Raw genomic sequence first — 72,089 nt, 5'->3', positions numbered from 1 at the left:
AACCACATGTCGTTCTCGAACGAGAAATCTGACCCTCACTTCTGGTTGTAACAAAAAATTTGTTATATTTAGTAACTTTATTTTTGGACACAATATATATGTAATACATTTATAATGAAAGAATAAAAATACTTACACTTTCGAGTCACGCTTCACTTATCCATCATGGCCGGGCACACGGTCAGAAGTGAGCGGGAAAAAGGCCGGGCCGAGCCGAGCCATATGCATAAGGCCATCATGTACATGGCTGCGCAGAGCCCTTTGCGCAGCATACATAGCGGTTCTGAATTACGTGCGTATAGGGCTTTATCGGCAACAATGCAGACGACAATTGCATAATAATTTTTACACAATAATTTTAACACACACTTTGATATATATTTTTGGTGTACATATTTTTTCACAGACTCACAACACTGATGCTTTAATGCATAAAGCATTTTTAAATTTAAAATTGTAATTATATAAATTTCATGATATAAATTTAATTAATAATAATATTGTACATTGGTTGCTAATTGCAAGTACTTCGTATAAGTGAATAAATTTTAATAGCTTTGCAGTATGCAGAGATTTTTTCCGATTAAAATAAAGACATTATTAAATAAAAAAGTAAAATATATAACATTTTTTGCTCGCTCGCTGCTTCTCATTTTTCTGCTTCTTGCGTATTTCAAATGGAAAAATATTTAAAAAACGTACAGTTAAAACAGAGCACATGATTGCAGTAAAGAAATGTCATGTTCTTTCTTTTATTAAATTACAATTTCTTGATATAAACAGAATAAATAATAGAAATATTGCTAAGCTATAAAATAAAATTTGTTTGTGCTCAATATTTACAATTAACAATCAATGAATAAAATTATATGTATTTTTCTTTTTTATTATTTCATTGTTTTGTAAACTTATTGAACATATTGTTGCACCCGCGGAACGATATTTCGCACATGTCAATGAAACTCGCGGAAATTAAAATAACACAACAACAACACTTTAACAGAACAAGGAACAACTTTAATAAGAACTGTAAAATACAATAAATAGCCGGAAATACGATTTAAAGATCAGAGCCGTCGCACACGTCCGCCCGAGCAGACAGCTCCCGAAAATCTAACGTCTCACAGTTTATTTACAAACTGTCATGGAGACGTCTAAACAATATTACCATGGAGACATTATTTATAACATTTTAAAGTTGCTAAGAAACAGCTTTTCAAACCGTTGAATGACCGATCGATAATATCAATCGGTCTCTCAGCTGACTGCACGCAGCATCAGCGACGAAAAACACTGCCTGGGCGCAACACTGCCCCTCTTCCTTAAAATTGTCGTCCCGACAATTGTCTTGGCTTAATGGGTTGACTGTAGTCTTCATGTCTTCAAGTGTTGACTCCAGGGTGACATTACGACTTCCTGCCCTACCCTGAGCTGCTGCTACAGGTTACCGAGCGTCGAAATTCCCAATCAAACACCTTTATCATGAAAGATTTTGTCGTCGAACCCTTCAGCGTCAATTCCAGGATACCCTCATGGTTTCTTGCTCTACCCTGAGCCACTTTTGCTGCAGGTTACCAAATTCCATCTTCTTGTATCCAATCGACTTTTTTCTCAAATTTTTCTGGCTTCTTCTGCTTTCTAATTTGGACAAGAGAGGGGTATTCACCGTGGACCTATCGCCCTAAAAAGGACTTCTCAAGCCCTCTGCTTCGGCATTTGCCCTTCGGCTCACGGGAAAACCACGGCTCAAAAACCGTGAGCGAAGCAGTCTCCTATGAAAGCTTTAAAATTCTTTAATCTTTTCCATTTTTCTTTCTAACTTTGTCCTAATTCCTTCTTTCAAAATTTCCTTTCCTTCCTTTCTTCAAATATCCTTTCTCCACTTCCTTTCCTCAAATACCCTTTCTACTTCTTTTCTTCAAACCTCTACTTTTTTTCTTCAAATCTTCAAACTCTTTTCTTCAAATATCCTTTCTCCACTTCCTTTCTTCAAACCCTTCCTCTTTTCTTTTCAGGAAACTCGTGGGCGAGACAGTCTTTAATCAATCGTTCTTCACTTCTTTCCATTTCCATTCTTTTAACTGCTTTCCATTTCCAAACAGTTCCATGTTGCTTCATAAAGATAAAATCTTCAGAACACTAAAAAAAACTCAAACAAGTAAATTGATCACAAAAGAAAAATATTAGTTAGGGCTTCGGATGTAATAAACTTTCTGTAATTCCTAAATTTGTCTCTCGTGATAAGAAGCTAATCTATCTAAATGAACTATTTTATTCTTGTGTTTTCTCGATTTCCGAATACAATAAACTACATCATTTAATTTTTTAACGACCTCATATGGTCCTTCCCAATTGCTTTGCAATTTGGGAGTTCTTCCAATAATTCTCCGAGGATTCAACAACCAAACTTTTTATCCAGGCTCAAACCGAATTCAACGAGCTTTCCGATCATAAAGAGCCTTAACTTTTTGAGATCTCATTCTCAACTGTTGTCTGACTTCCTCATGGATTTTATTTAATTTTTCCTTTAACTTTGTTACATAACTTCCTTCTGAATATTCTATTTCTTCAGGGGGACTACCACGAAGAAGATCCAAAGGTAGTTTCAAATCCCGACCAAAATACAATTCAGCAGGGGAAATCTTAGTGGTTTCATGTCTAGAAGACCTATACGCTAATAGACTCATTCCTATCCAACGATCCCAATCTCGTTGATTTTCTGAAACAAATTTGGCCAAATAATTCGTAATTGTTTGATGTTGACGCTCTACTAATCCATTAGATTAGGGATGAAACGGAGTTGTTCTAGTTTTCTTTATCCCTAACAAATGTGACAATTCAAGTAAAAGTCGTGAATCAAAATTCCTTCACAGGATCACCAATTTTCAACATCCTGTTTACAGGTTGCCCAATAAAATCGCTTTTGAACTTCATCCAAAGTTTTGTTGACTCCAAAATGTCTTCCAAAAGAAGAATCGTGAGCCTCTTCCAAAATCTGTTGTACTTTATTCCGTGGAACTATTATCTGAAAAACATAAGTTTGTAAATCAGGGGATTCCCATTTCCTATACAAAACACCATTTCTTATCTCCAATGAATCCCATTGCGTCCAGTAAACTTTAGCTGAAAAATTTTCCGAAACAATTTCCTGCCAATGAGGACGTTGATTTTTCTCTTTTCTTTGAAGAATTTTGATCAACGTCAAATCCTTAATTTGTTCCTCTTTCCAGTCTATTGAATTTTCTGATTTTAAAATTATTTTTCCTATTAATCTTTCTTTCTCTTCCTTAGAATCTAATTTATTACAATAATTATAATTGACCTTTTTACAAGGTCGTCTGGATAAACCATCGGCATTGTTATGTAATTTCCCTTTCCAATGAATAATTTCAAAATTATACTGTTGAATCCGTTCTAGCCAACGTGCTAACTGACCTTCTAAATTCCTAAATGACATTAACCACCGAAGAGAGATATGATCGGTTCTGATCACAAATTTACTTCCATATAAATAATAATGAAAGGACTTGAGTAAATCAACTATAGCAAGCAATTCCCGTCGTGTGACACAATAATTTCTTTCTGATTTATTTAAAACCCGACTAAGATGTGCTATCACTTTTTCTTCTTTATCTTGAATCTGAAATAATACCGCACCAATTCCATGATTGGAAGCATCGGTATCAAGAATGTATTGTCCTTCATCTTTTGGAAAGGACAGAATAGGAGAAGACACTAAACATCTCTTTAATTCCTCAAAAGCCGTCTCACATTGCTCAGACCAAACAAATTTTGTGGAATTTTCCGTTAATGAAAATAACGGCTTCGCTATTAGCGAAAAATCTTTTACGAATTTCCTATAATAAGAACAAAATCCCAAAAAACTACGAATCTGCTTTTTAGTACGAGGAACCGGCCAATTCTTAACAGTTAAAATCTTTTCATCATCCGTAGTTATTCCTTTCTCGGAAACAACATGTCCTAAATATTTTATTTCCCTTTTAAAAAACATTTCTTTGGATTTAATTTTAAATTTGAAGAACGTAACCGTAAGAAGACTTGCCTCAGATGTTCCAACATAACTTCAAAACTCTTAAGCCGAATCTACAATGTGTTCTTTGCTTTCTGTTGCTTGTTTTTTGCCTCTTGCTTTTTGCTTCTCGTATTTTTGTCGCATGGAGCCGAGAGACATCGTCATGTACAATATGTCTTTCTGAATTTCCGAAAGAAAATATTACTTTACATGGACCAATCACAGATCGTTATTTATAGTCTGTTCTAAAAGTCTCAGATGCTAAATACAGCATTCTTATTGGCTATTGATGTTTTAAGGCAAATACTTTAAAGACGAACTTACAATATATTATGAATATCGATCATAAAGTATCATTTGGCGCTGTATTTATATCGGCATAAGAAGGTTACGTAGAAGTCAAATGTTAGTCGAAGTCAAATATTGCCTAAAAATGAACGAACAATTATTAATAAATGTGTTGGTTATTGTCCAATGTTGGAATCTTTTTTTACTGCTTCTGCTTGCAAAAAAAGCAATTAAATAAAAGAAGAACCAGGCGTTGAGTGCGTCCGATTAATTACGATCGAGAAACCCAGGGAATTTATAATAACTTATTTAGAGAAGTAATAACGACAGACCATGAACAATTCTTTGAGTACACACGCATGAATGTACAACAGTTTAATTACATTTGTGATTTAGTAAGACCATTATTAATTAAACGAAGCATTAGAACTCCATTGCCCCTAAAGTTACGCATGGCTATTACTCTTGAGTAAGTACATTTTCTACTTTTACTATTACTAATATTAAATTCTTTATGTTACTGAGCCCTACATTATTTTCTTAAAGAATACTAGCACGAGGTACTTCAATTAAAACGTCTTCATGGAGCTACAGAATTGGACGTTCCACTGCACACAAAGTGTTTAGAGAAACCTGTATTGCTTTATGGAAAGCACTTCAACCAATATATTTAAAGCCATACACAAGAGAGAGTATGATGCAGATATCAGAGGATTTCTTAAATCGATGGCAATTTCCCAACTGTGTCGGAGCTATTGACGGGAAACACATATCAATACAGTGTCCCCCAAAAACTGGTTCTCTGTTTTACAGCGCATACAAAAAGAGATTTTTAATAATTCTCCTTGCTGCATGTGACGCTAATTATCGTTTCACGGAGGTGGATGTTGGCGATTATGGTGAGTACCTGTGCAATAGTTACTGAAATGCTATAGCTTATATTGTATTGACTTATATCATTTTTTTTTAATTCGCCTGCAGGATCTCAAAGTGATGGGGGGGGGGGGGGGGCAAACAGTGCTTTTGGCCAGGCTATTGAAGCAAATGAAATTGACTTTCCTTTTCTAAAAGAGCTTCCTGGCACTGATGTCACTCTCCCCTTCACTTTTGTCGCCGATGAAGCGTTCCCACTTGGCATTCATATGATGCGTCCATATGCCAGATCTTATAGAACTTTTGGTAATGCAGAGAGGATTTTTAATTATCGCCTCAGTCGTGCCAGATTCGTCATCGAAAATATATTTGGAATAATGCCTTCGAGGTGGCGTATTCTGAGAAGGAACCTATGCTGTACACCAGAAACAGCGGAAAATATTGTGAAAGCAATTGTGTGCCTTCATAACTTCCTAATGGTATCAGAAGACGACATAGAACCATCGGAAAGGACCTATTGCCCTATATTTATGGTGGATAGAGAACAAGATGGAAATTTGATCGGAGGTAATTGGAGACAAGAAGTGTACAGGGGACCAATCACTGATGTTGGTCGACTTGGGTCCAATAATCCCACAGTGAGGGCTGATGCTCAGCGGAACATTTTAAAAGATTATTTTTGTTCTGACATTGGCCAGCTGGATTGCCAGTGGGAGGTTGCATTGAGAGCACATAATGTAAATTTCCCTTAATAATACGATGTGATATTACAAAAAGACAATAATATTTAAATGATATCTAGTCTATGCAGTAGTATCTATATGTTATGTAGCTAATAATAATAATAAAATTATTATTATTTGCTACATAACATATAGATACTACTGCGTAGACTAGATATCATTTAAATATTATTCTTTTTTATAAGATATATGGTACATATATTATATTTTTATATAATATATTTCTAACAAATATTTAAAAAGTTGTTATTAGTAGAATTTAATTTTATACTCATGTTTATCGATTTCATACATAAGCGATTACAAAATTATAAAGGATTATAAAAGGATTTTATAAGATTATAAAATGTATAAAAATATATGACATATGAGATAAAGAACATTTGTATACTAATTACATATAAATATATCTTTAAATATTCCAACTACATGCCCGTCCAAGCTTCCACAAAGAATCTTTACAATATTATTAGTTACAATTTATAATCAATCCATTTTTAAAAAAACTAAATTAAAAAATTCTAAGTTAGATATATTTTATGTTATAAGGATAGTATGACAAAATTAACAGGATAGATATTATTTAATAATTTTAGGAGCAATAATAATAATAATTTATAACGTTTATTTAATAATCACATCCATTTATTGTGCTAGAAATGTTAGCCTTAATATAAAAAGCAAAAATACTGACATATAATACTGAATTAGTTCTTTGGCCACAAACTCAATTGCATTTCGAAATAAAAAAACATGACTAAATAAAAAATAGACACTTCACAACTAAAGTAATACATTTTCTTCCAAAACAATATCTCAAACCGATTAAAAATTTACTTCTTTCTTATACTTACTATTATAATAACGTTTTTCTATTAAATATATTTTGTATATATATATTATTTTTTATATACTGAAGTATATATATATATACTTAATAATATGCTTAACAAAAGAAAATATAATTATACATAACATAAAACAATTACATAAAGAGAAGTATTGCATGTAAGAAAATCACAGATTTCGAACTTTTGTTTACTGCTTGTTTTGATATCTATCCAAAACAGATAAACATTCCATATAACATTGCATTTTGTATTTAGAATTTACTTTTTTCAATGCGTAAAGAAATGCCTTTGCAATTGCTGCCTCCTCTCCATCCTCCTTATCATCACTGACAGGCTGTGAGCACTTTTCTGACAAATTATGCACCAGTTTATTTATAGCCTCATTTGTATTGCCTATCATTAGAGACAGCTGTTCCTGTTCTTTATAAGATCTCTTTCGACTTGCAAATTGATCGGGTGGTGGAACAAGTAAATTTTTTTTTGGAATAGATAATCTTGGCTGACTAACTAATGTTGCAGTTGCTGAAGAATCTGAATTTGCTGAATATTCTGAAGGCGTTGATGTCTCTGGTAGTGGAGTTGATGCATTTGAGTCATCATTAAAAAGATTTTCAGTCCACAGATTGCTATACGATGATTCAGATGCTGATTGCGATGCTGACTGTAATGCAGGCTGTGATGTTGACAAAGGCGAAGTAATTATTGCACTCCTTCGTACAAAGTTGCTTGATGATTTGCGATGGGCCACATGTGGTGCCAAAAAGAGAAGGCAGTGATATAAGTACCATGTCTTCCGTGGCCTCTTTGTGTCATTCCCTGTATCCGATGGCTCATACATGGTCTCAAGGCGGTGTTCTCGAGTAAATTGGTTGCGAAGACTTTTCCATTGTTTCTGCACTACGTCCACTGCAAAATAGAATGAAATATAACTTCTCCAATCTAATATAATTAAAAAATCTTTAATTATACGACCAGTATACATAAAATATGTACAAATTATTTAAATTAGTCTATGCTTTTATCTCAAAATGTAAATAATTTTTTGTTCATTTACCTGACATACCGCAGGCATTTGCAATAGAACTCCATGTATCTGTGATAAACTTCTTGTCTTTGTATTCTTTACATTTTTTTTCATATAGACAAGGATTTTTTCGGACGAAATTGGCGAGCAATTCGCCAAAAGCTTCATCTACTTGAATATTTTCTTCTTGAGTATTTTCTTTGTCCGACATTATTTTTTTGGTTATTACACTGTCGCTCTAACCTACGCGTTTGTCCTGTCGTGCGCGATGTTCCTTCGTTTTATGTTGCTCGAGATAAAAGTTGACGAACTTTTCTAAAGACAAGAAACATGTAGCAAAAAACACAACTGTCGATAAAACAGAGCACGAAGAAACAAGAAAACAAGAGGCAAAAAGCAAGAAACAGGAAACAAAAAGCACATTGTAGATTAGACTTTAAAAATTATAATATCATCCAAGTATACCAAGCAAATCTTGCTTATTAATTGTTGTAAAACCTTTTCCATAAGTCGCTCAAAAGTGGCAGGAGCGTTACAAAGCCCAAATGGCATAACAGTAAATTGCCACAGCCCACTTCCAATGGAAAATGCTGTCTTTTCTTTATCCTCTGAACGAATTTTTACTTGCCAATAACCACTTTTCAAATCCAAAGTAGAAAACCAAGAATTACAGGACAATTGATCTAACATATCGTCAATACAAGGAATAGGATAGGAATCTTTTTTAGTAATTGTATTCAACTTCCTATAATCAACACAAAATCTTATTGTTCCATCTTTCTTTTTAACCATAACTGCTGGAGAAACCCAAGGACTATGTGATTCCTCTATTACTCATTGTCGTTTCATATCCTCAATGATTTTATCAACTTTCTCTCGCATACGCAAAGGTATTCGTCGAGGAGTCTGCTTGATAGGATTAAAATTATTTACATTGATGACATGTTCCACGATGTCACAATTTCCAGCTACAATTTCCTCTGAGAACACATCCTCAAAATCCATCAAAAATCGAGCAAAAAGATCCTTTTGATCTTTATTTAAATTTCTTGATTCCCTTTCAAAAAGTTCAGTTAACATTTGTGGAACTTCATCAACACAGTTTTCTATTCGGGAACAAACAAATTCCTCCTCCTCTTTCAGCACAGAATTCCCAAAAATTGGTTCAAAAACATTTTCTAAATTTACTTTAAAAAAAAAATCAGTTCCTAATAAACAATCCTCATCCATATCTACTACAAAAACCGGAAGTTTAATTGAATATTTTCCTAATTCAATTATATATATAATACAATTACCTTGGATTCAATAGAAACTTTTTCTCCTGTAGGATATTTTAAACAATGAGACAAATTTACCAAAGTTTGTTGTTTTGATGTTTTTACTAAACTTTTATTAATTAATGTTACATCCGAGCCCGTATCTATTTTTAAAACACACATTTGTTTATTAACATAACCTTTAAAACAAAACAATTTTCTTTTACTTTTAATATTTTTAAACTTATTACAACAAATCTTATTATATTCATACGGCGTCTTAAGTTCGATAGCCGAACTTGCCCCTACTAGTTCGACTAAACCTAGTTTCCCTTTTCAGGCTTTTGCTTCAATGTTGGATATTCTGCTCGGAAATGACCCGAATTTTCGCATTGCCAACATTTTTTATTATTTTGAATTATTTTATTCTTTTGAAATCTATTTCTTTGAAAAACTTGAGTTTCCTTTTTATTCTGTACTTTTTCTTCTCCATTAATTTTTTTCAAATTATTATTATTCTTATTTTTATTTTTATTAAACTTCTGTATTCTTTCTAAATTTCTCAGAGAAACTGTTTTCACTAACTTTAAAATAATAATACACGCTTATTTTTGAGTTTTAGCCTGTTCTAGGTGCTATTTATTAATATATCTTACATATAATTGTCATTCGAACGTTTCGGCACCTTTTTTTGGGCCTTCTTCAGCGCTATAACGAAAGGAATTACATTCTAATTACTTATAAAACTTACTTATAAACTAATTACTTATAAATTTTAGGGTCTTTTTCCGCCCTATTACTGTTTATTACTTACAATCTAATTCTGTTGCGTCTCTTAGTTAAAAATTTACATTGGTTTTTTTGTTGTTGTTATCTTTTGTCCATTTTTATGAACTTTTTTTCCATCTCTTGCTTTTTTTAGGCTGCGTTCCGTAAAGCGCATATGCGCGCATCTATCTATAGTATACATAACGTATACTATAGATAGATGCACGCATATGCGCTTTACGGAACGCAGCCTTAGTGTGTCAGTCATGGCAACTATTGATTTCTATTTATTGGTTCTATGTTCTTTATTGACTGTAATTATGATTTAAATGTGTTATTAATCTTTATTTATTTAAATTAATTATGCTGTTGGTCGTTCTCACCTCAATTCTTCAGACTGACTGGATTGCTTTTTATTAGGACTTGTTACTCTGTGTGTTGTTCAGTTCGTACTAAGTCGTCTTGTCTTGTATGATCGTTACTGATGGTATGATTATTTATTCTTTGGAGGAAGTCAGTGTAGGAACCTCAGTGTAGGAAGGTAAGCACTTGGTAGGAAGATAGAATTTTAACAGACAGATATGACAGATAGAATTTTAACATTGTCACATCACAAATTTCACAAGATCAATCTTAATAAAGCAATAAACGCATTACTTGAAAACGATTATCCATTAAAATTTATTTTCAATAACATGAGAAATAGGATTAACAAATACAATAACGACAAAAAAAGTACGGGAAACAAAGAAAATAACAAAAAACGGAAGAAAAAGAAAAGAAATATTTTACTTTACCATACATGAAAAATAACACGAAGAAACTAGAAAAGAAAATTAAAGAACACGGATTCTCTCCCGCATATAGTTGCCACAATAAATTAAGTACATACATAAAAAATCATCCCTTAAATTTGAGTTAGGGCCGCTATAAAAAAATACGTGTCTCCTCAAATTGTATGTTTTACAACATATTTCAAGAAGAATCAAATCGGGAGAGGATACTTGTGAACGTTCCTTTGTTAGTGGGGGAGCCCTGAAGCGCAAGGGGGACCGAAGGGCATTTCTCCGACCCCGCCCTGTGAGTCGCTTCCCTCCCCGCCACCACACAGATTAGGCATCGGGCAATGAGCAACAAATCCCAACTCAATTTTTAATCATAGAGTTCTAACTTGCAACACATAAGAGTGAATCTCTCTTGTTCAGACTGTCAGTGACATATTCACTCCTTCTCTTCCACTGCTCAATTAAGGAATTTAATCATCGAATTATTTTTTTGCTACAATTCCGAATTTTATACAAAAAAATGTCTTTGGAAATGTTGGCTTTTTACACAACAGTATGCTCTCATAATTTGAACATAGAACGGATTTGGACAATGAAGATTATAATTTATATTAATTGCGTTTTGTTAATGCGTATCATGTAACTAAAAATTGTGTCACACGAATTGTATTCCGTAATGCGTATCTTGTAATGGAAATTTAAAATTCTTAAATCAGTTTTTCATAATATCAAATTAACATCTAATAACACTGATGAAGGTCTGATCCAGGCAGAAACGTTTGTTTTATATACATTTATACTATTGAAGTAAATATATGTACTTTAACTCTACATCGGCTCGTTTGCCTCTTTATTTTATTCTTTGATTAATATTACTTTCGAGCCTCAGAATATTATTTTATTGTTATTATTTAATATTTTTTCTTTTTATAAATAGAAAAAGATACTGAAAGTGATTCTGATTATGTACAAAGTGAATATTCGTCAGCTGCGAGTGACTCCGAGAAAATAGAAAAATCAGAACAGGAAGATGATATCAAAAAGCACTTTTCTAACATGCAAAATAATGATTCAACGATATCTACAGGCATGGATGTTAGTAATGTTGAGGGATGTGTAACTCGGCAAGATGAACAAACAGTAATACCTACAAAATTTGCTGGCACAAAAAAATATATGTGTGTGTTCTGTCACAAAATGCAAGCAAAAATTGCTCGACATTTCGAATTGGTTCATTCTAAGGAACCTGACGTTCAAAAGTTCAAATATTTACCTAAAGGTTGTAGCAAAAGAAGAAAGATCATTGATACTTTAAGAAAAAGAGGAAATTTCAAATTTAATATTGAAAAACAATACGAAGGACAAGGTTTTATTTCATGTAGACGAGCAAGAGAAAATCAATCTAAGATTTTGAAAAATTATTTGGCATGTGGAAATTGCAAGGGTCATTATTTAAAATCGACATTAAGACATCATTTCAAAAAATGTACAGGTCGGACAGGAGAAAAAGTCGCATTGTTAAAGTAATGGGTCGAAGAATAGAAAGCAAATGTCTCAAAGAAGCTGATGAAAGAGTACGACGATTAGTCTTACCAGTAATGAGAAATGATGACGTAACGCGCAATATTCGTTATGATAGTTTGTTGTTATTGTATGCGAATTCCCAGTGCAAAAAATATAGACACTCATCGCATCATTTACAAATGATTCAATTGCGGCTTGTAAGTCGTCTATTGATAGCGATGAAAAATATTAATAATGATGTAACGTCTTTGACTTCTATTTATGACCCAAAATATTACGATACTTTTTTAGATACGATAAATATTGTTGCACAATATGACAAAGAAAAGGATACCTATGAAAAGCCAGCTGTTGCATCTAATCTTGGTACTTACGTAAAGTATATTGGCAAACTTTTAATAACAAAATGCATAAAAGAACATGACGATAACACGAAAACAAATACAAAAAATTTTTTAAAACTGTTAACGGTTGATTATGGAGCAAGTGTTAACAAAACTGTAGTCGAATCTCAAACTTAATTTAGAAGACAAAAAATTACAAAACTTCCTACAATGGAAGATATACAAAAATTGCGGAATCATCTATTAAAAGTGCAAAAAGAATCATACAATAATTTGAAAAACAAATTTTCATTATTTGATTGGATTTCTCTTGGAGAAGCTACTTTAACATCAATACAATTATTTAATCGCCGCCGGCCAGGAGAAACTGAACGAATATTAATTTCTGATTTTAAAAATTACGAAAGAATTAATGAAAATATCGATACGTTCAGTAAATTATCTAAAGAAAGAAAAGAACAAGCATAAAAATATGTCCGATTTTGTATACGCGGAAAGTTAGGAAGAACTGTTCCTATAATATTAAATAAACTTAATTTGGAATGTGCACAAATGTTTTCACAGTTAAGAAGTAAAGCCAAAGTACACTTAAAAAATCCTTATTTACTTGGTATTCCAGGACATGACAAAATTATTGATAAACATTTACGTGCATATCGAGTTATGTTGCGTTTTGCTAAAGAGAGCAAAACCGAATTTCCTGACACGTTACGTGGCACTACACTTAGAAAACATATAGCCACTATGGGAATAACTCTTAATTTAACGGACAATCAGATTACAGATCTAGCCAATTTTATGGGCCATCATGAAAAAATACACAAGGAAGTGTATAAAAAACCGGTAATAATTAAAGATATTACAGAAGTCTCACAACTTCTAGAAGCTGCCCAAGGTGTGAGAGATGCAGTAAATAATTTAATTGATGAAAGCGACAGCGAAGCTGAAAGTGACAAAAATATAGAAATCAAAGAGAATGAAATATTTGAAGATAGTTTGCAGCAATCGAGTGATAGTAAGTAGAAAATTTATTTCCGAAATATATAGATAGATTACTTTATTATGATATTAATGTTTCTAATGCAGACTCAATGTATAGAAAACGTACAAAAACTGAAATAAGAACGGTACAAAAAAAAACGCAGATCAGAGGGTAAGAAATTTAATTTGTATATTTAACTAATAAATTGGTGATGTCATTTGATATTAAACAACCACAATGTAAAAAGGATATTTATGTATGATTTTTTTAATTTTCTTTATGTACAGATGCATTTGTGACGCCTGTTAAACGAGCAACTTGGCCACAAGAAGAGAAAAGAATTGTATTAGAAACATTTGAAAAACAATTACAAACTGATACACTAATAACTGGAAAAGAAATGCAGAATCTTATATCTAGTACTCCATGTCTAGCTAAACGAACAGTTCCTCAAATGAGAGTATGGTTACACACGCATAAAAAGAAATTAAATTTTTAAAACGGTCACCAAAATCATCATAAAATTTTTTTGATATTTAAAAAATAATTTAATGTGCAATATTAAAGCAATAATTTAAACTTTATTTGATGATTATTTATGTTTAATTTTCATATTGTGATAATTATAGTTTTTTTTGTTTATTGTTTTAAGTTTAAATATTGCACAAAATAAATATTGTAACTTTAACTTGAATTTTAATTAAAAATAGTTACTTAGGTTTGCTTTTCATAATGTGATAGTTATAATCTTCATGTTCATTGTTTTAATGTAAAAGAATATTAAAACTTCTATCATTGAATGTTGTGAATTTAATTCAATATACAATATTTAAAAAATTGCACTACAAGAGATTACAGACTGAAATGTATTTTAAATACAATGCAATAAACCAACGCTCGGAATTAGTTGCACATTTTGAGCCGATTCAGGAGACGACGCCTCCTGTTCCCCCACTACCGCCCGGCCGCTGGCGGCTGAGCCGTCGATAGCTCCTCTGGCTCAGGAGCGTTTTATATTAGAAATAGGCTGAATTGTTTAGGCATCTCTCAGGAAATCGTAACATTTTCTTCACTACATAAATAATGTTTATTTTCATTAATACATAATATATATATATTTAATTATTAATGAAAATAAACATTATTTATGTAGCAAAGAAAATATTACTATTTTCTGAGAGGTGCCTCAACAACCCAGCCTATTTCTTATATAAAACGCTCCTGCGCCAGAGCTATCGGCGGCTCGGCCGCCAGCGGCCGGGCGGTAGTGGGGGAACAGGAGGCGTCGTCTCCTGAATCGGCTCGAAATGTGCAACTATTTCCGAGCGCTGCAATAAACTGTACACTATAAAAAAAATTTTTTTATTTATAATATATTTTTTATATCAGGGAAACGCAAAATTTTTTGGGCCAAATGTGAAATTTGAGATTTATACCGCGGACCGCAGCAGCTAAATTTAAAACATTATTATTATTATATTTTTTGCTTTTTTTGTCACGGTTCGGATTGTAAATCCTTGCGGGCCGGATTCGATCAATTACGTATCCCTATTCTACATTAAATACAATACACGTCTTAATAAAAACTATATGATATAAATACGTTGTATAATATAAACACGAACAATAAAAATAAACATAAAAATCGTTCACGCTACCTGTTTTTTTTTTCTTATTATCTTCTTAATAAAAAATATAATAAATAAAAAATACAGGCACTTATATAATTTAAACTGTATATAATTGTATATAATATGTATATATATTTGGTACAATTCGAGGACATTTTTTGATACATATGGTATATTTTGGGAACTGCTCTTAAAATTAAAAGTTTATAGTTGGTAATATTCAAGGACATAAAATCTATTAAATAAAAAGTCTTCATAGGTTGTTTTCCAGCAAGAGACACAGTAGATACAATATCATTCTGTCTCTGTTCCATATCCAATGAGCAATACTTATGATACTTATATAATACTTTAGTGTCCTTTTGTGTCCTTACTGATAATAAGATATTTAAAAAACATAAGAAATTATGCCAGTCGGAAACGTTTCGACGCATGATGTATGATTGTATGAATATGAAAGGAAAAAAAAACCATTTTTTTATATATTTTTATATTTTGTAACATTTTTAATAAAGACATCAAATCAGAATATAATAAAAAATAAAAATAAACTTAAAAATAGTATACGCATCAACAAAAAAACTTTTAATTTTTAAAACAGAGTTTAAAATATGCTATATGTATCAAAAAATGTTCCCAAATTGTACCAAACGCGCACGCGCTTGGTATATTTCAAGGACATTTAAAAAGACATATACATATACATCCCAGGTAGCACATGTTGTTTCATATACGTTTTCTAAACCATTGGATACGTTTAGGAAACGTACATGAAATGTACATATGAAACAAACATGTGCTACTTAGGATGCGTATATTTAGAAGCAGTAAATATTATTTAGTCAATATAGCTCATTCTCGCATCTATATTCTATATTATTTTTGTCAAAACTATAAATGATTTAACATATACGGTCCATTTTAAGAATGTATAGATATTAACAGCTAATGGATTGATATGAAGACATATATATGTATATGTATATGTTTATGTATGGACTATTATAGGGACATGGATGTATAAAATTGAAATTTTTATACATGTTTCAATTTAAGCCAAGCAATATCACTTTATAACTACAATATAATTGTTATAGCTGTATATTGCTAATTATACTTTATTTATATAATATTTACTGTTTTAAATAAATGGGTATTTTTGAGGACTTTTATTGTATATGTACATACAAATAATTAATGCTTGATCTATATAATGTCTATGACTGCGATCCAGTTGACGTTATAAATGTTTTGAAGTGTTCTTTCTCTCTTTCTTTCTTTATCGAAGGAACGTCTCAAAGTATATTTATAGCGTCAAGTGGACTGCAACCTAAAGGTATATTACACACTGAGTCATTTTTTTAAGTATTAAAACAATTTTATGATGCGATTTTTGTGATAAATAATTTTAAAATTTATTTAATTTTTTTACGTGTATAAACATACTCTTATATATATATTTGTGGAACTGTTCGTTTAATCATACAAGGACTAGATAAAAAATTCTGTATTTCTTTTTCAGTTATTAGTATATCTTGTAATCCCAGTTTGTAATTATTTTCCAAATATTTCTAACACACAATTCTTTTCTCTTCTTGTATCGAAGTTGCATATTTAACAGGCGTCAATGATGCATCTGCACATAAAGAAAATTAAACAAATTATACATAAATATCCTTTTTACGATTATTTAATATTTTGCGATTATTTAATATCAAATAACATTATTAGTTGAATATACATGTACATACCTACATGTATATGTATACATGTACATAAACCAGATCTTTACTTTCTGATCTGCATTTTCTGTACTACTTTTATTTCAGTTTTTGTACGTTTTTTATACATTGCATCTGCTACGACGACTTTTCCTTCTCGTTAGAAGCACATAATCCGGAAGGCGTGCAAAACCTCGTTGCTCTCTTTATTCCATATTAACCACACGGCAATGCTTAGAATTGGGCGCCAGGCGCGGATTGACGCGCCGCACAAATAAATAAGTCAGAACAAATATATCGTTAATAGCGAGCAACGGCGATAAGCGCGACTAGCCCGCTCACACCAAATGGCAGAGGGGCGAGGTTCTTTAAAGATGCAAACAAAAACTTGGAGAGAGGAGTCTGAAACAAGGCTATTATAGAAAACACATCAAATCATATAACAAATAACAAGTATATTTATAACAATGGTATTATCAAGGGGGACACAGAGTGTTGTGTGTATTAAAAGGATTTGCTCCGCGAAGAAACAATTCGTACCGGTGAGAGAGAACTTATTATCTTACGGATGTTCGGTTCGCGTACTGTATTCTCACTCGGTATACAAAGCTTGGTCTGATCTGGCGGTAATCATTGAGTACGGTTACTACGGCTCATTCTATTTCGCTCTTTCTTGATCTTACTAATAACGCACAATATTCTTTCGATCTCGCTATTAAAAGTTCTCAATTAACGCTCTCGGCAGAAGGCCGAGGCGAGCCCTCAAATAATACGGCGACAAGAGACGTGGCATAATTACATTCACCGGACACAAATACGCGGTACGCAGAAAACTATTATAGACGCGAAGATACTCTACAGTTTAACATGACGGAACGCGAAATGGCGACTGTCGGCCCGGCCGTAATCTAACCTCACACGGTATCGCGAGAAGTCTCAATACATACGATATTTCTCAAGTACATTACGCGAGATGTTATTTCCGGGTGGCTCGGGCCGCCTGCTGGTACTCTTACCGCGAAGTCGAAGTGGTGGCCTTACAAAATCGTCGGTACGCCCGTTGTGGTCTTCGAGGTTCCGCTCAGGTTGCTGACTCGCCGAACAGTGACGACAGTGAGGCCCGCCGGACATCGGTGACAATCCGCGCATCTTATTGCGTACGTAGATTTTGCGGTATCGATGAGTTGTTACTCGATCCTTCCTGACGCTCCTCGATCTTTCGGCCCTCTGTGGCGCTTTTCCGTGGCGACCCCGGTCTTATTTGTGGTAGCTGTCTCGAACGTCCTTCGCGGCCTTTTCCATTCCGGATCTGGACCGTCTTTTGAATCGGCCGTGAACTGGCCAGGTTCCGACCTGATTCTTCTCTCCTGGCTCGTTATGGCAGCTCCATTTACTGTGGTACTCCACCCCGGACTTTCGGGAGTGCGAGAGCTCTCTTTCCCTTCGGGCGTCAATCCTCTCGGTGCGTCCACTGGCTCTGATCCGTTTCAAGTCTGAAACGTTATTCTCGGTAGCGACATATTCTGTGGATCTTATTGAACATGATGGAATATTCTTACGTGACCTTATGGATCCGTCCACTCGACGTCCGAACCTCCGTCGTCCCGTCTGCAGAGTCCCTCGCAGGTCCCACGAAGGCTGCTCCTCGTCATTTACACAACATTGGTTTTTGGCCACTCACTCCGCTCCGCAAAATCTTTAAAGTATACACAAAAAGGGAGAGGTCGTCGCCCCCCCGCGGTGGGGTTCACGACCTCAAATTTTCCCCCCTCGACCGGGCCTATGCGCCCTTGTGACGGACATCAAAATGTCACGTCACACTGCATTAAAATTATAATAAAGCAATCTACATATTTAGGAAATAAATTTTCTACTCACTATCATTTAATTGCTGATAAACAATTAATTTTTTTAAATATTTTGTTATTGTCTTTAATTTTTGTGTTTTTATCATTTTCAGCGCTGTCGCTTTCATCAATTAAATTATTCGCTAAATCTTTCATGTCTTGTGCAGCTTCTAAAAATTGTGAGACTTCTCTGTAATATCTTTAATTATTACCAGCTTTCTGTACATTTCTTTGTGTATTTTTTTTATGATGGTCCATGAAATTGAGTAGATATGTAATCTGATTGTCCATTAAATTAAGAGTAATTTCCGTAATGACTATATGTTTTTTGAATGTAGTGCCATATAATGTATCAGGAAATTCTTATAATAATGCAAAAATTATATAGATTGCTGTCTTCTATTAAAGGCCAGAGAGGAAAAATATCCAAGCGGTGTCCAAAATTAAAATTTAAAATCGCTATGTTGATTATTTTTATAATAAGTTATAGTAATAACAAAGATTCTTCCTCAAAAATGAAGCGAAAACCATCCACTTCAACGCACAATGATTGATGATTGATACATAATAGTTTGAAAATAAAATTAGTCAAACAATCTGCTACAATAAATTTCTCAAATAAATGAAATTAGGAAATCAGAGAAACATTATTATTTGTTAGATAGGAAAAGTATTATAGTATTGAATTATACTTACAATTAGAGTTTTTATGTTCTTATTGTTTTAAGTTTAAATATTTCACGATATGAATATTAAAACTTTAATTAAAAATAATTACTAATATTTCATTTTTATGATAATTATTATTGTTTAATAATTACAGTTTTTATATTCGTCGTTATTTTGAACATTACACGAAATTATCGATTAAAATGTATTTTTAAATGTATCTGTAGGATATCTGTCCTTGTGTATTATATTGGATGTCCTTTGGATACCTGGAGGATATTCTACGTTTGGCGATTAATTGATAAAATAAATATATATATGTAATTAAAAAATTAATGTACTATATATAATCTTTTTTCTCATAACAGATGAGACTCCGACTCCGAGTCTCATCTGGATATAGTACACTGCGCGTCAATGATTCGCAGGGTCATGTAGTAGTCCTAACTTATCAGTCTAATGTATTAATACATAGCCAATAAGTTAGGGCCATTGCACAACCCTGCGAATCGTTGACGCGCAGTGTACATCACTAATGTAGCAGAGCAAAAATCAAAAATCGTGGGAAAAGATCGTGAGCTTGCACATGTGCAGTAGCGCAAGCCAGCGCAAACGTCAACAGGCCTCAATAGCATGTCTGCTAAGATCGTCACGTGGGGTAGTACCGGTGGAATGTTTCCCAATCTATCCTCCATAAGCGCGCCATAGTGATTACTGTGATCAGTGTTGCCGGTTATTTCAGGAGCTTGAAATCTTTTTACAATAAGTGGAAGAATATAGGTAAGTGTAATTTCTTTAGCAAATTAATTAATTATTTGTTTTTCAAATTATTCCTTGAGATGAACAATATACAAACGTATAATACATGATATTTTTTTACAGAATAATTTTAGAAAGATTAGGTTAGGTTAGGTTATATTTATTGCTTGCTGTTGTTAAAAATCAGCAATTTAGCAATTATTAATGAATAAATTTTAATTAATAAATGTTTTTAGAACTATCCAAACTTCTAATTAAGCAAACACAAAGAATAACATAACATATTCTTATTCAATGTAATTGTTACAAGGCATGTTTTACGTTATAGTTTGAATGGAAAATTATAATAAATTATTATCATATATTGTTATCGTTACTTTGTGTTTGTTGAGAAATAATCATAACTACTTAATGCAATTCTTTCTACATTATTTTAGGTAGATACGTTAACACCAGTTTTTTATCTTGCGAAACATCAGTTTGAAGGTTTTTGGACATAAGCTGATTTCGATATACGTAAGTTATATATAAATATATTTTTATGTAAATAATGTAATCTTTATTAGATATATATATATTCTTTTGTATTAAGATAAAAAAGGTCAAAAAGTTTTTCTCATCGTATGAAGTATTTATTCGATGAGACTTGATACGACGAGAATTTAGTCTTTATTATACAAAGTAATGTTTAATTGATTAATTTTTTAAATTTTATTATGAAAATTTATTTGTAGGAATATAAAAAATGTCGCGTGAAATTTCTAATAAATACAAAATTAATTAGTTCCTCATATCGAAGAAAAATAGCTAAGTTAGAAACAGAAATGATAATAAAAGGTTTTGATAGCAATTCTTTTGCTTCTACATCTAATCAAAACACACAATCACACATTGAGAATTTACATAATGACAATATGGTACATAATGATAATATAGTACATAATGACAATATGGTACATAATGACAATGTGGTATACAGGGTGATTCAAAATAACCTGATGTCCTTGCAATGTCATATTCTTGAGCGAATTCTGAGACGATTTTTCCTTTTACAAAATTTTGTCCAAAGCTTAGTTTTCGAGTTATAATTAAAAATAGTTTGCTACTTATGAGTCCGATACAACGGACAGCAGGGACGGTACAATGCGTCATGAGACGATAGTAAACATTTGACAGTCTCATTATACGTTGTGCGTCCCTGCCTGTCCGTTGTACCGAACTCGTAAGTTGCTACCTATTTTCAATTATAACTCGAAAACTAAGATTCGGACAAAATTTTGTAAAAGGAAAAATCATCTCAGAATTCGCTTAAGAATATGGCATTGCAAGGACATCAGGTTATTTTGAATCACCCTGTATAATGAAAATATAGTATCAAATGAATGCGCATCAAGTGAGTCATTATCCAATCAGGATATTGTACACGACTTTGATAATAATAATACAGAAATTGATTTAGCTTCAGAAAATAATAGTACATCAAATAATATATTATTAGATGGCAGTTTCAATAGCAAATCAGATAGCGGATCAGATAGAAGATCAGATAAAAAAAAAATATTGATTTTAAAAAGTTTTTAGCTCATTGGGCAGTTACAGAACGCATTCCACAATTATCATTACATTCTTTATTAAAAGGTATAAAACAATATACGTGTAAAGATTGTAGTTTTAAAATTTCATCTGATGCAAGAAGTCTTGTACGTACTCCTCGAAATACTACTAATATAAATGTTTATGCTGGTGGCCAATATTATCACTTTGGATTGTCAAAAACAATATTAAGTATTATATCATCAATTCCACAAAATGTAACTAGTATCAAATTATCTATAAATGTTGATGGACTCCCCTTATCTAAATCATCACAACAACAATTTTGGCCAATCTTGGGATCTATAACTGAGTTATTAAAAACGTATTTATTATTGGTCTTTATTATGGTACACAAAAACCATCTAATCCAAATAATTTTCTTCAACAATTCGTAAACGATACAAAAATATTATGTAAAGATGGAATTATTATTAATAATAAAAATATTCCATGTACCATAGAAGCAATTATATGTGATGCGCCAGCCAAATCATTTATATTACAAACAAAAGGACATAATGGCTATTCGAGTTGCACAAAATGTATTACCAAAGGTAGTTTTATTAACGGTAAAATGTGTTTTCCTGAAATAAATGCTCAACTACGAACAGATAATGATTTTCGTTTAAAAAAAGATGAAAATTATCATATTGGACATTTAGTTATTTCAGAGATTCCAAATTTGGATCTTGTACACAAAATACCTTTGGATTATATGCATCTCGTTTGTTTAGGAGTTACACAGAACCCGGTGGCACGGCACCGTTAGGGGGAGATTTCAATCTCCCCTCCGTGCACGGGCGGCCAGGCTCGTAGCCCAGTGGGGCGGCTGGTCAGGGGGGTGCTCCCCCCACTGTTGAGGCCTGTCCTGGCCGGGGCTGCTGCTCCGGCGGGACGGGTCTCTGGTGGGGTCACTTCGGTGGCCCTGTCTAAAGGGAAGGGATGTGGGTGCCGGTCCTCTTGTGTCTGGGGCCGATCCTTCCTCCTCCGATCAAGGGGGTGGACAGGATGCGGCCTGGCATGGGAGGAAGCGGTGTCCCACAACAGGGGTGGCTCTCCCTCTCCGCTCAAACGGTACGGGGACGTGGTCCCTGTGTACGCGAGCGTGAAGGGGAGCGACGGGCCGTCGATGTCCCGGAATTCACCGGGCTCGTCGGGCCGGGCCGTTCCGAGCCGCTCGGAGGTAATCTGAGGCAGGGTCGGACGGTGGGGGGGGCTGGGGCGGATTCTGGGAGCATAGCTCGCGGTTTCCGGCCTGGCCTGATGGCTGCTCGAGCCGCTCAGAAGTATTCTGAGGTCGGGGTCGAGTAGCGAGGTCCGCACACTCTCGGAGTGCGTCCCGGTAACTCATTACCGGTCCCAGAGTGGGCGGACGAGGAGTGGGCTTGCTGGTTGCCACGGCGGGCAAGGCGGTTGGTTGTGTCGCAACGACCCTCCGCCCCATCCGTCCGTGGGGCCCCCCGCGTGGCGGCGCCCATCACGGTGCCCACAGGTCGGAGATGTGGGACCCCTGAAAACCCCTGGGTTAAACCAGGGGTGTGTAGGGGGCTGGAGGCCCGTGCACCGGATGTTTTTTCCCGGTGCCAGAGCCATATGCCGCCTCCCCGGGGGAACTCGGGGGTAACTGGGCATGCCCGGTCGGCGAAGCCGTGATGGGTTGTGGGTTCGATACCAAGAATGGATCACTTTAATTTTTTGGATTTGGAGGAGGAGTGCGAGCAATCGCAACACACCTGTGTCGTGACGCGGGTGGAAAACGCCAGACACCGGCGTATGGATGTGTCGGAGGCCACCACCTCTTTCTCTCCTGAGGAATTGAGGGGGGGAGGAGCCAAAGACAAGAAGCCTGAAGGGGCTAATGGAGGGGACTCGGAAGAGACAGACAATACCCTTGTCATGTCTAATTCCGAGGGGGACGCGGAGATGACCGACACCTCACACATCTCGGTCGGATCAAGCTCCGATCTTGGGGGGGAGAATGCTCAACCCAGGAGGAGCAAAAGGAAGAGGCAGGTGACCACGAAGACCGCGGGCCTACAGATATCCTCCGAGGACGAAGACGCGGACAGTCCACCTTCCCGACACCTGAGGAAGAAGAAGCAGGGCCGCCCTGCTAACTCACCCAGCCATGTAGGGCAGTACACTGCTGGGAAATTAAGGGAAAGGAAGGAGTTCCTAAAGGTTGAGAGGAATGAGGAGCTTGCCCTCGCCATAGAGGAGGGTACCGAGACCATCGATAAAACGGTGAGAAGGTACAAGACGCACGTGAAGTCGACGGTGACTTGTGCAAAGCAGCTGGCGGACTCATCCGTCCAGGACGTCGTGAACGCCCTGGACAAAGAGGTAAAGGCCATTATGACGGTGGCACAAAAAGGCTGCGGCATGCATGGCCGCTTGCAAAAGCTCCTGTACGACGCGGCCTACAGGATTGAGGCGGGCACCAGGGTCCTGGCGGCCCGCACTGAGACGGGTCACTATGACCTTCAGGCCGGGAGAGCTCCCTCCTCCGTTAGCCCGCAGGTGGAGGATCTAATAGCGGCTAACCGTCGAATGGAGGAGGAAATTCGTAACCTCCGAAAGGAAATGGAGGAATTGAAGAGAACCTCCCCTCCCCCCTCTCCCTTAATACCAGTGGATGGGGAAACGGAGGAGGAGGAAAGGATGGAGGAAGATGAAAGCGGAGGGGGGCTGGGGGGGATTCTCCCCTCCCCGGGGCCCTCTCTCGATGTCCTCCGTTCCATTGAAAAGGAGAAGGCGGCTCACCCCGCCAGAAGGCCCCCGATTAAGGGGGTCAGCAAGATATTGGCTGACACCCCCCTTCCGGCCGTCACAAGTAACGTGCTTCTACACGGTGACGAGTCGGCTACCATTCTAGGGCGGGTACTGATGGGTCAGATGAGGGAGGAGTGGAGAAAGGAGATGAAGGAAATGAGGGAGCTCATTGAGTTGAGACTCCCTCCCCCCTCCTTGCCTGACCCCCTCCCTTCCGAGTCCCCTAGTGGTTCGGGTCCACCCCCCGTTAAGGCGGTGGTTCCCCCCACTGGGGTCTCAAAGAAGAAAGGAGGAAAGAAGGGGAAGAAGAAGGAGCCGGAACAACGGTCCGCCGCTTCGCGACAGCCCAATGCCGGCCCTCCTCCTCCCCCTACGGAGAAGAAGAAAGACCCGAGCAAAAAGCCGGGTCCTCCGACTCCCCCTGGAGGGGACAAGACCGCCCCCGCTGCCCCTTCTGCCGCCGTAACTCGGCGGGAGGAGGAGCAACAATCCTGGGCGACGGTCACGAAAAGGGGGAAAAAGAAAATCCCCCCTAAGGCAGAAGGGATCAAAGCAGTTCCCAAACCTCCCCCCCCTCCCCCCTCCCAAGAGGGTGGAAGGAAGAAGGGGGGAAAGAAGAGGAAGAACCCCCGCACTGCTGCGATCACACTCACCTGCCCGGAGGGTGAGTACTCCGCAACGGTGAGGCAGATGCGGGAGAAGATCTCGCTGAAGAACCTTGGGATCTCTGGGAAAATGACGCTCGGCAATGCCCAGACAGGGGCCATGCTGGTGCAACTGTCGGGTCCCGACAGAAAGGCTGAAGCGGACAGGTTGGCCAAAAGCATGGTCGACCTGTTCGCGGATAATCCCGAAATCCGGATCGCCCGCCCCCAAAAAATGGGTGAGATCCGGATTAGCGGAACAGATCCATCCGTCACGCCCGAGGATATCACTCGAGTAGTGGCGGAATTAGGAGAATGCTCCCCCGCCGATATAAAGGTGGGGGACCTTAAAACATCGGGGAGAGGCATAAGATCCGCCTGGGTCCGTTGTCCCTTGGAGGTGGCTATCAAGGCCACCAAAACGGGCCAGATCGCAATAGGGTGGTTCCCCTTCAAGGTGGAACTGCTCGACGCACGGCCCCTCCAGTGCCATAGATGCCTGGAGATGGGGCACGTGCAGGCTAAATGTCCCTCGGGCAATGCGGACCGCAGAAAATGCTGTTACCGCTGTGGCACCGAGGGGCACGAGGCCAGGACGTGCACGGCACCGGCACATTGTGTCGTGTGCCAGGCAGCAGGAAGACCGGCCTCCCATAGAGCAGGGGGACCGGCATGCAAGGCCCCGAAAAATGGGGAGAAGAAGAAAAAGGGGGGGACGGTCCCGACACCCCCCCCCCAACAAAAAAAGGGGAAGAAACAGGCAGCGGCGATTCTGCCTGCCCTGGAGGGGCCCTGCCCCCCCCAGGCCATGGACTGCGAGCCTACCCCCTCGCAGCACCCCACCAATGAGGGTGCAATGGAGCTCAGCCTGCAGGAGTAACGGGTCTTCGTAGACTCAACAATGTCTACGAGACTCCTGCAGGCGAACCTGAATCACGCCGTTCAGGCCCAGGATCTTTTCCTTCAGGACCTGAACGAGCGTGACGCAGGGCTGGGAGTGGTGGCGGAGCCATACAGGGTACCCGGCTCCAATCCCAATTGGGTCGCGTCCGATGATGGCTTCGCTGCCATCGTAAGAAGGGACTCCCCGCGCTCCCCCCCCGTATCCTTGTTGGAGAAGGGGAGGGGATACGTCATCGCGCGGTGGGGTGCCCTAAGGGTGGTGGGGGTCTATACTTCCCGCAGCATGTCTCACCCCGATTTCCTACATCTCCTGCGGGAGATGGGGGGGGCATTCGCCGATGCCTCCCCCATCCTGTGTTGGTGGCCGGGGACTTCAACGCCTGGAATATGGCATGGGGTTCCCGGTCCACCGATACTAGGGGTGAGTGCGTGATGAGATGGGCGTCGGAGCTGGACCTCGTGCAATTAAACACGGGGTCCGCGAGTACGTGCGTGCATCCCCGTGGGGAGTCCATAGTTGACTTGACGTGGGCCTCCTCACGGGCTGCGCGATTAGTGGAGTCCTGGAGGGTGACGGACACCGAGTCCCTGTCGGACCACCTGATCATAGAGGTGGTCCTGACGGCCACCCCCAGGGACGTGCTGCTCCGGCGCCTGCGGAGGGGAGATAGACCCCCACGCAGATGGGTCCTGGCCAAACTCAGCCAGGACCGGTTGGAGGCGGCGGCCTTGTTGGAGACGTGGGCGGAGTCTCCCGCCCACGTCGATACCGAAGAAGAGGCCGCCGAGATCGTGGGTGTGGTCACGCGTATCTGTGACGCGGCCATGCCCCGATCAAAACCCGCCCCTCGTCGGGCGGCGTACTGGTGGAACGAGGAGATCGCGGAACTCCGTAGAGAGGCCAATTCGGCCCGACGCGATCTCCTCAGGGCCCGACGAAGGGCGGGTGGGGACGATGAAGAGACTGCGATGGCGCGCGGTGTATACCTTGCCGCAAGGGATGCACTGCGGTCGGCCATTCGCAGGGCCAAGGCCAAGGCCTGGGATGAACTGATCGCGGAACTCGACAGGGACCCATGGGGGCGTCCGTACCGGATAGTCCTGAACAGGCTAAGACCGGCGGCGCCCCCCATCTCGGAGACGCTCGATCCGGAGTTTCTCGGCCAGGTGGTGGAGACCCTCTTCCCCGTAAGGGATGCTTGCATCCCCCCGAGGAGGGACCCTCCCCCCTGGTCCGAGGACCTGGAAATCTCAGGAAGAGAGCTCTCCGAGGCAGCTAAAAGACTGGGGGCGGCTGGAAAGGCCCCCGGTCCGGATGGGATCCCTGGTCGAGTTTGGGCCTTGGTCTTTGGTGGAGTAGGGGCCCGCCTGAGGAGGTTGTACAACACCTGCCTCAAGACGGGCTCCTTCCCCTCGGCGTGGAAAACAGCCAATCTGGCTCTCATCCACAAAGAGGGGAAGCCGGCGGAGCAGCCTTCTGCCTACAGGCCGATTTGCCTGCTGGACGAGGTCAGCAAGTTGTTCGAGAGAATAATTGCTGACCGAATCGTCCAGCATCTGTCGCGGATTGGTCCCGACTTAAGTGATGACCAGTTTGGTTTCCGGGAGGGTCGCTCTACTACAGATGCGATTCTGCACCTGAGGGCCCTCTCGGACCAAATTGTAGGGGAGGGAGAGGTGGCACTGGCAGTGTCTCTAGATATTGTCAACGCATTTAACTCCCTCCCCTGGGACTGGGTGGGGGTGGCCATGGACCATCATGGCCTCCCCCACTATTTAAGGGATGTAGTTTGGGACTACTTCCGCGACAGAACGCTCCAGTACAAAGACCAACTGGAGCGTGTAAGCAGAAGGCCAATGCACTGCGGGGTTCCACAGGGGTCAGTTTTAGGCCCCCTGCTGTGGAATCTCGCATATGATAGAGTGCTCCGCACGGCGCTTCCCCTGGGCTGTCGTCTGCTCTGCTATGCAGACGACACACTTATAGTGGCCCGGGGGGAGACATGGGTAGAGGCTCGGGATGCGGCTAATGCCGCAACTCGAGCCGTCGTATGCTCCATCAGAGATATGGGACTGGAGGTCGCCCCGCACAAGACGGAAGCCTTGTTCTTTTACAACAAGGCCATGGGGCGTCCTCCCCCCATCCAAATGTGGGTGGGGGAAGTCCGAGTCCTAGTGGGGACCCAGATGAAATATCTGGGCCTCACTCTGGATGGGCTTTGGGGATTCGAACAGCACTTTAAGCAAATCGTCCCCAAAGCGGACAGGATGGCGGCTGCGCTAGGCCGTCTCCTGCCCAACGTGGGTGGGCCGAACGTCAAAGTTCGGCGCTTATACGCCAATGTCGTGCAGTCGGTGTCCCTGTACGGGGCACCGGTATGGGCCGATAAAGTCCTGGCCAGCCGGCGAATCAAAGCGATGATTCATCGCCAACAACGCCGGTTGGCCGTTAGGATAATTCGGTCCTACTGCACGACGTCGTTCGTGGCGGCCACGGCCCTGGCGGGCCTCCTCCCGGTCGAGTTCCTGGCGAACTCGTACGCCGAGGTTTATCGGCGTACGAGGGACCCAGACCGCACCGGGAGCGCCCGTCTAAGACCAAGGGCCGTGGACAGAATCAGGAAGGAGGCCCGTCGCAGTGCAATATCCGAATGGCAAGAGGCCATGGCGGATTCTGCGACGGGCAGATGGACCACCCACGCCATCCAGCCCTGTCTACCGGAATGGGTAGACAGGAGAGGACGAGGACTTCAGTTCCACCTGACACAGGTACTCACCGGGCACGGCTGCTTCGGTGATTACCTGTGCAGGATCGGTCGGGAGCATACGACGGGTTGCCACCACTGTGCGGCCGGTCGGGACTCGGCGCAACACACTCTTCAAGAGTGCAGCGCATGGGAGGAGGAGCGTCGGGTCCTGACCGCAGTGGTCGGCGGAGACCTCTCCCTTCCGGCATTGATCAAGGCAATGCTGGAAGGGGAGGATAAATGGAAGGCCGCCTCTGACTTCTGCGGCGCCGTAATGTCGCAGAAGGAGGAGGCGGAGCGAATCAGAAGAGGGGAGGTGGAGGTGGCGGACAGTACTCCGCCACCCTCCCCGCCTCCCCCCCCTTCGAGAAGAAGGAGGAGAGGCAGCGGCGACGGGGGTGCTCCCCCGACTGCGGTTTTGCGACGGAGGAGAGCAATTCCCCCTCGTCGCCGTTTACCAGTCTCAATCGGGGACTGACGAGAGTAGGGGGCCTCTCAGATGGTGGCGCTCAAACCACCTTTTAATCTGAGGGACCCCCTGGGGAGCAACGTCCCAATAGGGATCACCCCAAAAACATACACAGGCTGGGAGAGGGGGGTACTTAATCCCTCCTCCCCCAGTGGGGGCCATCCGTGAGCGGGGGCTCACGGTGGTCCCGGCCCCCCACATAAACCAGGGAGGGCGGGGGAGACTGTGGTAGCCCAGTCTTCCCCCCTTAGAGAAGAAACAGTCAGGGTTGGGGGAAGAAGGGAGAAGTTCTCCCTCTTCCCCTTACCAGGAAGAGGCCGATACTCGGCCAAACCCCAAGAGGGGGTGAGATGAATGCCGCTGGCGATGCCTCACCCCCTCTTACTATGGGTTAGGATGGCTACCGGCGGGGGTTTTAGTGGGTATACCTCAGGGACACCTTCCCTGAGGGACTCCCACATAACCCTCGGGCTCTCCCCCGAGTCCCGAGGGTATCCATAAAGGATTTCCCCCGCCTTACCAAAAAAAAAAAAAAAAAAAAAAAAAAGGAGTTACACAGAAATTGTTATATATGTGGTTATTTGGAGAACTTAAAGTTCGTTTACAAAATCGTAAAGTTGAGACAATATCATTGCAGTTGGAACAAGCATTAAAATTATACGTACCATGTGAATTTGTACGTAAGACAAGATCACTTGTTTTTGTGAAATTATGGAAAGCCACCGAATTTAGAAATTTTCTACTATATATTGGTCCTATAGTTTTAAAATCATTTCTGCAAAAAAATTTATATAATCATTTTTTAACTTTACATGTGGCAATTAGAATTCTATGCTGCTTGCAGTTTCAAAATTTCATTGATTATGCTCAAGAACTACTCCAATATTTTGTATTAACATTTGCATTGTTATATGGTACTCATAATATTTCTCATAATGTACATGGTCTTATCCACCTAGCACAAGATGTTAAAAAGTTTGGTCCATTAGATGGTTTTAGTTCCTTCAAATATGAAAATTATTTACAAATGTTGAAAAAGTTATTAAAAAAACATGACAAACCTCTACAACAGGTTGTTCGGAGATACATTGAACATGAACAATGTATTATCAATACAGCAGAAAATTCTCTTGAAACATCATCTTATTTTATAGTAGATTTTAAATCTTCTCATGTAAACGGCCCTTTAATAGAAAATTGTTCTAACCCTGCCGAAAATGTGCGATTAAAACCGATTAAAACGGAATCCTTTTTAATCGATTTTAAGCTGTTTTAATCGATTCAATCCACGAGCGGATTAAAAAGTAATCGGTTTTAATCCCACACGAATCGTAATTAATTTTACTATTGCTTTCGCAAATTATTTTTAATCCGAAATAATTACATTCTAATCCATACTGTTATCAATCCAAATAAATTTGAATAATTAGATGGATATACAGGGTGTCCCAAAAATTTCAGCGCTTGTATGCTGGTAGAGAAGAATAAACTAAATCAAAAAGTCCTCTACAATTTTGCAATTTTCGCAAGGGTTAATGAGATATTAATTATTAAAGATTGCCGAATAAGCGCGTATCCGCTCAGCCCACCGCCGAATGCAAGCGCACGGCGAGATACGACCGCCCAGCGAACGTGATCGCTTGGCGAGCGGTGAGTTGCTTAAAATGCAAGCGACAATGGCTGCGCGCGAGCGGTCAACTTGCAGGATGCTGGCAACATCAAAGTTTAAGCATTTCTACTATATTATATGCAATAATTATGTTATTAGAAATTTTGACGTTGTCATTCTGCAAATTAACCAACGATTAAATTTCAACCACGTTGGTATAAACGGACATAAGTTGTATATTTTTTTTAATAAAAAAAGAGAACTGTTTATTACAATTATATTTATTATTAATAATTTTAAATATATTAAGGTTTGCATAACATTTTCAATTATATTTTTTAAAATAAATCTACAATATTTTTTTAAATAAACAGAATTGTATTTATTACAATGTTATTATTATTGAATCTCATATACATTCGGAAGTTTGCATAAATATCTAGAATATCCTACATTTACATGAATAATTTTGCTTTTTACATCACTTATGGGAACTATTGAGCTATATACATAATCTTCTTATTCTATCTTATCCATGTACGATACATGTACGAACGGTTTGTTGGAACTAATTGTAATTTTTGATATTTGAATGTGACATTTATTATTTAAAAGAATGATGTGTAATATTTGTCCATATTCACCTGAATGCAACTTAACCATTGTGTCGCTCGTCCTTCGTGCTTTACGATATTTCTGACTGTGAAATATAACACCTTTAACGATACATTTTTTATACGCTTTATACATCCTATCATCGCATTTTACTCTATAGCATTTGCCAATTAAGACAACATTGTTGTCATCATACATGCCGGAATTTGATAAATGTTTATATTGAAATAAATTTGTGCAGTATTCACGCACGCCAGATGCATCAGAATAATCTATGTTATTCATTAGAAAGAGCAATATCTCCAAGGACTTTTTTGACATTTGTTGATCAATTCCATTCGGACCATTCATACATTGTTTCAATTTGTATATATTGCTCTCAAAAGGAAATGTTGAAGACGACCACAAAGGACCCGTTTTCTTTACAGATTGTACTATATGCAATAAAGCGTGCACATTAAAAGTCATTTTTTGTTGTCCATAATATAATTCAAAATAACCAACAAACTTCAACAAGTTGTATTCACATTGTTTTAATTCATTTGCAGTTATTTCAGTTTGTAATAATACGTACAAACTATTTATAAGTAAAGAATAGTGCGTGAATGCATCCTGATTTAAAATGCCCTTAAGGCATGGCAAACTGTAATATAACAACCATGATTTTTCCGTTGATGCCTTCCATTTTGCCCGATCATGTAGAGATTCCGGAAGTCTATGAATATCTTGTGTCGGTTTAATTAAACTCAAACGTTGGTTAATAATATTCCGGTCAGCTTTATTTAACTTAAAACACGACTTAGGATCCGAAGTCCACTGACTCCAAATATATTTGCTTACACCACAGAGAATACCATGCATATATTCGTAAGCAAATGACCAAACCATGTCAATTTGTGGAATTTGAGATACTGAGATATCACCTCGTACGCCCATTTCACTGTTTTTCTTTAAATCACGCACAACTTGAACATTCTTGTGGTGACCGCCAGCAGTCCGTAACGGTGGATCATCTTCACGTACGAGATATCTTATTCTGTGTATTTCTGCAATATATTCTCCGGGATGGTAGCACCAACTGCAACCATATCTTCCGTTAAATTGCACTCTATTTTGCATGATTGGACGGCAGACGGAATCAACGGAACACACTAAAGGACAGAATTTCACACGAATCTTTTTATTATTAGAATCACGAACACTAATACCGGTATTATAAAGATAAGAAATTTGATCATTGAATTTAAAAAAATATAAGTCCAATAATTTGCTGTTCGGTTCGTGAGTACATATTAGTAGCCCAGCTAAAATAACATATTTAAATTTATTCTGAGGTGGTAAACAATTTAAAATTATTTGCAATGGCCAAAAACCTCGTTTACCACTTTTGGTTAAAGGGGCGCCATCAGTACTATAATTGAATGTTACTATTAAATTTACATTTTTTGGAATATTTTTATAAATTTCACTGTCATAAATGTCTGTTATAACATTGGAATTATTGGCATTGTTGCGCCTACTTCGGTAGCGGTAGGCGCTGCGTAAAGATTCGGGATTCGCCGTGCTGGTCAAGGGGGCTTTGGCTCGGAGAGTTTAGAATAATTATGCACTTTAAATAGATTGAATAACTTTTATTCGGTATCTTCTTATTATACTTGTCACCTCACTCACTCGGCGACCGTACTACCGTGGTTACGCGTGTACGCGACGTGTCGTGCTTCGTCCGGAACCTTGCAGATTAATAACCCGCGGCGCCTTGTGTGCCGCCTTAATTTATACGGATCAGTATTCGGAACACAATAAGACTTGAACTATATCGATCCATTGTGTTACCAAAATGCTGATCTGTTTAACCTACTTTAGACGCAAGTGACACCCGGGCTTCTAAGAACGAGTGCTCGCGTCAGCGCCTAATTGTTTAATAATTAAATAACTTTTGTCACAGGATTCTCGAGAAGTGGCCTCGATTAATGGCCTTCTAAATGTTTATTATTGTTATTGCCTAATTAACCTATAATTATTACGTTGTGGTCTTTCGACACACAACAGCATGACAATTACTTTTTGATAAAATAAAATCGAATATCCCAGTTTTAGTTGCTTGATAAGAAAAAAGCATTGCTAATTGATATCTTATATCAATTAACATGAAATAATTATTGGATGTCAATAAAATTACATGTTTTTCTCGACAAGAATCACACGTTACAGATTGTTTTGTAAAATTATTTCTTGAAGTTGAATACATAATTTTCATATGACACTTGTCGCAGAAATAGTGATAAATTACTTTGTCGTCTGGTGGATCAAATGCTTTACCTAAAGTATACTTGGAAATATTAATTTTTTCGAATTTTGGCCCGGCAAATAATTTTATCATGTTTATAAGCGCAGATTTTCTAACGTCTGATAGCCTAAATCTAAGTGAAAATGCGACGACTAATGTCATTACGTCTCGTATAGTCAAATTGGATTCTGAAAATAACACGATATCGTCGAATGCGACATCGTCTTCTTCACTCGTTTCTTCTTCGATATATTCATAGTTGTCATCGCTTTCGGTAGTATAATTATCCTCTTCATCTTCATCTTCATCATTATTTATTTCATTTTCATCATCAATGCAATCCATGTCACTGTGAGATTTATCGTCGTTGTTAACTGTGTCGTTATTATCTTCATTTCTTGCTGTCGTTGCCATCAATGGAGAATACCGCATGGTAATATTATTCGCAACATTAGATCGCTCGCTGCAATCCTCAGGTTGTTCGGCAGTATTGTTGCAATCGTCTTTAGTACATGTCTGATGGACTCCAGTATTATCTACATAAGAATTATAGAATTTTAAAAACTGTAATGTAGAATAAACCCAGTTAAAAATAAAGCGATTGTTACAAATAGATTTTTATTTTACATCTTTATGTCTATTAAGCATAAAAAAAAAATAAAAAACAAATAAAATCGTAAAAGAAATGAAATCATATTAATATGCAATTTCTTATGTACAGATTATGACATTTACTTACCATCAGTACTACAATGTCGAGTTATGCCAAGAGCTTCCCATATTGCTGATGTGCGTGAAGATACATTATACTTGTATGATTTTTCGTAGTTCTTGTATAAACCCATTTTATACCGTGTTATCTTTTTACGATTTTCCTGGCATGTTTGTTGGATATTGTCGTTACTGTTTGATGTACTTTCCATTGTCTGTGATGTGCGGTTATAAAATGTTTAATTTAGTATTGTATATGCAGCATGTACAACTTTCTTAGCATAAGATATAATGTACAATTTATTTTTGACACTTACCTGATCTTAATTTTGCATCAGCAAGCAGTAGAATTTATTTATTTTCTACATATAGTTCAAGAACAAAATTCAACCACATGTTTCTTGCACGACAGCCATATTAGCCGGTATGCGTGCGCAGCGGCACTTCGCTCTAAGGCCTGTTCTACAATACAGTGGTAAGTCGTGAGAAATTGACCAATCACAGTCGATTATTCTTCTGTGATTTATCTGTGATTGGTCAATTTCTCACGACTTACGACTTACGACTGTATTGTAGAACAGTCATAATTCGGTACTTGAGTTGTGACAAGCGATCGAGCATGCGCGGCCTTGTACCAGCTAGGCACGGTACTCGGCGATTGGCCATTTCCACCATCATTCCACCGCGTGATTCTCTGCGACTGTGATTACTGTGAGTCGGTGCCGGTGCAGTATGCAATAGCACAACAACGTTGGCAAATTTCTGATTCTGAAATAGAATATCGTTTAATTTTATCTCGCAATATTCAATTGTTACAATACGTTCATACAGTTTTCTTTGTGAGGTTGAATTTTTTTGTAACAAAAGAAATGTATGCGTATGTGTAGGGTTGCCAGAGTGTCTCTTTTAAAGAGAACATGTCCTCTTTTTTTGTCCTGATCTTTTTGTTCACTCTCTTTTTTTTATTCTGATCTTTTTTGTCCTCTTTTTTTCTTTAGTTACTTTTTGTCTAATTTTTTTTTATATTGCAACTTGCAACGTCCTGGTAATTAGATTTGTGACATAAACGGGTATTAATAACAGATAACAGGTAACACTAATAAGTGCTCTTAATGTTAATGGAAATCAACCTTTATAGAAACAAAATTTTACGCCATCTACTAATAGATAAGGTTAAACTTTTCTAACACGGCTACGCGGCGCAAGGCGCAAACGCACAAACGTTCACAATTCACAGTAACAGCCAACTGATATCAGCAGTCAGCAGTCAACAGTGTCAACACGAAATAAATTACAAAAAGATTTTTCTTTACTTTTGTCAACAAGTATTTTTTCGTGTTTATTTCTTATTAGCAGGTAATTATAAAATAGGCAGTAGGCAGTAAAAATTATTTTATTTATTAAAAATTAGCTATTGAGTGAAAGTGAGGTTAAAACACCAAATCTTATCGTATAAAACTTCAAAATAAAATCAAAATTGTTAGATGTCAGAATTTTTTGATCACTAATTGTGATTTAATTTGTCAATATAAAGGCATAATCTCAAAAATAAATATGTTTTAATTCCAACAAAAAAGTATTCAATGTTCAAATGCATTTTTAATTCTTAATTTGCAATTTTATTTCTGTAATTTTTTAAATTAGAGGTTCTAAAATTAATTGTTATCTTCTCTTATTAAATAGGATATTTTAATTTTTTTTTTACAGTTATGAGTAAAAGAAAATGCACATTTTCTTCTGAATTGAAAGCAAAATATACATGTTTTGAAGGTGTTGATGATTCTAAATACGATGCTTTCTGTTCGGTATGTAAGATTAGAGTTTCTGTTGGAAATAAAGGAAAATATGATTTACAACAACATATTGAATCAAAGAAACATCAGTTATATATCCGATCCATGGAAACATCAAGCAAATTAGATTCTTTCGTCTCCAAAAATAAAAAATTGGATGAGAAAGTAGCGGCTGTTGAAGCAACCTTAGGATTCCATATTTTAAAGCATCACATGAGCTTCAACTCATCAAACTGTACAACAGATTTATTGAAACATATGTTCGAAGACTCTGAAACTGCTAAACATCTATCATCTGCTAAAACAAAAACAGCAATGATTAGAAAAAAAGTTATTGCTCCCTATTGCATTAGTAAAATTATTGAATCTATATCTAATATTCCTTTTATATCAATATCTACAGATGCAAGTAACCATAATTCAGAAAAAATGTTTCCGATTTTGATACAGTATTTTACCATTAATGAAGGAATTTGCTCAAAATTGATTAATTTGGAAACTTTATCTAATGAAAAAGCACAAACAATTTGTGATTTATTAATAAAAACTTTAAAGAAATGGAATTTGGTTGATAAATGCATTGCATTTTCAGCAGATAACTGCAATACAAATTTTGGTGGAGTGCGCAGAGCTGGGACAGAAAATGTATATAGCTTATTAAACCGGGAAATGCAAAAAAATTTGATTGGTATTGGCTGTCCAGTACATATAATACACAATGCTGCAAAAAAAGGCTTGGACACAATAAGTATTGATGTCCAATCAATAATTATGAAAATATACAATCATTTTTCGGTATATACTGTACGAACAGAAGGATTGAAGGAATTTTGTGAAAATGTAAACATTGAATATAGGCAGTTGTTATATCATAGTCCAACGCGTTGGTTATCATTGTTTCCTGGTTTAAATCGCGTTTTGCAAATGTATCCCGCCTTAAAGTCCTATTTTTTATCTAACAATAGTTGTCCAAAAATTCTGCAAAACTTTTTTGAATCAAATTTAAGCGAGGCTTCTTTGTGGTTCGCTCACTCAATTATGTATAATTTTCATGAAAAAGCAAAAGAGTTAGAAACAGAAAAAAATTCTATTATAGAAACTATAAATATTTTAAAATATTTAATTACTATGCTTGAACAACGAATTGAACAGTCTTTCCTTCCAATAAAAGTTTCAAGTATTCTGCAAACTATGTCAAAAGATGGTTCTTACTTCCAAGTTACTAATTTTAAGAACGAAACAATTTGTTGCTATAAAACAATGTTAGAGTATATCATTTCCTGGTCTTGTCAATTTCATGACTTGAATGTTTTTGAATGGATATCCCTTACTAATGTACCTGAATGGCAACAAGTTGCCAACGCAATAATATATATTAATTCAAAAATAGAAAGTTATATTTATATTGATGATGTAAAATGCTTCGATCAATATTGTAACTTAAAACTGTATATTGAAAAGAATATTCATAGCGATGAATTTGAAAAAATGTCACTAAATTTAAAATGGATTACATACTTCAAACAATCAAATAATTTAGAATTTTATTCTGAAATATTGAAAATTTGTCAGTATTATTTTGCAATACCAGGACATAATGGAAATGTAGAAAGATTATTTTCGATGATTGGAGCACAATGGACAAAGGAGAGAAATCGTCTCAATATATATTAAATCAATATTGTCAGTCACTTACAATTATAAAAATGTAACATGCAAACAATTTCATAACGAAATAAAAAATGATAGTAAATTGCTATCACAAGTTCTTAGTTCAAAGAAATATGAAACTGATTATGAGACTGAGGAAACTTTACTGTGATATTTTTTTTAAATTATATGATTACTATTATTAGCTATTAGTATTAAATTTAAGTTAAAATTAAGTTATTTTGTTTTTCATTTATAATTTATAAATGTTTTATTTTATTTTTTATTTGAAAAAGTGAATAATATTTTAATAAAAATGTTCTTTTTCAAACAAATTATACTTTTATTTACGTAATAAATATAAACTACTGTTGATAAGTGTAAATAAATGGATATTTGCATATTTTCATACATGTCCTCTTTTTGTCCTCTTTTTTTAGGGGAAAAAGTTCTCTTTATATACTTTTAACTCCTGGCAACCCTACGTATGTGAAACTCCTTGAAGGTCCCAACAGAGGGAAAAAAATAATTGTGCATACTTCAGAAATCCGAAATTTTTCAAAAAACACACATAAAGACAATGTCAAGTATTGTTTGGAGGTGAACAAAAAAATGTACTCAGGAATAATTATGTTATTAGAAGGTACGTAATGCATATTTTGTTTCTATGATATATATATAGCGCCGATAATATATATATATTATAGATACTATAAGATGGATTTAATAAAAAGGTATATTATTTACATATTTTTGAAAGGATAAAAATTATTCCATTTAAGGAATAAAATTATTCCTTTCAAAAATATGTAAATAACATACTTTTTATTAAACCCATCATATAGTAGTATATCACAAGATTGCTACAAAACTTGCAACATCAATCTTTTTTAATTACCTCAAACAGACATTAAAAGTGTGATTTATTATTTTACAGACTCGAAAGATAATATTATAAAGCGACTGGAAAGTTTCAAAAGGTTGTCTACTATTCCGGAACGCTTGATGATAACAGCATCAAGTAGTGACACATCGTCAGATGAAATCATTGATGATTCACTGAATAGTAAGACATCTTCGAAAAATACACAAGAAAAGAATTCTGTAAGTTTATATTTTTTTGCTCAAATTGTATAACGCACAATATATTATTATATAAATAATAATCAGAATTGTTGATAATATCTTATATACATTTATATACATCTTATACACTGACATTCATGTTCCAGGTTTTGCAAAAAATATTAACAGTAAAACTGGATAAGTTATCGACACAATCTACAATCAAAGATATCGATGAAAATGCTAATGAACAGGTATAACGTAAAATGTTTGCAACACAAATTTTAGGTGCATATATTTCAAATTCTTTAAATGAAAAAGTTATTTGATTTATTCTGTATTAATTTGTGCTTCGGATACTGAGCCTTGCTAGTGTTACGTCCTAACCTGGAGGGAAAGGAGTAGGGTCAGGCATATGGGCAGACGCAACCATAAAAGTATTTTATGGTGTTTGCTCGCTGGTCGGTATGAGAAGAGGCGACCGCGCGAGCCGAAACGATTTTCTTTCGCTGAGAACAGGTCAACGATCGTAAAGATCGATATTACCCTGTTAGAGGCCTCAACTAATCGTTCGTGGTTCCGTTTTCTGGTCAAGAGACTTAAGAGGATGCTGAAGTCATATTGTTACCGACCGAAACTTCAATTTTCTAAAAAAGGTGGCGTTTTTTATTGCTTTAATAGAATTACAAATCCTTTGGTGTAAATAAAGTACATATGCTAATCTTTCGGCAGTTGGTCAAATTTAAACCAAAAAATTAAAAAAATTTTTGAAAATTTACCGACAATGTCACCTCAAAGAATTATATCTTTTATATCAAAATTATACTGCTTCAATCTGCAAAACAAGACCATGTGCCGAAGAAGAGAGTATGAAACAATAATGGAAAACCAAAAAAATAGAGCTTAGAGACTTATTTTCAAAACGCCACCCTTTTCCAGATTTATGTAAAGCATGTGTGCAATATAGAAAGAATAAGGTAAAAAAGAGCTATAGATTAGTTCCGGGATTTTGGGATAGAGGCGCTATACAGTTCTCAGTGCTATCTGTCATATACAGAATCTTTTAAGTTAGTTATGTGTGTGTTAGTTGTGCGTGTGAATGTATGTTTGTGTTATGTGCTACGAAACCCGGCTGAAAAAAATGGGTTGAAGGCACTCTGAAGGATAAAAAAGTGTATGTATTATACATAAATTTTGCAACATTTTGCAAACATTTATATTATTTAGTTACATACATTCATATTCTAATTTCTGTAAAATACTTCTATTCATGTGCTTCATGTGTATATATTATGTATATTATGTGCTCCATATGATGTATATTCACATCAAAGTATCTATGTAAAAAGTTAATATTATTTTGTATATTGTATAATAAATGTATATGTCATATAACTTATTTATAAAACATGAAATATAAAGGTATTTTTAGTTTCTTGTATGTATCATTTGTAAAAAAATCTTGATAAAAAAAACATTAATTTTGTGACTTGCAATAATTTGTTTCAATATATACTTCTTTTAAATACTTACAATTAGCCTTATTTTATGCGTTTACCTTGGTATCTAAAATACACATCAAAATATAAAATTAATTTCTAGTTCAGTAGAAAAAAAACATTGTAGTCTTACACCAGAGAGGAATGGTAAAATATCATGTATATGTAATAACAAATAAATCACTTTTCCACTGACATTATACACAACTTTGCAGAAATAAATTTATTCTGTGAATTTTGAATGTGTAGTGCAGTTTAAAACACACAGTCGAAATATGTTTATATTTTTGAAATAATAGTTCTGATTTTTCATGAATCACAGTGGTTTTATAAAATGTTCAATTTTAACAGTTTTTATTGGACTGTACTTTAGACAATATTATATTTTGCCATTTCTTTCTGTTGTAAGACAAGAATGTTTCTTTTCTACTGTAATAGAAATACATTTTCGATTTTGATACGTATTTTAAATACCAAGTTAATCACATAAAATAAGGCTAATTGTAAGTATTTAAAAGAAGCATATAATGAAACAGATTATTGCAAGTCGCAAAATTAATGTTGTTTCTTTTATCAAAATTTTTTTACAAATGATAGACACAAAAAAATAAAAATATCTTTATATTTCATGCTTTAGAAATAAAAAATATGGCATATATTATATATCATATATTGTAAAAAGAGTATACAAAATGATGTCAATTTCTTAGAAAGATATTTTGATATGAATATAGATAATATGGAGCATATAATATACATTATATATATACATAAAAAATATAACGTAATAAAAGTATCTTACAATAAAGAATAACACAAGCCAGAGGCGGTTTCCTCGTGGACTGGCAATATAGAATAAGACAAGCCAGAGGCGGTTTTCTCGTGGACTGGCATTAGAAAACTCTTATTCTTGTCTTCAAGCCAGAGACGGTTTCCTCGTGGACTGGCAATATAGAATAAGACAAGCCAGAGGCGGTTTTCTCGTGGACTGACATTAGAAAACTCTTATTCTTGTCTTCAAGCCAGAGGCGGTTTCCTCGTGGACTGGCATTAGAAAATTCTTATTTTTGTCTTCAAGCCAGAGGCGGTTTCCTCGTGGACTGGCAATATAGAATAAGACAAGCCAGAGGCGGTTTTCTCGTGGACTGGCATTAGAAAATTCTTATTCTTGTCTTCAAGCCAGAGGCGGTTTTCTCGTGGACTGGCAATATAGAATAAGACAAGCCAGAGGCGGTTTTCTCGTGGACTGGCATTAGAAAAAAATTCTTATTCTTGTCTTCAAGCCAGAGGCGGCTTTCTCGTGAACTGGCAATATAGAATAAGACAAGCCAGAGGCGATCTGACGTCAGCTAATAATTTTTAATAAATATAGTCAGAGGCGAACTAACGTCAGCTGACAGTTTAGAAAAAAGAAAGCTAAAGGCGATTTATTTGTGAACTGGCAAATTGTAAGAAATATTGTTAGAGGCGATCTATCGTGAGCTGACAATTTTAAATAAATATAGTCAGAAGCGATCTAACGTCAGCTGACAGTATAGAAGAAAGAGAGCTAAAGGCGATTTGTTCGTGAACTGGCAAATTGTAAGAAATATTGTCAGAGGCGATCTATCGTGAGCTGACAATTTTAAATAAATATAGTCAGAGGCGATCTAACGTCAGCTGACAGTTTAGAAGAAAGAGAACTAAAGGCGATTTATTCGTGAACTGGCAAATTGTAAGAAATATTGTCAGAGGCGATCTATCGTGAGCTGACAATTTTTAATAAATATAGCCAGAGGCGATCTAACGTCAGCTGACAGTTTAGAAAAAAGAGAGCTAAAGGCGATTTATTCGTGAACTGGCAAATTGTAAGAAATATTGTCAGAGGCGATCTATCGTGAGCTGACAATTTTTAATAAATATAGTCAGAGGCGATCTAACGTCAGCTAACAATTTTTAATAAATATTGTCAGAGGCGATCTAATGTCAGCTGACCGTTTAGAAAAAAGAGAGCCAAAGACGATTTATTCGTGAACTGGCAGATTTTAAGAAATATTGTCATAGGCGATCTAACGTCAGCTGACAGATTTGAAAAAATACGTATTTATTTTAGTTAGCAATTTACTGCACGTGTGGTCTGTTTATATTTTATCAGATAATTTATAAGGCCATTTAACCTTTTTTCTCGCAATTGAAATTCTATCGTATGGCTGAATGATGTACATACGAGACAAAATAGACTTATACAAGGTGTCTAATAGATATAAGTTAGATATGATAAAATATTTCATTTGAAAAATGTATGTATAATACTATATATCTAATTGGAAAAATATGTTATATGCTTTTCCTATTTTTATTCTTATGTAATTAATACAAAATAAATAAATAAGTTAATTAATTATTGAATACATACATATACATATTGAATATAGTTATCTTTATTTTGTATTTGATATAACTGAAATGATATATACTTTCATTATTTTAGTCATTATCATATAAAATACAAAATAAAGATAACTATTTATTGAATATATGTGTATATGCATATATTAATTAATTGATTAATTAGTTATTTAGTATTTACTACATAAGGATAAAAATAAGAAAAGTATATGACATTTTTCTTCAGTGATATATATAGTATTATATGTATATTTTTTATTTATTATTTTGTCATATTTAGTTTGTATTTATTTGACACCTTGTATACGCCTATGTTTTCTCGGACATTATATTGCACCCTTGCGACGAAATTTCAGTCGAGGAAACAAGCGTAAGCATCGTTTGTTTACAAACTTCCGATGACACACGTACACAGACCACACGTCAGTGTAGTGAGTCACCACTACAAACAAGTGCGTACACACGGACCTACGCGGCATAGGTCCGTAGGCTGCGGCAATAATGTCATTTCATTTTTAGTACCATCGAAATGATGGCGCTTTCGCGTCGGAGTTTGCCCGTCACTTCAGCATCCTCTTAACTCCTTTTACCAAGGATGGAACCTCGTGTAATTTTCAAAGGGAAGGGGAGGGGTAGAAGAGGAAAGCGAGAGGTCTTACAACTAATAATTATTTAATTATGAAGGTTTTGACTTACTACTTGGATGTCCTGGAAATATATCTGGATCTTCTTGGGTCGTTCAGTGGTCCGTATTCACACCGATGTATAACGAATATTGCTCGGAGGTTGGTTTAATATGTTGGAGAAGCAATTGCCGCGCGCGGTACTTCACTCCTCCGCGACGAGTTTTGAATTTAGGGATAAGGAAGGAATTTTATGTTAGTCCAGAAATTCCAGGCGTAAAGCGTGCGGTGGGCCGCACCACGATACGCGGGGATACAGAAATCGATACCACGTGCGGTGGTCCGCACCGAAAATATCGATACTGAGTGCTGATCTGAAGAAACAATTAGGAATGAGGCGGGGGTAGGTTAAATGTGTGAGAAATGGTTTTAGTCGAAATATTGTTTACAAACACGTTTACTTTAATTATTGATATACAAGCACTTTGAGATACAATCGGTTTTTCTAATATATTAAGGTATGAACTAAGATAATAATTGAGCTGGATTCAGAGATGTTGAGAGAACTATATTAACTGCCTGCTTCACGAGTGGGTGTCTTCCTTTTATACTCGAAATTTTGGGTTTTGGAAGGGAGACATTCCTTCCGAGGGGTTGTTAATAAAAATAAGATAAAAAAGGTTGTTTGAAGATTAATAGATGGATTGCTCGAATGACATGTTTATCGTTCGGTCGGCTTTTCTGTCGGCAAAAATTCAAAGTCTACTATCGCGGTCGCGTGTCTTATCTCGACAAATTTTCGATTGAAGGCCTAAAAGATTATTATAGTACATTCGGGATCTTAAATCATTAAAATAATATTTTCGGAACGTTTCTTTGAATTTTCCCGACTGGTCGTGAGAAACTTGTGCAAGAGAAAGGTCCGTACAGGATGTAGGACGTAACACTTATATTAACTTCCAATTACAATCTTTTTGTGACATTTCTTATTCTAAATTTGTAAAATTCTTTTTTTAATTAAAAAATCTATCTTATAAATAATTTTCTTAATAATCTTTATTTCTTAATAATGAAATGAATATGATATTACATTGATACAAATACAAATGTATGTACCTAAAATATATGTACCTAAATAAATGTGTACCTAAATAAGTATTTGAATAAATATGTATTAATTAATATTGTCAGCAATAAAATAGAACTTTTTAAATTTATAAGAAAGGAAAATTAACTTTATTTTTTGTTTTATTTTTTATTATGAATGTATTTCTGAAAACTCAATGTTCTTTTCATTATTTTTTGTTATATATTTGTTCTAGTTTTTTTGATAGGCACACGTTTTTGATTTTAGGAATTAATTTTGTTTTACTTTCTTATCTTGTTTTAGTTTCATGTATTTTTCTCTTGCTTTTTTTTTATTTTGTTTTCAATTTTAATTAATCTATTGACCTTAATCTGTTTAATTTTTTAAAGATTTATGATAACTTTTACTTTAAAATCATACAAAATTGAGTATCAAAAATGTATAATATTTTGCTGTCAATATTTCAACTGTGTAAATATTTTATATAATTTGAATTGGAAACTGATTGAAGCAATTTCAGCTTATAAGTCCAAACAAGGAGACAGAGCAGATCAATGTACGACGCAAAGCTGACAGAGCAAAATTGAGTGGTTCGGATTGCTGGGAATGTGAAAAAGTAATATTAAAATATTATTATACAAAATATATATACATATAAAGCAAATATTTTATTTATAAACAAATATTAACTTTTCTGATTCTGTATGTGATTTTTTAGTATTACAAGAATTTGTCGCTGTCAAAAGACGAACTGCAGAAGAGAAAGAATAAATGCTCACGGCATCGGCAAAAGTACGAAAGGCCAATAACACCAGAAGGTATATTAATAATGTGTTTCTCATCATTTTTGTGATCATATTTGTAACATTATATAAAATACAATATAATTTTTTTTTAAAGGATTTCGGAATCCCGAATTTCCTGAAACACAGTCGTCGGAATGTATAGAACCAGCATTAGAAAAGGGTTGATAATTCGGAGGTATTGTATACAATATTTTTAAGCATATTACAAATAAATCATTGAAATTTACACTATAACACTATTTATCGTTATAACAATAACTACAATGTATTTGTTGCATGTTCAGATAAATAATAATATCTGAAATGAGCACAAAAGCAAAAACTTAGTTTTCAATATTTATAATTTATTACGAAAATTATAATTGAACATGTTTAACTGAAATATATGTCATGTAATCCTTTTAGATTTCTCAACATCAAGAAAGCTGCATGTTAGATCTCAATCATTCAAAGGTTTGTTTAATTTCTGCTATTAGATCTTAGAATTAGTAAATTAATAAATGTATTATAATTTAAATACGTATTTGTAGAGCAATCAATCGAGAGCATGCAATAATGAAGAGGTACGTTGATTGGATACATTTTTCTCTGCGTACATTGTACCACTATAGTAGTAATACATAATATTGTATTACAATGTACACTTAAAACTTTACTCGTTTTTTGCAGTTAAAAGAAAAAGTATCGTTACTTCATGAACAAAACTTGAAATTACAATCACGGATTAAGGAACTACACGAATATAATAACAAATTAGAGAGTGAACGTAAAGAAATAAAACAAAAGCTGGAGAAAGCAACGTTTGAGTTGACAAATGTAAGAAAGCTAAACGAACGACTGCAAACGGCGTTAATCGATAAAACTAACGAATGCGAAAGTAAGAAATTGTATATACATTATGCTTTTTTACTGTCAGTTTATAAAAATATCTTAAATTCTCTTGAAGTATAATAAATACACTAATAAGTGAATTACATAGCTATTCAAACAGCATAGAAAAAAAAAAGAATAAATCCTAAAGATATATAAAAGATAATAAGGAATCTTTAAGTGATTTTTAATCATCTTGTTTAGATATGTATGTTGTCTGAATAGAGTCGTAATTTTTTAAAAATGTTATGTAGATAAAAATAACAAACATTTTAATTTTTACAGCAACGTTGAAAACTGTATTGACTTCTAATATCAACATGCAGTACGAAAATGATTTTCCACCAATTGGGACAAGACCAGTCTACTAGTGAGATGGTAATGAGTACAACCTTTCCCATTATATTATTTATAAAAATTATTCGTCATGATAATAAACATTTATGCACGCATTACAAATTCACATTAGGCGAAACGAATGGATAAATGAAATCCACTATAACAGAGTGTTAAACTCGTCGAAAACTCCTCGCCAATTTGCAAGTAATGTTATTCTTGCTGTTTTCGACGATGAATTGCTTATGACTAGCACCGTTACAGGATACACTTCTACACGATGCGGTAAAAAAAGGAAATGCAATAAACTGGATGAAAAGAAACTGGGAGCTTGTGAAGGTAAAACATTATGCAACATATAATATCAATATAAACATATAAGAATATAACGTTTATTACTAATAATTTCTGAACAAAATCAATGGAATATTATAATAATGGATATAAATTCAGAAGTATAATCATTTGAGAATATTATTTTATTTTACTATATGTATATATAATATATATTTTATATATATATTATTTTTTATGTTTTGTTTTTAAGACCATAGTACTGAGCTAAAAGTATATATTGTCATTTATATTTTTGTTCAGATGCATACAAGCATTGGATAAACAACTTCTACAAAAAAAATTTGCCAATACTCCTGACGAAGATAATTCTATGAGAGAAATGTCTAAATTTTATTATTATGTGGGAAAAAAACTTGCTGATTTAAAGAAAATATGTGAAAAAGATACCGATGAAAATCTATCGATTGATGAAGAAAGCGAGAACATTGTTGATGATTCACAAATGAATGACGAAAATGCGAAGCCAAAAAATAGTGACAAGAAGAAAAAGAAGTACAGAAACAGAAGAACAAGAAACAGTAAAACTACTCAAGAGACTAGCGAACAAAGCGAAGAAAATGAAAATATTGTTGACGAAGGTGGTCGTTTTGATGATTTTTCACCTGAAATGTTTTAATTGTGAAAATCACAGAAGTTTCATTTATTTTAAGTATCAGTTGTTTTGAATTTTTTGAGTTTTTTGGAAATTTTTAACACCATAGAGGTATATTAAATTAAAAAAAAAAGAAATATATATAGAAATAATATATATGTGGGGCATTCTTTCTCAACTTTACACCCATGCTGCCCATTTTCTATTTAATCTTAAAATTTTTGAAAAAATCTTAAAATTTACAGAAAAATGTAAGCTTTCCAATGCGCGTGGCAAAATTATCAAATTCAATTGGATCATACTTAAAATTTCAGAAAACCGAAAAAAAATAATAAAAACAGTAATTATTCAAGTGTAGCGATTATTCATTCGACGTTTTTCTCTTTCAATAAACACTTTCGAGTACTATGTTTATCTGTGCACTGTCACATGACTCTAAACTAAAATGGCGGATTCAATATGGCCGCCAAAAATTTCAAAAATTTAAGAAATTAACGGATTTTTGTAAAACTTAATACCAAAGAGTTTTTCTGTATGCTGAATACAAATCTCAAATCGGATTTTGAAAATTCAAAATGGTGGATCTAATACGACCACCAAAAATATTGAAAAATTTAAGAAGTTAACGGATTTTTATAAAACTTGGTATCAGGAGTATATTTGGGACGCAGATTTTAAAATTTCATCATTAAATTCGTATTTATCGACCTATTTGGTCTAAAGATTATTGAAAAACTATTAAAATTTATAACAAAATTAGAGTCCTCCATGAGCGGGGGGCAAAATTATCAAATTCAATTGGATCATTATTTTTTTTCTGAGCCTAGTCAAAAAAGTTTCATAAAATAAGATCGTGAAATCCATTTTGTACACATTCGAGAGAGTTTCTCTACCGCGATATTATCGCCATTCATTACAACATTTTAACGTTAAAAAACGTTTCATTGTGATTCCGTAAATTTCTAAACGCTTTAATATTTGGATTTGTATATCCGACTCCCATGGTTCTGGGCTTTTTTGTGCTTTGAGCGTTTCTCTGAGGTTTTCTTCGAACAGTTCTTTTCAGAGCTACTTTTAACCGTTCTTTTAGGACTGCTCTCAGAACAATACTACAGAAAATTCTATTATCTGTACTATTTTTGATCGTGAATCTTAGAATTTGATTTTGAATATGTCCAGTATACACGGTGATAGATGTTGCAATCCCTACAATGTGGAAGATCACAGAGAGAAAGATCTTCGACGCATTTCGAGTGTTATCAAACGATTATTCCCAAAATTTCCAGATAATGCTAAAATTTGTGCAGCATGTAGGAAAATGAAATATCCTCGCATGAATGAAGATACGCACGTCTCATCGAGTCTTGATAAAACGTTTGATAATTGTACTCATGATACTGAACAGAATATTTCTGTATCTTCCGGTGCATCTTCATTATCTTTCAGTGGAATTGAATGCAACATAAAATCACAAAGAGAGATTGAGTTGGAAGATATGTTGAGTGGATTGAAAGAAAAATTTTCCACTCTTGAAATTAATCCTTTGAGATTGACGATTTTGACTGTAGTACCAGATGCATGGAGTCTAAGTCAAATTTCTCGGGAATTCAACTGTTCTAGGTATTTTGCAAAAAAAGCTAGAGAATTGAAAGCATCTAAGGGCATCTAAGTTTTAGCAGAAACAACTGCTAAGAATGGTAAACCATTGCCGGAAAGTACTGTTACACGAATTAAAGATTTTTACAATAGTGACGAAAATAGCAGAATCATGCCAGGTATGAAAGATATGGTTTCAGTAAAAAATGACGAGGGCAGAGATTTGATTCAGAAACGTCTTCTCCTTTCAGACTTAAGAGGTCTTTATGATATTTATAGTAAATGCCATCCTGACTGTCATGTTAGTTTTAGTAAATTTGCCCAACTCCGACCAAAACATTGTATACTTGCTGGTGCGAATGGTACGCATTCGGTCTGTGTCTGTACGATACATCAAAATTGCAAATTGATGATTGACTCTGTCAATTTAAATAATCTTACTAAAGATTCCAATGTGATTTTACATGATTATAAAGATTGCTTACGCCAAATCATGTGCAAAAATCCTGATGAAAATTGTTATATTGGTGAATGCAGTAAATGTCCTGGTATTATTGAACTAAAAAAACATTTGAAAGAACTCTTAGATGAGAAAGGTATTCACCACATACAGTTCAGTGTCTGGACAACAACTGACAGATCAACTCTTCAGACGCAAATTCTTCCGTCGTCGGAATTTGAATGAATTTTGTGACAAATTTATCATTCTAAAACCTCATTCTTTCATTGCAAAAGAACAATCTCGATTCTATCAAGAAAGAAAAGAAAATTTAAAAAAAGGTGAAGTTCTTGCAGTATTAGATTTTTCTGAAAATTACAAGTATGTTGTGCAAGATGCATCGCAGGCGTTCCATTTTAATAATTCACAATGTACTGTCTTTCCTGTCGTGTGTTACTATAAAAAAAGAGAACTTGAACACAAAAGTTTTATTTTTTTGTCGGATAGTACACTTCATGACACAGCTGCTGCATATACTGTACAAAAGATGCTGATTCCTGAATTGAAAATAATAATTCCTGAGCTAAGAAGAGTAATCTACTTTAGCGATGGGGCAAAACAGCATTTTAAAAATAAATATCAGATGATGAATCTAATGCATCACGAAGAGGATTTTGGTGTTGCAGCGGAATGGAACTATCATGCCACTGCACATGGTAAAGGTGCTTCAGACGGTGTAGGTGCTGTGTTCAAAAGGGAAGCTATGCGAGCTAGCCTCCTTAGTAAACCGAACGATGCCATTCTTTCATTCGAGAAACTTGTTGACTGGGCTCAAAAAAGTTCTAAAAGTATTAGTATACTGTCATATAATGACAAAGAGCACCAAAAGACAAAAAGATTTTTGAAAAAACGATTTGATGTAGCTCCACCAGTTCCAGAAATTCTGAGAAATCACTGTTTCGTCCCAATCAACAAAGAAATGGTGATTAAGAGATATTCCAATGCTGATAATAGTTCGACTTTTTCATATCAAGATTTCAAAAAGTAGGGGGTAAGAGCTCAGACGACATCAGAATCAGAGATATCTCTAGTATCAAGTTTTATAAAAATCTGTCAATTTCCTAAATTTTCAATATTTTTGGTCATTATATTAGATCTGACATTTTCAGTTTTCGAAATCCTACTTAAGATTTGTATTTAGCTGGCCGTAAAACTCTCTGTTCAAATTTTATAAAACTCCCTTACTTTTAAAAATTTTTCAAATTCTTAGTTGCCATATTAGATCCGCAATTTTGAATTTTCGAAATGCGACTTCAGATTCGTTATTAGTAACCCGAAAAAGTCCCTGATACCAAGTATTATAAAAATTCGTTAATTTCTAAAAATTTTCAAAATATTTTGGTGGCCATATTGAATCCGCCATTTTGTATTTTTGAAAGATAACTTTAGTCTCGTATACAGTAACCCGAAAAACTCCTTGATACCAAGTTTTATAAAAATCAGTTAATTTCTTAAATTTTTTAAATTTTTGGCGGCCATATTGGATTCGCCATTTTAGTTTAGACTCATGTGACAGTGCACAGATAAACAGAGTACTCGAAAGTATTAATTGGAAGAGAAAAACGTCGAATGAATAATTGCTACACTTGAATAATTACCGTTTTTATTGTTTTTTTTCGGTTTTCTGAAATTTTAAGTATGATCCAATTGAATTTGATAATTTTGCCACGCGCCATTGGAAAGCTTACATTTTTCTGTAAATTTTAAGATTTTTTCAAAAATTTTTAGATTAAATAGAAAATGGACAGCATGGGTGTAAAGTTGAGAAAGAATGCCCCATGTCAAATATATGTAAGATTATATATAAGAATGATATAATAGTACAAAGTACAGTACAAATAGTAACAAAAATTGTTTTTTTTTTGGTTAAAATATTTTAAGGAAGTTTACAATTGAAAATTTTATTTTTCTAATTTTATAAATTGTTTATATTACTATTGTACTTGAAAGTGTAATGCATAATATAAAAATTTTTAAACATTTCAATTCAGTTGCATTAAAACTTTTAATACTCTCTGCGACCACGTTTTGGAATCCTGACATTAGAAACGAGAAATGATACACTGAGACGCTGAGAATTCTTGCGTGCTATTTTTAAATAAAAAGCTATTTTAATAAAATAACATTGTAAATCATGTTAACAAATTTGTAAAATTGTTCGAAAATTATTTTTTTTTCTTGGCGGTTGTTTAAAAAAGCATAGCTTTCAGACAATTTTACAAATTTATTAACATGATTTATAGTGTTATTTCATCAAAATATCTATTTGAAAGTGGCACACAAGAATTTTCAACGTCTTAGCATGTCACATCGCATTAAAATTCGATTTAATTATAATTTATGAAATTCTGTAATTGCGGATTGATATGGATTTATCCCAATATTAATTCGTCCGAATTGTACTAAATCCGATCTTATTTTTAATCGGTTTTAATACCGTATTTTCGGTGCAGAAATCCCGATCGATTCGGATTACTTTTTTTTAAATCGGTTTTAATCGCACATTTTCGGCAGGGAATCCACAGTATAAAATAATAAGATGCTTAAATACAACTATACGCATTGATACATTGGCAGATAATTGTTGTAGTTTGACAGATGGAAGTATTGTGGAAGTAAAAAATATAACTTATTATAAAGAGCTTAATATGAATGTCATTATAGGCAGTCAATTCTGTTGTTACATCCTGATCAGACTTCACGATTCTTTTCTTTTCATTAAATACCAGACCTAGTAAACGCTGGACCAACAAAAACTCTTAAGAAATATTATAACGCCAGAGCTGTTTTTCTCATGAGACACCAGGAGCTCGAATCTTTTCTCACAGAGAAAAATAGCAAGGGCCATGGATATTTCAAAATACCTTGGCCGCTCAGCGTGCCTATCGTCGCCAGAAAAACCGTAAAAGTCAAAAGTTTACGGTAGCTAAAGTCCTTAACCGTCTCCAGACAGTTAGAGTAAAAGATAAAAAGAAAAACTGGCACCAGCTAGTTATATTCTTGGATTCCACCTACGGAAACCCTAGCTAATAGATAGGGTTTTACCGAGTAACGATCGGGGAATGACCGCAGTCGCATGCCGAGAAGGCGCGACACCTGATACGGCGCACGTGTTTAGTAGGTCTGGGAAACCGAGATGCATTAGTCGCACTCTCCACGCGACACCAAGGGCACGCGACAGTCGTAAACTGTCAAATTTATTAGATCAGTGACCCAAGGCTTTGCGAACTTATATACCGATTCTTAACCATCCAATCCGAAAACCGGGAATCGGGGGCAAGCACCTCTATAGACCACCCATCATTCCATCGTATAGTCTAAAGACTACGCCCACCCAGATCTTAAGACACTGAGATGCACCCCACCTATACTAATTAACACCAACCGGGTTACGCCACCTCAAAAACCTACCCCCATCATATATGAACCCGAAACGACGCTATTCCTTATTCGTTAGGGCCCCTTTCTTCCTATCTTATTTCAAGTAACCTAATCATCTAAACCCAATCCTATTAGCTAAAAATGACGCCATCCTCCCCCACATTAAAAATCTCGCAAGACTAATTCCTATTCAATCCCCGCTCCAAAAACCTAAGATTTTCCAAAGGGATCTACCCCAAAGAAAGGGTATAAAAACCCGTGTTCTGGTGGCTCCGGACACAATCACACACAGTTTTTCAAGCAGTTTTGCGCAGTTATTCCGTTTAGCTCAGTTTCTCGAAACAGTTTTTCGAGTAGTTCGGGGGCTTGAATCAAAAAGTAAAACCAGTTGATACTTTGTCGCGACCAAGTGATGCATCTCAAGTAGAGGGCCTATCACCTTGACGACACCATTCCGCAGCAGGGTGCCCACACGTTTACAAAAAAAGGGTCCGACGCCCATACAACACCTTCCCTCAACGGGGCGCCTGCTCAGAACCACCGAACATAGTCAACCCGATCTGAAACTATCCTGCAACGAGTAAGTTAGTTCATTTGTTTTTTTCTCCTCTCATTAATATTCTCTTTATTCTTTTTATGTGCTCCGTCCCTATTTCGGTTAAAATTTTTTGTGTTATTTATCAGTGAGAACTGAACATTTGCCGCGACCCAACAATCGTCGGAACCGTTCGGATCTCTTGGCATTTGCTTTCTGCCTAGCCATATTTCTCCCACCATACGTTAGATACGCTGCGAGGGTCACCGTAAGACCCGTTAGAATTAGGCGACACACCCTATTTAATAACGCCCGTACAAGCACTCACACGCAAACAGACCAACCTTCTGCATTACCACCGATTCCTCAGGAATTTCCTCAACTACCTCCTCAACCCTTTCCCGTGTTCGACCTTCCTCTACTTCCTTCTCCTAGGTCTATCTCTCCGTTTCTTGAAGAGCTCCTGGAGTACAGACCCCCTTCGCCTGTCCGTTTCTATCCTCCTCCAGTAGAGGCTCAACTGGAGGAATTCCCACGTAACGATCCGGAGTTCGACAACATATCCGTCAACTCCGAAGCCACCACCATCGAATACGTCGAGCCTCCTCCCCATCTTTCTAACCCTGAATTCACAGGGTTTGATTTCCTAAACCAAGTCCTCTCCAATGAGGAATAATCCACACACACACACACACACACACACACTTGTAAAGAATACACAAATAAAAATATAAAACACATGCGAATAAGAGTTAAGTTTTGTATCCTAATTATAAATTCAATCAAATTAAAATGTTAAGTCTTTAGTAAATTAAACTTTTGTTCTTTTTCATTTAACCACACCCTCCTCGTTCGTCACCCCCTCACACTTTCCCTCTCAAATTGCGCACAAAGGTTCCGTCCCGGGTAAAAGGGATTCAATTCCTTGACCCAAAAAGAGAACCACGAGCGGTTGACCTGTCGACGGAGAAAACGACATTTTCAGTCGCTGACCCGTCGCAAGTCCTAAACGTGCCGCTCGGCTCGTGCGGTCAGGCCCGTTTACGTTGATTGCCGAGCCCAACGAAAAAAATTCTACATCTATCAGGACGTAACACTGTCATAAAGAAGATTTATATGATAAACCTTGTCCCTCATCTCTTATAGGAATATTTATTGTATATAACTTATCTGCAGAATTGAAGATGTGGCCAATAAAAGATATTAAAACTAAATATGTTAAATTACCATTAGACAGTAATAAATTTGCAGTTTTTCTATTATTGCATTAAATACTTATTATTATTTATTACCATTATTGTATATTATTATGTAATTCCATTATTGCATTAATTACTTATTATTACTTATTACCATTATTGTATATTATTATGTAGTTCAAATTCTATCATGGAGGATTTATATTCTATCGTCGAGTTCGAGGACGGTCTCTAAATGATCCCTAGTTCTTGGCTAACAGAAAATAAAACTGCTGCTCGTTGGCCTCAGTTTATCTCGCATGCAAGATTTACCAAAGCTGTACAAAAACGTATATTATATGATAATAGTTGGTTTTTATATGATGTAAAAAGAATACTAGCTACTGCACGTAAGTAATAAAAGAAATTATTTTTTGTATATGTTGTGTGCACATATATATATATATATATATATATATATATATATATGTATGTGTGTGTGTGTGTGTAAATATATAATACATATATACATGTATATAGGAAGTACCCGTTTGATCACGTTACAATAGACCACAAGCCATTCACAGCAACCATCCAGTGAAAAAACTCTAAGCACCAGTAGCTGTGAATGGCTGTGGTCAATTTCAATGTGGTTAATCGTGTGTCTCTCATATATTTATATACATATATATACATATGTAAAGAAAAAGTATTTTCTTCAATTTAAACGAGCCGCGCTCCTCGGACTCGGCGCACCATGCAAACTGACCCCGCTAGATGGAACGAGCAATACGAGAAATACATCGATTGATTATCGACAGACAGGGAGACAAAGACGAGAGGAAAACATAGACAAAGAGAAACGAGCACACGTATGCAAGGAAGAATTAGGAGAGAAAGATAAAGTAGTTAAAAGATATTGTGAAAGACTAGAGACCAAGTTAGTGTAAATAAAAGGATAATAATAGGCTTTAATTGTCGTTTCTTTGTTTACAGGTAAGAGTGTGAACATTGTAAATAGTTGTGAATAGTGAATAAATTTTAAACTTTGTTTACAGAGAAACATATTGTGTCGATTATTATCCGTGAACGACCTAATAGAGGATAATTGTCTTATAAAACGACAATTTCAGTCAATATGGAAAAACTACAATTTGAGTTTACAGTAGTAGCATCAAACAAGGATGACAAAACAAATATAATTAGTATAACCTCAATTAATACAGAGGAAGGGAAAGGTATGTCCTACCTGCAGAGTTTAGACATATAGGTTATCACAAGGAATTAACAAAAACAGAAAATTATAGTAAATTAAAAAACACTCTAAAAACAAGACACCAAAAAAGAAAAGTGTGGATAAAAATGACAAAAGAGTTAAAAAATATTTACATAGATGAAGACCAGAATTTGCAATTTGAGAACCAATATCTAGAAGAAATAGACGAGGAAAAATCAGAAGATAAAACACAAAATGATAACTTAACAAAAATATTGGAAAAACTTGTGGAGTCATCAAAAAGAAAGGAAGAAGGGAAGAATTTAAAACAAATTTCGGAAAAGTTTATGATTGAAAAATTTACCAGCAAACATTCAAACGCGAAACAATGGATAGAAACATTCGAGAAAGAGTGTACAAGATTCGACATTATAGAAGATGAAACAAAGATAGAAATACTAAGATTGTTTTTAGACAGATCCTGTTCAGACTGGCACTGTGCAACATTAACAAAGTTAACTGTTGAGGCCAGATGGGATGAATGGAAAAATAGATTTTTAGAGACCTTTGCGGATAAAGGATGGAGCACTGTGAAATATGCTTTATCATTTAGATATAAAGAAGGATCACTTACGGATTATGCAATAAAGAAAGAAAGACTTTTGTTAGACATGAATAAAGATATAGATTCAAAAACACTGACAACCCTAATAGCAATTGGATTGCCAGAATTTATTATAAACAAAATAGACAGAGAACAATGCCAAGATTCAACCGCTTTATTTAACGAAGTCAGGAAATATGAAAATCTAATATATAAAAAAGCTTATCTACACAAAAATGAGTTTGGATATAAAAAGAAAGGTGAAGAAAAAAAACCGTGCAGAACATGCGAAAGTTTGAATAAAGGCATTAGATATCACCCTGCAGAAAAATGTTGGTTCAAAACAAAAGACGAAGGAAAATATACCAACACAACAAATTTAGTAAGTAACAACTCAGTTATTGATGTAAAGTTAAACACCGAGAAAAAAAACGAATAAACACACCATTAATCAGGGTCAAGCTATTAATAGAAGATAAGCTAGAAATTCAAGGAACATATGATCCAGGATCTCAGGTATCACTTATAAATTCAAGACTGATTAAAATAAAAGAAAAAAAAAACGATGTAAATAAAATATACTTGAAAACGGTTAATGGTGTGGGAACAACAAAAGGATTAATTACAATTAAGATAAAAATATTTGATACTGAAAAAAAATGGACGTGTACATAGTTGAAGAAGAAAACTTTCAGGACTTCATCATTGGGCTAGATATGATAAAAAACTTTAAATTAATACAGAACGAAGATTTACAAATTTCACAGAAGAAAGAACCAGATTTAAAAATAAAAACAGATAATTACAATAAAAATAAACAATACTTCGTAAATTTTAACGAACACATCAAAGAAGATGATTTTAAAGTTATTCTAGACCATTTAGATAATATAAAGAAAACCAGGATAAAAAAACTAATAGAAGAATATAACCCCATATTTGCAAAAGACAAATATGACATCGGTTCGGTAACAGACTATGAGGCTAGAATAGATCTAATTGTGGATAAATACTGTAGTAAAAGACCATACAGATGTACAATAGAGGATAAAAAAGAAATTGAAGAGCAAGTGGGGAAGTTACTAGAGAAAGGAATAATTGAAGAATCCTACAGCCCTTTCGCTGCGCCAGTGACATTAGCCTATAAAAGAGATGAAGGAAAGAGATCTAGATTATGTATGACTTCAGAGACTTAAATAAGATTATTATACCACAGGCCCAACCATTTCCACTAATAGACGACCTGATAATAAAAACAAGAAACTGCAAATACTATACTACACTAGATATAAATTCTGCTTTTTGGTCGATCCCACTATGCATCGAAGATAGAAAGAAAACAGGATTCGTAACACAGGATGGACACTTTCAATGGACATGCCTACCATTCGGATTAAAGACGTCACCAGCAATTTTCCAAAGAATTTTATCCAACATATTAAGAAAACATAATCTTAAAGAATTCACAGAAAACTATATAGACGACATATTAATTTTTTCAGAATTATTTCAAGAACATGTAGAACATATAAAAAGAGTACTGGATGCAATAATAAATGAAGGTTTCAGGTTAAAACTAAAAAAATGTACATTTGCAGCAAAATCAGTGAAATATCTTGGACACATAATAGAAAACAATACAATGAGACCAGTGAAAGATAATTTAATTTCAATTCAAAATTTTCCAACCCCTAAAACACAAAAAAATATCAGACAATTCTTAGGAAAAGTCAATTTTTATCATGAGTACATACCGAAAAGCTCGATATTGTTAAATCCACTACATAGATTATTGAGGAAAAATGAAAAATTTATATGGGCAGAAGATTGTGAAAGGTCTTTTACAGAAATAAAAAAATTGCTATGCTCTCAACCAGTGCTAGAGATATTCGACAAAGATTTGCCTATACGGATTTACACAGACGCATCACTTGAAAGTATAGGCGCAGTATTAAAACAGGTACAGCACAACGAAATAGAGAAGCCAGTAGCGTACTTCTCAAAGAAATTAAACGAATCCCAAAAAAGAAAAAAAGCGATATATTTGGAAAGCCTGGCTGTCAAAGAAGCGGTAAAATATTGGCAACACTGGTTGATCGGTAGAAGATTTGAAGTGTATTCAGACCATAAACCGCTAGAGAACATGAACATCAAAGCTAGAACGGATGAAGAACTAGGTGACATAAATTATTATTTATCACAATACGACTTTCAAATAAAATATGTCCCAGGAAAAGATAACGCCGAAGCGGATTGCCTAAGCCGAAATCCAGTATTAGAACCAAGCGAGAATACGGAAGAAGTACTGAAATTAGTAAATTTAATGAAGATAGAGGAAATAAAGATAGACCAAAATGAAAATAAATGGATAAAGAAAAGGGAAGCGAAATTAATTAAAAAAAATGGAATATTCTATAGAAAAATCAGAAATAAAGAGAAGATAATTTTATCCGAAGAATCAAGTATAGAGATAATAAAAGAAATACATTATGAATGGTGCCACATAGGGATTAGACAAACAATAAATAAGATATGTCCATATTATACAGCCAGAAATCTAACAGAAAATATAAAAAAAATATGCAAGACATGTGAAATATGTACCAAAAATAAGTCTAGAGGCCAAGAAAAATATGGTCTGATGTCACAGTTAGGACCAGCAACCAGACCGTTTGAAATAATGTCAATAGACACTATTGGAGGCTTTGGAGGACTAAGATCGACAAAAAAATACCTTCACCTACTGGTTGATCATTTTACCAGATACGCAGTTATTACAACTTCGAAGACACAAAATGCTACTGATTTTATCAAGCTAGTAAAAAACGTACTAGAAACAGACAAGATTGAAACAATACTCACAGACCAATACCCAGGCATCAATTCGAAGGAATTTAAAGAATACCTAGAAGAAAACGATGTTAGACTGATTTTCACTGCTGTAAATGCACCATTTTCAAATGGCTTAAACGAAAGATTAAACCAGACGCTAGTCAATAAAATAAGATGTAAAATAAAAGAAGGTAAAAAGGAAAAAGCTTGGACAACGGTTGCTAGGGAATGTGTAGAAAGATACAATGAGACAGAACATACGGTCACTGGTTTTGCACCAAAGTATCTGCTGGATGGCACGGACACAAGTATTTTACCTAAAGAATTAAGAAGAGGACAACACCAGGAGGACTGGATGAAAGATAAGAAATTAGTCCTAGAAAGAACCATTAAGTCACATGATTATAATAAAAAATTATTTAATAAAAATAGGAAACATCACGAGTTTAATACAGGTGACATGGTATATATAGAAAATGGTAATAGATTAAACAGGAAAAAGCTAGACGATTTGAGAATTGGACCATTTAAGATAACGAAAAAAATATCGAACTTGATATACAAAATTAAGACTAATAGAAAAAAATCAGAGACAAGCTTGTTCCACATAACAAAACTGATCCCAATATCGGGAATGGATGAGGACACAGATGAAGAGGATTAAACCGGAAAACCTAAGGTGAGAATGCGCTGCGACGATTCTCATCCTAGGGGGGGAGATGTAAAGAAAAAGTATTTTCTTCAATTTAAACGAGCCGCGCTCCTCGGACTCGGCGCACCATGCAAACTGACCCCGCTAGATGGAACGAGCAATACGAGAAATACATCGATTGATTATCGACAGACAGGGAGACAGAGACGAGAGGAAAACATAGACAAAGAGAAACGAGCACACGTATGCAAGGAAGAATTAGGAGAGAAAGATAAAGTAGTTAAAAGATATTGTGAAAGACTAGAGACCAAGTTAGTGTAAATAAAAGGATAATAATAGGCTTTAATTGTCGTTTCTTTGTTTACAGGTAAGAGTGTGAACATTGTAAATAGTTGTGAATAGTGAATAAATTTTAAACTTTGTTTACAGAGAAACATATTGTGTCGATTATTATCCGTGAACGACCTAATAGAGGATAATTGTCTTATACATATATTTGTAATTTATATAACATTAATTCTTCCTAGATTAAAAATTATTTTAATATACACTAATTAACACACACACGCACACACACACACACACATATGAAGAAAAAAGTTAGTGTTATATAAATTACAAATTATTTTATATTAAATATTTTTTAATTGTATTAAATATTAATAAAATTATTTTGTGTTTTAGAAACATATGAAAAAGGACTAATATAATTAAAGAAAGCAGAATTTGTCTCGGATATTAATTCAGAAAGTGATTCTGAAAAGTTTAAAAACTCGCGAAAAGATAGAGCTAAAAGAATGATATCAAGCAGTGATACTGATGGAGAAGAGATTCTACCACCTCTTCCTACGATTCCACAAACGAAAACTACATGCAATAAAAAGATTAATTATAGTAAACCAAGCCAGGAGTTAACAGGTAAATAAGAACAACAAAATATTATACAGGGTGTATCAGAACTGGCGGAAAAGTTTTTAATGCCAGATTCTTCATGAAATTCTAAGACGAAAAGCTCTTTACAAAAAAATGATCCGATGAATAGAATTTGAATGGTGAGACATTAAAGTTGACGTATGGGAGCGCATGAAACTCGCGCGGTCAGGATCGGCACGACCGAGTTCGGCACACGTTTCACTCATGACTCGTGTATCGTGGCGATGAGTTTTTCTCATTATTCTACATTATTCTGCTATTAGTAATATGAATTAATTATTAATTAATCTTATTAATAATGATATGAGAGGGGTTCAACTGCCTACATTCCCATTTGCCAACAGCTTCGTTTGCCCACAACATTTTGCCGACAGCTTCAATTGCCGACATTCCCGATTGCCTACAGAGCGATTGCCTACAAGCATTATTGCGCACATTTAAAAATTAAAAATACAAACGTACGTTTGCACACAAGACATTATTGCACACATACACATTGCACACATGACATTATTGCGCACATACACATTGCACACATGACATTATTGCGCACATACACATTGCACACATAATATTATTGCGCACATACACATTGCACACATAATATTATTGCGCACATTTGAAAATTAAAAATACAAACGTACGTTTGCACACAAGACATTATTGCACACATACAGATTGCACACATGACATTATTGCGCACATACACATTGCACACATAATATTATTGCACACATTTAAAAATAAAAAATACAAACGTACGTTTGCACACAAGACATTATTGCACACATATAGATTGCACACATGACATTATTGCGCACATACACATTGCACACATAATATTATTGCGCACATTTAATAATTAAAAATACAAACGTACGTTTGCACACAAAACATTATTGCACACATACAGATTGCACACATGACATTATTGTGCACATACACATTGCACACATAATATTATTGCGCACATACAGATTGCACACATAATATTATTGCGCACATTTAATAATTAAAAATACAAACGTACGTTTGCACACAAAACATTATTGCACACATACAGATTGCACACATAATATTATTGCGCACATTTAATAATTAAAAATACAAACGTACGTTTGCACACAAGACATTATATTGCACACATGACTTTATTGCGCACATATACATAGCACACATGATCGTAAGGGACACACAAAATAAAGGAATCATATTAACACTTTGTACACAGGATATTATTGAGCACATACACATTGCGCACATATACATTGCACACATAACCATATAGCACATATACACATTGCACACATGACTTTATTGCGCACATACACATTGCACACACGACCGTAAAGCATACACAAAATAAGAAAATCATATTAACACTTTACACACAGGATATTATTGCGCACATACACATTGCACACATGACCGTAAAAAATACGCAAAATAAGAAAATTATATTAATACTTTGTACACAGGATATTATTGCGCATATGCACATTGCACACATGACCGTATTGCGCACATACACATTGCACACATGACTTTATTGCACACATACACATTGCACACACGACTGTATTGCACGCATACACATCCCAAGGAGAACAGAAAGTCAATATGATGTCGAACTGATATTATTTTGACTTTCTGTTTTCCTTGGGATTGCACGCATGACTTTATTGCACACATACACATTGCACACAAGTATTACTCACATAAAATAGAAAAAATCACAACTTTGACATCAGGAGCGATTTAAATCTACAGAAAGAGAGAGAGAAAGAGAGAGAGGGAGGGAGGGAGGGAGGGAAAGATAGAGAGATCTATGCAACTGTTAATTCGATATCTTCTTTATTTGATTATACACATACACATTGCACAGAAAAAAAAGTAGTGTCAAATCAAATCATATTTTACATCTTAAAATGCTTGAATTTTACATGTAAATGCTTGAATTTTACATGTAAAATTATACAGTATTTATATCGTTATGGCGCGAATACGTTATATACGTTATATACGGCGCGAAAATGCTTGAATTTTACATGTAAATGCTTGAATTTTACATGTAAAATTATACAGTGTTTATATCGTTATGGCGCGAATACGTTATATACGTTATATACGGCGCGAAAATGCTTGAATTTTACATGTAAATGCTTGAATTTTACATGTAAAATTATACAGTGTTTATATCGTTATGGCGCGAATACGTTATATACGTTATATACGGCGCGAAAATGCTTGAATTTTACATGTAAATGCTTGAATTTTACATGTAAAATTATACAGTGTTTATATCGTTATGGCGCGAATACGTTATATACGTTATATACGGCGCGAAAATGCTTGAATTTTACATGTAAATGCTTGAATTTTACATGTAAAATTATACAGTATTTATATCGTTATGGCGCGAATACGTTATATACGTTATATACGGCGCGAAAATGTTTGAATTTTATATGTAAATGCTTGAATTTTACATGTAAAATTATACAGTATTTATATCGTTATGGCGCGAATACAGTAGGAATATTTTTTACGACATAGTGGTCATTTATGATCTTGCAATCGTTTTTGGCACTCACTACAAATACACAAATGTCCACATGGAACAAATATGTACGCGGCAGTAGCATTCAAGCATGTGCAGCATGTACCATTGGAGCGATTGCGCTGGCTTGATGCTATTGTACTAACAGGATGAAAAGGTAAGTGATCCTCTTCTTTATCGCTTAGACCAATCGTTCCAAAATCATCTTCTGGTGTGCGAAAAATATCTTCAAAATCTATAAAATATAAATTAATTAATGATAATAACAGGCGCGTGTTTTTAAAATAAGATCCAGTCCATCGTAAAAAAGCTACAGTTAATTACCCAGCGAGAAATGACCTATCAATCGATGTCAAATCGACATCAAATCGACATCGAAATCATCGATATTACATCATATTGATGTCGATTCGACGTCAATTCGATGAGTCATTTCTCGCTGGGTATAATTATGAAAATCTTTTAATACAAATTAAGAATGCTTTAATATACACTTAATTTTTCTAATCACCGTTTCTAGTCGACCTCGATACACTTTGTACTGTAGCATCAACTTTTTTATAATCTTAAATAATTCTGCCGTCGATAAATTGAATCATTTCATTTTGTAAGTTGAACAAATGTGTGATTATGTGATTTTGAAAACACTGACAAGAAAGTCACTTTTAAGATGTAAAATATGATTATATTTATAGGCGAGATATTAATTGTAGGGAGAAAAGTGTAGGTTAAAAAGTTCACAGTCGAATCTATTCATCCAACTCTATAGAATTGACACTGATTTTCTTTGATTATTCTTCCATACTCTGGATAATCCCACAATGATTATCACATATTTTTACACTTTAAAAGTGTAGCTTTCTTGCTAACGTTTTCAAAATGATATGGTCACACATTTGTTCGACCTTCAAAGTGAAGTGATTCAATTCAGTGACAGCAGAATTGTTTGATACCTGTATAAAAAGGCTAATGCTACGATATACAATACAAGATGCACCGACGTCAATTACGTAGAAAAATTAAATATATGTTAAATTATTTTAGTTTGCAATAAAAGATTTTTATAGCCATTGTCGTATTCTTTATGGCCAATCGGATCTAACTTTAAAAATGTGTACCGTATTATGATCACAAATGGGAATATGTATACTAACCTTCATTATGCACCATCTCATTCTGATCGCTCGAAACTGCTTCTATTTCATTTTCTTCATTATGATCAGATTCGCTCGACAACACTTCTATTTGTTGACTTCCTTGTTCAGTGCTTGTGTGTCCTGAAATAATGACAATATTTATCAACATATTCATTAATAAATATAATTTTTTTAAAATGCTTTATTTTCCATTATGTCAAATTATTACATTTATAAAATCAATAATGTACAAATCTTTATGCTGTATTAATTGTTTAGATATTTATATCGGATAATAGTATATATCATAATAATCAATTCATATTTTTATTATTTTCAAAGTTAATCGTGTTTATTTTTAAAATTATATCGATTCAAATTCTTTACAATGTGATAAAATCCCGAAAAAGATAACATCAAATTGATAAAATACATATATTATTAATTAATATTATCACAGCAATGTAATTATTGTCAGTTTAAGGTAGTACTTTCCGCGACCATACCTGAGAAAATCATATTTCTTAGGAATATTTTTAAATTTTAACTGTATATTAATAAAAATAATACCTACACCTATGCAATGTTAGAAAAAAATTAACCGTACCGAAGCTGAGATATTTAAAGTTAAAGTTAGCACTTTTATGTAATACGTATAAAAAATGCTAACTTTAAATATCTCAACTTCGGTACGGTCAATCTTTTTCTAACTTTACAAATGCGTAGGTAGTATTTCTATTAATATGCAGTTAAAATTTAAAAATATTCCAAAGAAATATGATTTTCTCAGGTATGATCGCGGAAGTACTATACCTTAATATTTATTTCAGTTTACTATACTATATTATATAGCGAAAAATAATATGTTTTACCTGTGATTTCTTCAGTCTGTGAAAGCGTCGTAAATCTGCCGCGTCGTCCACGTCGTTTAGGAGGTCTGCCACGGTTCCTGCTTCTTGTTAGTTCGCCATCCAAAGTAAGTGTGTCCAAATGATGTGAAGTAGCTATGGAAATAATGTAAGTATATAGTCACACACATAATACTCATCATATTCATTTCTAATAAAATAAATCATGTATCCATATCAATAATACATCCGATGTGGATACATTATTGATAATTCTCGATAGACATTTATTTTATTGAAAAATTTCCAAATATGAATTTCCGATATGAATGCTTCATTGAAATATAAACAAATTAAGTATACTAAATCTATCAAAGTTCTTTAAAATATATAAATAAAAACAAATTAACATTGGAAGTAATAAAATTTCGTCTCGGGTACCTACCTTCAATAGAATGAGCTTCTTCGATTTGACTTATGGGTTCGAATGTTTCAGCGGCTGGAAAATAAAAATTATTTTGTATAATTTTCTTCTTTTATATGTTCTAAAATATAACTTATAAGATATATACAAATTACACATTTTTATAAGGTATACATCTATACTGTATAACAACGCTCGGAATTAGTTGCACATTTCGAGCCGATTCAGGAAACGACGCCTCCTGTTCCCCCACTACCGCCCGGCCGCTGGCGGCCGAGCCGTCGATAGCTCCTCTGGCTCAGGAGCGTTTTATATTAGAAATAGGCTGAATTGTTTAGGCATCTCTCAGGAAATCGTAATATTTTCTTCACTACATAAATAATGTTTATTTTCATTAATACATAATATATATATATATTTAATTATTAATGAAAATAAACATTATTTATGTAGCAAAGAAAATATTACTATTTTCTGAGAGGTGCCTCAACAACCCAGCCTATTTCTTATATAAAACGCTCCTGCGCCAGAGCTATCGGCGGCTCGGCCGCCAGCGGCCGGGCGGTAGTGGGGGAACAGGAGGCGTCGTCTCCTAAATCGGCTCGAAATGTGCAACTATTTCCGAGCGCTGCTCTATAAAATACAGATTATTTTACCTCTTTGCAAATTACGACCGCGTCTCGGAGGTCTGCCACGACTGCGTGGAGGTCTGCCACGACTGCGTGGAGGTCTTCCACGATTACATGGAGGTCTTCCACGATTACATGGAGGTCTTCCACGACTCCGTGGAAGATTGGTTCTGGTAATATCCAATTCTGAATCCGGCTCTGAATTAGCAACAACCGATGCTGTCAATTGGAAGAAAATAGTAATAAGTTTTTAATATTGAAAAGATATTATTTTGCAAAATATTCTATATAAAGTCAATAATTAACCGCACATGCAAATAAGTGTCAATTAATAATATAAAATCTGTGATATTTTTTCTCTTATATAATCACTGATACAGTAGATTGCGCATTTGAGTCGTATTTGAGAGTTCGTTATTAATAAACAAAAGATCTTTATCATAAGATAGATAAGCTTTACAATTTCGATTCCATAATTATGTTAACAGAGTGTGCAAGTTGATTCAAAACAAGTGTAACAAATTTAGACAGATTATTCGAGAGATTATTCTGAAAAAAAGTATAAACAAAACCTTATACATACATATATATCAATATCTATGTAATTAAAAGTTTTAAAATTTTGCCGCGTTGTCACAGTAAAATCATATGCTTAATAAAAGTAATCGTTGTAAACTCAAAATAAAACAAGAGGATATGCATCATTTATTTATAATTCACATTTTTATATTTAAAGAAAAAAAAAGAAAAAAAACTTAAAATGTACTCCTTGAGCTGAATGAACGCATTGCACCAACTGTGTAAATATTAAGGATGTCAATTTTAAAAAGAAAAAGAACCTATATGTTTATATGACATTTTTTTACGAAATAATCTTCCAAATAATTTATTGAAACTTTACACTCGTTTTAAATCATCCATCCTGTATGCATGCTTACTATTACGAATAAATAATGACATAAGATAAAATAGAATAATATATCTTTTAAAAATTTTTCAGACAGTAAAATACTCAAGAAAATATTTATCGAAAATTGTCAGTGATACATCCGATATTGAATACGCTTAATTTGAATTTCCAAAATAATAATTTGAATATACTTAGAAGAATTTGCTAAATTTTATCGAAAATTCCTTTTCTTTAAACTCTAAGTAAAAAATTGTTTGTTGTTCGAATTGCCTATTCAAGATACAAAGGGATTTAATTTCTATCTAAATTAAATCTATCGCGCGCGCGCAGTCTTTTAAGAATTTACAAACGTGTGAAAATTTTAATTGAAGATAGAAGCAAAATTTTAACTCAAATTCTTTCAAACGTACCTCGTGATAATCCATGTCTGTCAGATGCAACGTTTGCAATTATTGGCTCTGTTCTATCAACCTCTTGATTTTCAATAACAGTATGTGATATGGACACAGGTTTCTGCACTGTAAACAACGAATATAAATGTTTGCAGAAATTTATAAAACTAAATTATAAATAAAAAAGTAAGGAAGAAAAATTTATTTCTTTTATTTTCATCTTACTGTGAGTATAAAAATATAGAAAAGTTTGTTTTCTACTCTGCCATAAAAGTATACGTAAATATAATAAACTATTAAAATAATTTCTATATCAATATCTTGTAGACACACTATTCACGTATTAAAATGAATCGAAAACAACGAAGCAATATAATTGTCTTTATATATTTTGACGTATTATATACGTCAAAAACAGAACGAAAGTAAAATCGCACTTTAGAAGGAATATGACCGATAAAAATGACAAAGTTAAAATATAAGATATTTATATGTACGATACCTGTATGCGCATCTAATAGATTGTTATCTATTGTTTCCTCATGTCCTGGAGTGTCATCTAAAATATCGTCTTGTAGAGCTACAATAAGAATATATTATTTTCTTTGCCCTCTTCTACAAAGTATATACTACGAAGTATTATATATATATATATATATATATATATATATATATGTATATATCATGAAATTTTAAAACAAACCAAAGTTCTCTTCAGGCATTTGCGACACCCTGCAGAGTGTTTGCAGAAATTCTCTCAGCGAAAAAGCCTACAGTAATAAAAATTACATTAATATATTATTATATATCATATTATATTATGCAAATAGAAAATTACAATAATTTAACATTAAACATATTACATAAAAATGTGATACAACTTTGAAGAACATATGTATTCCTAAATATGTAATAAAACGCTACAAACAGCTAAGGTCGGATCTTGTTTGTTAATAATTTTAATTCAATGAACAGTACAAACGTTTCAACTACGGAATTTGGCCTTTCTCAATGTATATATATATATATTAAAATAAAGAATCACAATTGATTTGAATAATGTTACGCATACATTTTCCGAAAGTATTATATTGTTTTAATGCTTTATTCTGTATTCGTGATTTACATGTTTAGTTTTATTGTTTATTCTCTGTTTTTGCAACTCGATAACGATCCATTTGAACGTTATACTTAAAATTTCTCTTAAATTTAGTCCTTATAATAACTTAATAAATTATTGTCATTGACATCCTATGTTTTGGGTGTATCAAATTCTGTGTGTGCGGTTTTTTTTTCTTTGTTTGTTCGTTTGTTTGTTTGTTTGTAAAACAATGATCTTGCAAGAAAATTCATTGTTTTACAAGACTTGACCACAAAAACACAGAATTTGATAGACACGGAACATAGGACAATGCCAATAATTTATTAACTTGTTTCAAGTACTAAGTTCAAGGAAAATTTTAAGTATGACGTTCAAATCGTTATCGAGTTGCAAAAACAGCGGATAAACAATAGAACTATAAATGTAAATCGAATACAAAAGAAAGCATCAAAACAATATAATACTTCCGGAGAACATGTATGCGTAGCATTATTTAAATCAATTGTGATTGCTTTTTTAAATATATATACACTGAAAATCTCCAAATCCCATGGCTGAAACGTTTGTACTGTTCAATAAATTAAAATTATTAGCAAACAAGATCCAGCTTAAGCTCTTTGTAGCGTTTTAATTACATATTTATTAATTAATAGCAAAAGCTATTCTTCTTTCTTTAATTGATATATATTTTTGTCTCTTCTGTCGCAAAATTTCATTTAGAGATATTGAATTACCTTCCAGAGCTCAAATTGACTTGTGCTTCCGCAATTTGTTTGTCGCGCACTATGTTATGTCGGATGCGTACTCTCTTTACGCTACGCCCTTCCGCTAATCTCTCAATATTTATCTCTTGGTCAATAAGTAATTCACCTAAACTTTCTGTAAGATGAAAAGATTATATTGCAGAAATACAGTTATACAATGTATGTTGAAAAGTTATTGTGATAATAAGAAATACGTACGAAGAAACTGCCAAATATTATGATGTATTCCGTCAAATCTGTGGAAAAGTACGTAATGAAAATCTTCCACAAAATTGTTCGTTCTTATTGGCGTATTAAAAACGCAAACTTTTTCTTTCGCAGGAAGCCATGTACGTCTTAAATAAACTGTGAATTGTAATACAGCGGGATGCTCTGTGGATATGAGATCAGCCTCATCTTGAATTATCTTTAAACCTTCCTCAAATGCATCGACCGGTGCCAATGGCAAAGTCATGGCAAAACCAAGAATCTTTCTAGGGGCTGCCATTAAACCTAAAGCTTTCCAGCGTCTTAATATGGCCTGCGTAATATGTAATATTTAATAGAATATTGAATCATATTTAACAAGCAGATGAATCGTGTAACAATAAAAAAGCTATATAAAGAACGCAAAATTATGAAATTTTGTTTTTGTTTTTAGATACTATATATACTATATACTATACATACTATATACGTACCTGATTAAAATGAAACCAACAACCAGTTATACGTGCTTCTGGAAAAACCTTTCTTGCAACTGTCATCGCTGCACGTTCGTAATCACTCATGATTGTCTGCACTCCTTGCAATGCATTCGGATGGAGCTCCTTCACTCTTTGCCAAATCGCATCATACACATCCATTGTGCGTTTTTCACACAATGCAAAAAGGACAGGTATACCCTAATAGAAAGAAAGCAGAATAGTAAATAATATAAAGCAGTGCTCTAGAGCATTTAATAGGGCATCCGTTGTAAATAATACTGCTCTATAGCCATTGTCTGATAATACCGTGCCTTTATAAATGCGTTCCATCGCACGGTAATTCATTAATTCTATCTCAAGTTCGTCAATGGTTTGTGGTATTTTCGGTCTCTGACGTATTTGTTCTCTATAAAGAAAGCTTCTCATAGTACGATAAGATATCTTCTTCGCAACTGCTGGGTTTCTGTAAGGTAGAAAGAAGCAACGCAAATAAAGATAATCTAAGTTAAAAAGTTTAATATTGAATCTGGCATTGCAAATATTAATAAAATTGCTTATTTATTTTTTCAAATTCTTTTATTTGATTGATTTATTAGAAATAAAAAAAATTGTAGATTTCCTTATTTTGATTATTCAAACATTTTTTTAACTTAAACATTTCATTTGAAACATCAAAATTTTCGTAGTTTTTCATAAACTTACTTTCTTATATTTATATAAATAGAAGATTATGGACATGTTAAGATGATTACACGTGTCGTCGGAAAAACAACTTAAAAAAGCTATTATATATATATATAAATATTTGAAAAATTTTCCGATTCGTTAATGGTTTTTATTAAAATATTCAATCACAAACATACTTGAATATCCGATGCGATCGGAAAGTTTCCGATATTTTGTGCAAGTGGAAGATCAATTCCGATCGAGACATAGTATATATAAAAATTTGTTTAAAGTAGCATATCATAAAATTTTATAAACTTTTGCATTTTAATTAGTTTAATCCCAAATCATTGTACAATTTAATAGCAATAACAATACAACATTTTTTACCCATTATAGAAAAATATCCGAAATTTACTTGTTCTTCGAATGTTAACAAAATATGATAATAGTAATTCCGGAATGCAACTTATGCATATAACATACGAATCGACATAAATAATTGAAATTAAGTTCTTATAAAATCCAAACAAATAAAATAGGCACAAAAAGCATTAAACTTATCGTATTTTCACATAACATCATTCTTTACCACGACTAAACTTAAAATTGTTTTCTTTGTCTTTGCGAAAGTTTATTTCAGAAAATAATTATAGAACCATTATTTCGTTTAATATTGTATAATATTATTGTAATTAAATAATATAAAATTGAAACGTCTTAACAAAAAAAGTTATCAAAATTACTTATTTTTACATAAATCTCATTTTCTTCATTAAATACTATTATACTATTAGATTATTATATTTTTACATACACAGACACATTTATTTTGTATAAATAACAAAAATATTTTAACGTTAACTTACCGTTGACATACCATATCAAAGACATCTTTTGGCTTCATTATTGTTTCTCGACATATTCGCAGCATTTCCTGCTTTATTTCAATTTCTTGCAACATTGTTTCGTTCGCTAGATGATTGTGCGATGTTCTTAAAGTATATGTCTCATCTTGATTCTGCA

The 72,089-nt window shown here is 34.8% G+C and overlaps 5 protein-coding genes and 3 long non-coding RNA genes across 8 annotated transcripts in view; 5 read left to right on the top strand and 3 right to left on the bottom strand.

Moving 5' to 3' along the window:
• The window catches only part of LOC137001193 (uncharacterized), a 14,520-nt gene extending 8,804 nt beyond the window's left edge, over window positions 1–5,716 (top strand). Inside the window, exons 3-4 of the mRNA XM_067359570.1 lie at window positions 4,612–4,791; window positions 4,872–5,716. Coding sequence (XP_067215671.1) covers window positions 4,612–4,791; window positions 4,872–5,246 — 555 coding nt within the window. The 3' untranslated portion in view covers window positions 5,247–5,716. The remainder of the gene's footprint in view (window positions 1–4,611; window positions 4,792–4,871) is intronic.
• Window positions 5,717–31,196: 25,480 nt separating this feature from the next.
• Window positions 31,197–33,043, bottom strand: LOC137001270 (uncharacterized; the record flags this gene model as incomplete). Its single annotated transcript, XM_067359840.1, has 1 exon — window positions 31,197–33,043. A coding segment is annotated over one exon (1,683 nt), but the record flags the coding sequence as incomplete, so codon positions are not given.
• Window positions 32,957–35,184, bottom strand: LOC105667963 (uncharacterized). Its single transcript, XM_012360108.2, has 3 exons — window positions 34,772–35,184; window positions 34,483–34,669; window positions 32,957–34,279 (listed from the first exon to the last, which is right to left on the bottom strand). Exons 2-3 carry the CDS (start codon window positions 34,664–34,666, stop codon window positions 33,477–33,479), a joined length of 987 nt encoding a protein of 328 aa, XP_012215531.1. The 5' UTR covers window positions 34,667–34,669; window positions 34,772–35,184; the 3' UTR covers window positions 32,957–33,476.
• A 484-nt stretch (window positions 35,185–35,668) lies between these two features.
• Window positions 35,669–36,534, top strand: LOC137001271 (uncharacterized). The gene is made up of 2 exons (XR_010891343.1): window positions 35,669–35,810; window positions 36,162–36,534. It is a non-coding gene; the product is annotated as an uncharacterized lncRNA (long non-coding RNA).
• Window positions 36,535–38,306: 1,772 nt separating this feature from the next.
• Window positions 38,307–41,075, top strand: LOC137001272 (uncharacterized). The gene is made up of 2 exons (XR_010891344.1): window positions 38,307–39,001; window positions 39,130–41,075. It is a non-coding gene; the product is annotated as an uncharacterized lncRNA (long non-coding RNA).
• A 2,535-nt stretch (window positions 41,076–43,610) lies between these two features.
• LOC137001104 (DNA endonuclease RBBP8-like) lies at window positions 43,611–52,327 on the top strand. The gene is made up of 3 exons (XM_067359205.1): window positions 43,611–43,634; window positions 45,071–45,175; window positions 45,278–52,327. Exons 1-3 carry the CDS (start codon window positions 43,611–43,613, stop codon window positions 45,410–45,412), a joined length of 264 nt encoding a protein of 87 aa, XP_067215306.1. The 3' UTR covers window positions 45,413–52,327.
• A 2,872-nt stretch (window positions 52,328–55,199) lies between these two features.
• Window positions 55,200–60,447, top strand: LOC137001269 (uncharacterized). The gene is made up of 2 exons (XR_010891342.1): window positions 55,200–55,705; window positions 55,768–60,447. It is a non-coding gene; the product is annotated as an uncharacterized lncRNA (long non-coding RNA).
• A 2,554-nt stretch (window positions 60,448–63,001) lies between these two features.
• Window positions 63,002–70,596, bottom strand: LOC137001267 (uncharacterized). Its single transcript, XM_067359839.1, has 11 exons — window positions 70,392–70,596; window positions 69,910–70,231; window positions 69,682–69,826; window positions 68,549–68,615; window positions 68,348–68,425; window positions 67,864–67,971; window positions 66,571–66,762; window positions 65,936–65,989; window positions 65,515–65,646; window positions 64,661–64,783; window positions 63,002–63,741 (listed from the first exon to the last, which is right to left on the bottom strand). Exons 4-11 carry the CDS (start codon window positions 68,565–68,567, stop codon window positions 63,506–63,508), a joined length of 942 nt encoding a protein of 313 aa, XP_067215940.1. The 5' UTR covers window positions 68,568–68,615; window positions 69,682–69,826; window positions 69,910–70,231; window positions 70,392–70,596; the 3' UTR covers window positions 63,002–63,505.
• Between the last annotated feature and the right edge of the window lie 1,493 nt (window positions 70,597–72,089).

This window comes from Linepithema humile, chromosome 7 (assembly GCF_040581485.1).
Source record: "Linepithema humile isolate Giens D197 chromosome 7, Lhum_UNIL_v1.0, whole genome shotgun sequence".
Lineage (NCBI taxonomy): Eukaryota > Metazoa > Arthropoda > Insecta > Hymenoptera > Formicidae > Linepithema > Linepithema humile.
This window is presented reverse-complemented; position numbering and strand designations above follow the sequence as displayed.

What these genes read in the sequence shown, in the direction of transcription:
- LOC105667963 (XM_012360108.2), bottom strand. Translation starts at nt 34,666, where the DNA reads ATGGAAAGTACATCAAACAGTAACGACAATATCCAACAAACATGCCAG. An exon ending in TCGACATTGTAGTACTGATG is followed by an intron (nt 34,280 to 34,482) that starts GTAAGTAAATGT and finishes ATTCTTATGTAG; the next exon opens with ATAATACTGGAGTCCATCAG.
- LOC137001267 (XM_067359839.1), bottom strand. An exon ending in CAGACATGGATTATCACGAG is followed by an intron (nt 66,763 to 67,863) that starts GTACGTTTGAAA and finishes TCCAATTGACAG; the next exon opens with CATCGGTTGTTGCTAATTCA. An exon ending in ACAGACTGAAGAAATCACAG is followed by an intron (nt 64,784 to 65,514) that starts GTAAAACATATT and finishes TCATTATTTCAG; the next exon opens with GACACACAAGCACTGAACAA.
- LOC137001104 (XM_067359205.1), top strand. Translation starts at nt 43,611, where the DNA reads ATGTATAACGAATATTGCTCGGAG. An exon ending in ATAACGAATATTGCTCGGAG is followed by an intron (nt 43,635 to 45,070) that starts GTTGGTTTAATA and finishes AACTGATTGAAG; the next exon opens with CAATTTCAGCTTATAAGTCC. An exon ending in ATTGCTGGGAATGTGAAAAA is followed by an intron (nt 45,176 to 45,277) that starts GTAATATTAAAA and finishes GTGATTTTTTAG; the next exon opens with TATTACAAGAATTTGTCGCT.